This window comes from Lolium perenne, chromosome 7 (genome assembly GCF_019359855.2).
Source record: "Lolium perenne isolate Kyuss_39 chromosome 7, Kyuss_2.0, whole genome shotgun sequence".
NCBI lineage: Eukaryota > Viridiplantae > Streptophyta > Magnoliopsida > Poales > Poaceae > Lolium > Lolium perenne.
This window is the reverse complement of record NC_067250.2, coordinates 206175549-206245634: the sequence shown is the minus strand read 5'-3', so window position 1 is coordinate 206245634 and position 70086 is coordinate 206175549. Positions and strand designations below refer to the sequence as shown.

Below are 70086 nucleotides of genomic sequence, written 5' to 3'. Positions count from 1 at the left end.
TTGTGTGAAGTCTTACACTTCATTTAAACTTGTCTCACATGGATTCATGGGATGTTTGGACCCCTGGTCCCAAACTCTCTTATATGAATTACTCGAGATTTAAATCAAATGTAGTGTTATTTAAATGGTATGAGGTGATCCACCTCATTTAAATCATTTTCCCAAATGATGATGATGAACATTTGACTTAGGTCAGTATGAGTTCATCTATGATTGTTGGAGAAATTAAATCTTAAGAAGATTTCAATGAGAGGAAATTATTTCTCAAGAATCCTATGGAAACTATCATTTACATATGGAATACCAAGAAGTGAATTCTATTTAAACCCACAACCCATGCACCCTAGTTTATTTACTTGTGTGCATAGAGTAGTTTGTGTGTTCTATGTGATGTATGGAATAGCCATTGAATTAGTGAGTAATTATACTCGTATTCAAATTTAGACGGTAGCACCGGAGAGTACGCCGAAAAAGAAGGTTGCTACCAAGAGGAGGAGGAGGAACAGTTTGAGAACTACCAAGGCAAGCTACTACCAATGCAAGCTAATATTCTTGCAAAGTGCAAAGCCCCTTGGGGCAAGGCACCATGTTTCTTACCCTTTAGTATATGAACCCATCCCAAGTTTTTACTTTACAAGTTTTTACTTGTTTTCTAAATGAGTTACTTTTATAGTTAACTTTGGTCAAAGTACAAGTTGATTACTAGAGTAGGGAGTTAGTCTTCTCCAAGCAAAGCAAGTTAGCACCCCTCATGAATTAGAGCTAGTGCTAATGAATTAAAACTTGACTAATCTAGATGGGAACAAGGTGGATTTGAAGGATTTTTGAAACCTTGGAATGAAGATGCATTCCATTGAATGATTTTTGAAGGTGAATATGACCAAGAGAAGATGGTGATTTTTGATAAACAATGATGTTGGTTTGAATGCGATACCTTTCCAATTATTAAGTACCCCCACAATACCTGATTATGGGTAGGGCTTAACTGGAAGTTTATGCGTCTTAGTATGGGTTCCCTCTAAACAAGTGTCATCGGGGTTATGCCGAAAGCTGCCTCTACAACAAAAGAAACGATATGATATGATGCGAAATGAGGAGAATGTCCGGCCCAAGCCCTGTGCAGTTCCCAGGTTGACTGTCTGTCTTCACTGGGAGGCCAAGCTCATGGGGAGAGGTGCTCATACTAGGATTCGTAAGTGAAAGGTTATGGTTGATGATCCGCGTACTGTGTTACGATGATTCGGGGAAATCCCGACGGATGAAATCAAATGTTGTGGCACAAGTGTGCAACCTCTGCAGAGTGTAAACCTATTCGAATAGCCGCGTCCACGGTTACGGACGGTTGGAAAGGCCATACAGTTTCCGATGTCATATCTTTGAAAATGATGTTGAAAAGGACGGTGGTGAAATGACTTGTGGTGAATTGAATTGAAATCACCACTTGAATGGTGGGAATGACACTAATGTTCCCACTTGAGTTGGTTAGCACTTGAATAAGTTTTTTTTTCAAACTTTGTGAACTAAAACTAGCTTTATGCAAATCAAACTAGAGCTTAGCAAACCATACTAGAATGTCTAGCACTTACATTAGTATTAGTTTGCGAGTACTCAATGTACTCACGGCTTTGTCCCTGGCTATTCAAATGGCCAGAGTATGAAGATGACCAAGGAGATGACCAGCAGGACGCCTACGACAACTAAGCGCCTTCCGACGTCAAGCGTTGGCCTGTGGACTAGAGAGTCCTTGTATCTTACACTTCCGCTATGTTGAACTATGAACTTGTGTTTGTTCGTTGATCAATAGATCAACTATTCGTGTAATATGGATCATGTGATTCCACTTTGTAAGACTTAGGGTTTGTAATGAATGATGACTGTGATACTTAACTATTATGCCTCGCAACAACAATATTCCTGGGATTGCGATGTATGACATAATAGGCATTCGGACTTAAAGATCCGGGTGTTGACACATACCTACAAAAAGTGCTGATGGTGAGACCTCTTTAAGAATGCTTTTAGATATTATTTTTCCTAGATTTGGAGTTCCTAGATATATTATGACTGATGGAGGTTCTCATTTTATTCATGGTGGTTTTAGAAAAACTCTTGCTAAATATGTTATTAATCATAGAATTGCTTCCGCTTATCATCCTCAAACTAGTGGGCAAGTAGAATTATCAAATAGAGAAATTAAATCTATCTTGCAAAAGACTGTTAATAAAACTAGAAAGAATTGGGCTAGTAAATTGAAGGATGCACTTTGGGCTTATAGAACTGCTTATAAAAATCCCATGGGAATGTCACCTTATAAAATGCTTTATGGGAAAGCTTGTCATTTACCTTTAGAACTAGAGCACAAAGCTTATTGGGCTGTTAGAGAATTAAATAAAGATCCTAAACTTGCCGGTAATAAGAGGCTGTTGCAATTGAGTTCTCTAGATGAATGGAGAAGTGAAGCTTATGAAAATGCTAAACTCTTTAAAGAGAAAGTTAAAAATGGCATGATAGAAGGATTATCAAAAGAGAATTTAATATTGGGGATAAAGTCCTATTGTATCGGTCTCGTCTCAGATTCTTTGCAGGGAAATTACTCTCGAAATGGGAAGGACCATATGTTGTCGAGGAGGTGTATCGTTCAGGAGCAATTAAAATTAGCTCTCTCCAAGGCAATGCTACGCAAGTGGTGAATGGACAAAGACTCAAGCATTATATCTCAGGTGATTCTTATAATGTTGATGTTGATATTATTCGAGTGGAAACACCGGAGGCTTTCATCAAAGGACAAATTGACAGTTCGCCAGAACTCGACTTTGAATAGGTAACAGTACTGGTAATGAAAAGTTCGCAATTTACTTTCCGAACAATATTTTTGCTGTTTTTGAAAAATATGAAAAATTACGAGATCGAAACGGAGTGGAAAAGACGCACGAGGGCGTGCCACCATAGGCCGGCGCGGCCTGGCCTGGGCCCGCGCCGCCCTATGAGCTGGCCGCCTCGTCGCCCCTTTCCGACTCTGGTTCGATCTGGTACTTTCCTTTTGTCGTGAAATTTTTTGCTATATAATCCCCCGGACCCCTGGAGGTCCGTATATCGTTTTCTCGACGTGTTTTGTTTCGAGCTGTTTCTGCCAGGATCTGTTTTCGGTCTAGAAGCACCATGGCCTCCAACAACAAGGGCAAGGGGCTTTCGGAGTTAGAAGTGAAGAGGGTGCCATCAAAACAAGAGCAGCAAGCCGTTGGGAGCAAGCAAATCTTGGTGGGATCTGTTGACACTCGACGTTCTTTTTGTCATAACTTGCAGGGACCCTTACCACCCGCTCTTAGCCTCGACTCCTTCCCTGTGTTGGAAGAAGCTCTACGGACTACCGATGAGTTTTGTGATCAATATCGGGCTCTAAGAAGAGAAGTGGAGATACTCCAGGAGGAGAATTGCCGTCTCCGTAGAATGCTGGAATACCACTCGATTCACATCACAAGGTCATCATCGCCAACTTCAGATAACAATGAATCTCTTCGAGTCTTAGTGCAGAATTGCCAAGCTGAGAAACTGAAGCTGAAGGAGATCTGTAAGAAGCGCGGAAGGAGTTCTTCACCACCATCGCCGAAGGAGTAATTCATCATCGGTATTGGCATCCCCTTGGTTTGTTCCAAGCTTGGGGGAGTGCCGCGGTATCACATCATCACTACCTTTTACTTTTTATTGTCAAGTAGTGTCATATCATGAGTAGGGAAGTTATCATATAAGATGGGTTGCAGTGTGGAAGTATCTCTCCTTTAGTTGGTAATCTATGTATCCCTTGGTGTGAGTTATCGTTATGGAATATTAATGAGAAGTCTTATCATTTACATATTGCACATCTTATTTTAGTTTGCAATCTCTATTATATGATTTACCTTGTTGTTAGTATTGGTATCACTTTGGGAGCATTGAATAAATCTACTTGGTTTTGGCAAACTTAGCATTGGTCAATAGCAACAACACTTTGAGGTTTAAGTAGAAAAGAGAAATACATGTAGTTGTTTCATTGTCTTTCTTTCTTGTTAGCTCATAGCTTATTATTCTGAAGTTAAAATTGTTTGTGCTTATAAGGAAGATGCATGATTGTTTCTATCACATGTATATTTGTTTGTTTCCTTCGACTCTTATGCTTGCTAATTAACCTTGCTAGCCAAAGACCTCAGATCGAGAGGGAATACTTCTCGTGCATCCAAACCTTAACCCAAACCTATGCCATTTGTGTCCACCATACCTACCTACTACATGGTATTTTCTGCCATCCTAAGTAAATACTTCATGTGCTACCTTTAAACAAATTCAAAATATACTATCTCTTATTTGTGTCAATGTTTTATAGCTCATGAGGAAGTATGTGGTGTTTTATCTTTCAATCTTGTTGGGCAACATTCACCAATGGACTAGTGGTTTCATCCGCTTATCCAATAATTTTGCAAAAAGAGCTGGCAATGGGATTCCCAGTCCCAAATTAATTAAACTAAATAGACACTCCTCCATGGTATGTGATTGATGGACGGCACCTGAAGGATTCGGTTAGCCATGGCTTGTGTAAGCAAAGGTTGGGGGGAGTGTCATCATCATAATAAAACCAAAATAAAAAGGCACTCCTTCATGGTATGAGATTGTTGGCAGGCACCCGAAGGATTCGGTTAGCCATGGTTTGTGAAAGAAAGGTTGGAAGGAGTGCCGCACAAAATAAAAAAATAAAATGGGAGCCGCTCTTTGAAGGTTGTCTGGCAAGGGGGTTAGAGTACCCGCTACCAGTCGTTGACAACAGCAAACACCTCTCAAAATACTACTTTTATTTTCTTTATATGATTTCAAAACTGAAAAAGCTCTAGCACATGATTTAATCCCTGCTTCCCTCTGCGAAGGGCCTGTCTTTTACTTTATGTTGAGTCAGTAAACCTATTTCCCTCCATCTCAAGCAAGCATTTGAGTAGTTGTGATCAAACCATTATATTGTGATTTGCTTCATCATGTCTTTATTTTTCCTTGTTTAGTACAAGTTTTATCTGAATGAATATAGCTTTGCAAGTTATCAATGATTATGAGGAGACTATTATGATTGAGTATGCAAGTTGTGCCATATAAACTTTAACATGAGAGCGTTGCTCAATGAGATAAGTATAATCTGTTAATTGTTCTCTGACCAAGAACGAAGTTTGCCATCACCAACTATGATTTCTTACGCACCTTTATTTGTGATTACTTTATACTTGTTTCAAGTTGAGTTATATGAAGAAGTTGTTTACTAGAATGTCTTGTGTGAATGAATATGATGCTTCTTGTCCGTATTTTATTTATCGACTCTTCACTCCATAAACATGTGGTCCTGTTTACTGAGTTCGCCGCTTACTGGGACAAGCGAAGTCTAAGCTTGGGCGGGAGTTGATACGTCCAATTTGCATCACTATTTTATATCATAATTTGCTGTTATTCATTGATATATTTCATATTTGGACACAATACTTATGTTATTTCATCTATTTTGCATGTTTCATCATTATTGGAGGATCGAGCACCGGAGCCAGGATTCTGCTGGAAAAAGCACCGTCAGAACGCAATATTTCGGAAGATCAACTGTGGAAGGAAATTATACCAAAAATCCTATTTTTCCAGGATGACGAAGGAAGCGGAAGGGGAGCCAGCTGGACCCAAGGTGGGCCCAGACCATAGGGCGGCGCGGCCCATGGCCTGGCCGCGCCACCTGGTGGTGAGGGGGCCCCACAGCCCCTTTCGCCTCCTTTTCTTCGCGAAATCCTTCGTCCCGAAGACCTAAGCCACAGAGGATACCTCGCGAAGAGTTACAGCCGCCTCTGCGGGGCGGAGAACACCAGAGAGAAAAGAGCTCTCCGGCGGGCTGAGATCCGCCGGGGAAATTCCCTCCGGGAGGGGGAAATCGACGCCATCGTCACCGTCATCGAGCTGGACATCATCTCCATCACCATCATCATCATCTCCACCATCATCACCGCCGTCTCCACCGCTGGACATCGTCACCGCCGTAGCAATTTGGGTTTGATCTTGATTGTTTGATAGGGGAAATTCTCCCGGTATCGATTTCTACTTGTTGTTGATGCTATTGAGTGAAACCATTGAACCAAGGTTTATGTTCAGATTGTTATTCATCATCATATCACCTCTGATCATGTTCCATATGATGTCTCGTGAGTAGTTCGTTTAGTTCTTGAGGACATAGGTGAAGTCTAAATGTTAGTAGTGAACTATGGTTGAGTAATATTCAATGTTATGATATTTAAGTTGTGGTGTTATTCTTCTAGTGGTGTCATGTGAACGTCGACTACATGACACTTCACCTTTATGGGCCTAGGGAATGCATCTTGTACTCGTTTGCCAATTGCGGGGTTGCCGGAGTGACAGAAACCTAAACCCCCGTTGGTATATCGATGCAGGAGGGATAGCAGGATCTCAGAGTTTAAGGCTGTGGTTAGATTTATTCTTAATTACTTTCTTGTAGTTGCGGATGCTTGCAAGGGGTATAATCACAAGTATGTATTAGTCCTAGGAAGGGCGATACATTAGCATAGGTTCACCCACACAACACTTATCATAACAATGAAGATTATTTAGCCGTATGTAGCGAAAGCACTAGACTAAAATCCCGTGTGTCCTCGAGAACGTTTGGTCATTATAAGTAAACAAACCGGCTTGTCCTTTGTGCTAAAAAGGATTGGGCCACTCGCTGCAATTATTACTCTCGCACTTTACTTACTCGTACTTTATTCATCTGTTATATCAAAACCCCCTGAATACTTGTCTGTGAGCATTTATAGTGAATCCTTCATCGAAACTGCTTGTCAATACCTTCTGCTCCTCGTTGGGATCGACATTCTTACTTATCGAAGATACTACGATACACCCCCTATACTTGTGGGTCATCAGGGAGATGCGCGGGGAGGAGGTAAAGCCATCGATTGAGCCATCTGTGTTGTTTGTTGTACTTTAATCTCTTCCATTTTCGGTTGCCAATCACATTAGTAACAAGGAATTTCACCGGATGAACAAAATAATGGTGTATTTCAAGGCATTCTAACTCTTCTGTCTCTCCCGCCTTTGCTCCTTCGTTTTCTTGAGCACCACAATTTTGGTACGCGCTATCTACTAGCAATGAACGGAAATAAAACTCTTGAAATGCTACCGGAAAAGATGCATACCAGCCACTGACGAACTGAATTCATCCTTGCCCACGCTTATAATCATTGGCTTGCAGTCCCCGCATCTATTCCTACACAAGCAGGCATGGAGAGCCGCAACCCCCTCTCTCCCTGGGACAACAAGGTGCATACGCCGGCGGAGGCCAGCCTTAGCACTTGCAGCAAGGCGCCTACTCTGGCGGTGGCAAGCCTCAGTACCTGCAAAGCGGAGAATGGGCCAGCACCGGGGCCGACGTTGAAGGTGCGAGTGGTGGGCTTGTTGTCTATAGAGTTTATGGCTGACCGTCGCCGCCTTCTGCCCAAAAACATGCAGAACCACGTGAGCATCGCATCGCCCAGGTGGCGCCCCTAGCCACTAAGCGACATACTACTTTCTCTAACATTAGAGCTGACATCTCAATAAAAAAAACCTAACAGTGCATACATGGTTATCACTAATTCAATCTTAATAGCATCTTACACACGAAAGGCCACGGGCGCGGCGTGCGCCGCGCCAACGTCTCCTAGTCATGTGCAGAATAACCGGCGATCTTTATAAACCACGGGTTAAGAAGCGAAATACTGAAGTCCAAATATATGCGTACATGTGCTACAAATATACGTGTGTATGTGCTGCCACCCTTTCAAGGCTGTACAAACGTGAGTGCAAGGACATGGGTTCAATGCCATGCATATTTTCTCCCATCGTCGTCATCAACAAGAAATATATAAGAAGAAATGAGGCCATGCGTGTGGATGCCCAAGGACCTACCGATCCATGCATGGGTATCTCACATAGATAAATCCCAGAAGAGAAACAAGGGCATGGATCCCGATGATGTAGTAGCGTTGAAGTTTTTTTTTTTTTTTTTTTTTTTTTGACATAACATACCGCTTTATTGATCAAATAACATCAATACAAAGAGTTTCACGGATGCATTCCGGAACAGAACTAAAAACCTCACTAGAAGGAGAAGAACGACAAGACTGAGCTAAACAATGTGCTGCTCCATTGAGATTTCGCTTCACGTGGACAAAGGAGACCTCCGTGAAGGCACAAAACAATGACTTGATTTCACCGACTAGGATGCCCACCTGAGAGCGATCCAGGGTAGAGGAATGCAGACGTTGGACCAAGGACAAGCAGTCCGTCGCAAAGATTACCTTGTCCAACTCCTTCTCCCTCGCAAGAGACACCGCCCGATGTAGAGCTAGAGCTTCAGCAAACTCAGGTGACGAAAACCCTTGTAGATGTTGACGACAAACACCAATGCACTGGCCACGATGATCACGAATCACCACTCCTGCCCCCATACTTTTGGTGTCTTCAAAAAGAGATGCATCAGAGTTGATCAAAACCGTACCCGGTGGCGGTGGAGTCCATCTATTCGCCGGAGAACTAGACTCACACCTGTGAACTGGAGAAGGCTTGAACAAATGCTCTCTGATGAGATCAACATAGGCCAAAATCTTACCACATGTCCGTTTTGGGTCAGGCTTGGGGCCGCCATTGCGAGTATCATTCCGTGCCTCCCAAATATGCCAAAACCCAACAGCCAACACGGTAGCCTGAATATCACTTGACCGAGAAAGGAAGTCGAAGAGCCACTGTTTATGCATTGAAAACGCTTTTCTGTCCAGCTTAATGGGAACATGGAATTTGACTTCCGTCCAGACCATCCTGGCGAATTGGCAAGTGAGCAAGGAGTGCTCGATCCCCTCCAATCTGTCGCAAAAAACGCACAAACCTGAAGCAGGAACCCGCCTTTTACAGAGTTGAAAACCACTTGGGAGACAATCGTGCGCAAAGCGCCATAAGTGAGTCAGCATCTTGCCCGGTGCCTTAATCTTCCAAATCGATTTCCATTGTTTTTCACTGTCCATCCAGTTAGAACTGATGCCCACGTCAGTCTTGCTCCTTGAATGAATGAACTTTGCAGATCGAGCCATGAAATAAGCAGACCGGACAGTGAAAGTACCATGCCTCGTGTGAGGCCAGCTGACATAATCCACCCCAATGCGACGAGAGATAGGTATCTGTAAAATTTGTTGCGCCGTCGTTTGGTCAAAAAAAGCTTGTACATTCTCCATATTCCAAGTCCCCTCCTCCTCATTCATCAGACAATGTACAGTAGCGGAGGCGGGAATAGGCGACACAGACCGAATCACCTCAGGAGGGAAACGAGGTACCCAATTATCTGTCATGATCTTAACAGTTTTCTTCCGGACTTTTCTAGAACCTTCTAGAACCTTCCATAGAACCTTCCGCATCATTTTAATTCACATAAAATGACATCCTATATATGAATCTTATTCTCCGGACCATTCCGGAACTCCTCGTGATGTCCGGGATCTCATCCGGGACTCCGAATAAATATTCGAACTCCATTCCATATTCAAGTTCTACCATTTCAACATCCAACTTTTAGTGTGTCACCCTACGGTTCGTGAACTATGCGGACATGGTTGAGTACTCACTCCGACCAATAACCAATAGCGGGATCTGGAGATCCATAATGGCTCCCACATATTCAACGATGACTTTAGTGATCGAATGAACCATTCGCATACGATATCAATTCCCTTTGTCACGCGATATTTTACTTGTCCGAGGTTTGATCTTCGGTATCACTCTATACCTTGTTCAACCTCGTCTCCTGACAAGTACTCTTTACTCGTACCGTGGTATGTGGTCTCTTATGAACTTATTCATATGCTTGCAAGACATTAGACGACATTCCACCGAGAGGGCCCAGAGTATATCTATCCGTCATCGGGATGGACAAATCCCACTGTTGATCCATATGCCTCAACTCATACTTTCCGGATACTTAATCCCACCTTTATAACCACCCATTTACGCAGTGGCGTTTGGTGTAATCAAAGTACCTTTCCGGTATAAGTGATTTACATGATCTCATGGTCATAAGGACTAGGTAACTATGTATCGAAAGCTTATAGCAAATAACTTAATGACGAGATCTTATGCTACGCTTAATTGGGTGTGTCCATTACATCATTCATATAATGATATAACCTTGTTATTAATAACATCCAATGTTCATGATTATGAAACTAATCATCCATTAATCAACAAGCTAGTTTAAGAGGCATACTAGGGACTTCTTGTTGTCTACATATCACACATGTACTAATGTTTCGGTTAATACAATTATAGCATGATATATAAACATTTATCATAAACATAAAGATATAAATAATAACCACTTTATTATTGCCTCTAGGGCATATCTCCTTCAGCACCGATCATTAAAACCTTTGATTGAAACCGTCATCGAGGACAACCAAAATAAGCCTAAGCCACCGCTTTGGCCCACGCTGCTAACAGCAAAACATCCAGAATAACCAAGTGACCACATGAAATTACGTACCCTGGAATCCCTCATCTTCGTTTCGGAGAGGAAGAGGAGGGCGGGACGATGAGCTCTCACCAACCAGCGAAGCTCGCCAACTGTCGCGTCCGTCCCGAGTCCGCGACAGTTCCAGCATAAGATGATCATTGCGTGTGGCAGGGCTGCTCAGCAGCTCCTGCCTGATCCGCCGATCCATTTGCAACACTTTTCTTTGTTTTCTTATAGGAATCTGAACTTGCTTCCTCAGTTGGCACCTCCCGACCCTCCTCAGCAGGCTGATCCTGATGAATGACCAAAGCTTGCTGTCCTGTAGGTGCTGATTCTAGCAAAGGTGTAGGAGCTTTGGCACGATATTCTTGTTTCCTCTTCCTCCCAGCTAGCTTTCCCCCGTCCTCCTGGACAGGAGCCTTCTCTTGGCCCTGCCCCTTGCGAGTCTTGGCAGTATCAGTACGAGCTCGAGCAGCACTTTTCGTGACCGGGGACGAAGCCTCAGCGTTAGCACCTTGTTTGTCCTTCCGTGTCGGCGCCCCACCACCATTGGTCGACTGACCATGTTTGTCAGCACCAAAATATGGCGAGGGACGACCCTGCCCGGCCGCCGCAGACTTCGCTGCAAAGTTTTTCTTTTTCCTATCATCCGGGGCACACAAACGATCCCCCGAACATGGGAGCTTCCCCTCTGCATCTCTTTCTCCTGGATTCTTACATTCAGTAGACGAGTGGCCGAGAAAACCACACGAGAAGCAGAATAAAGGCAGGTGTTCATACTGCACCTCAAACCAGTCAGTCAAGTTCCGCCGCTGAGAGAACACAGTGACTCCCCGCATCAACGGTTTGTCAATATCAACCTCAACCCACCCGCAAAAAAAAAAAAAAAAAAATCAACCTCAACCCGAACACGCATGTAGCGTCCCCAGCAGCGTCCCGTATCATCACAGTCCACCATCGGAGTGCTATCCTTGATGCCCAGAGATTTGGCAATCACTTCCCCCCATTTCTTGTGCATATAACCAAATGGTAAATCCATGATCCTAGCCCAGACCTTCAGACTAAAGAACTTCATATCGCTGGGTTTCTGATCAACATCAAAGTCCCTGAGCAGCACTGCGTGTCTACCAACGACCCAAGGAGAGCCATCCACAACACGGATCTTGTTCGCCTTAGTGCCGAACTCAGCCACAAAAACGTTCTCACCAGCCGGGTTGAAGACCAGGCCACGCGGGTTGCCCCACGCCGGCCGCAGCGCCGACTCAATCGTACTGATGTGCAGCGGGTTGGGTGCAAGTACCTTTCCCACAAGCGCCCACTTCGAGTAGACCATGAAATCTTCTGCACTGTCGTCCAGCACCACTGCCTCCGATTCTGCCGCCGTCAAACGCAGCCGCCCCATCATCTCCGAGACGTGATCCTCGGATCCGGCTTGCGCCGCCCTTGGTGGAGAGGAACCGCTTCCCCCCGATCCACTGGCTCCCAGATTGGAAGCCGCCATCACCATCTTGTCCTTGCCGTTCACCTCCGAAAGGCCCGTCATCGTCGTCAACCTCCGAAACCGCCGCTAGTTCAAAGGCGGGTAGCACTCCACGAGAGCCCCGACTTCGCCCAGAACCAGCGGAGGAAAGGCGGAGAATACAGCTAGAGCGATCCGACAGAGCCGAAGGACCCAAGAGAGAGATCGCAGGCACATGAGCGACTCAGATCTTGATTCTAACCCTAGTTGCGTTGAAGTTAATGTATAATCTGGCAGATACAATGACATGAGAAGGGGCAGCAAACCATCAACAAGGGGCATGCGGGCTAAGTCCTTTTATTCTTTCTTGGTGGATGTGTAGATCGGGACCTCCTTCTTTACTCCTCGAAATATAGGCTTGATTGGTTGGATGAGGCGGGAGATCCTCTAGATTTTAGCTGAGCAACAATGGAGGAGAGAGTGGAAAAGATCTCATTCGAGCTGGGAGGAACTGTCTCCTCAACGCAGACGTACTCCCTTTTGTGGGAGGAACTACAGTAAATACATCGAGTCTTGTCTCCGCTACCGTCCGCCCGGTTGTCTCACTTCCTTCCACTTGCTCGTTACTTGATCTTATTGTTTCCTTGCATTGCATCATACTAGGATCACCATACTAGGAGAAAGCTATCACCTTTACTTCCGCTACACCTAAAATTGAAAAAGGGTAAAACTTGACATAGCTCCTATTCACCCCCACTTGTGCACGTATATCCATTCACTTGTAAAGTACTATTCGTATCATTCATGCATTAAAAAGGAAAGTATTACTTTTACATTTATGAATATGACTATGTGGTGAGCGATGAAACCATGGTTTGTGTGATGGTGGAGGTTCCATTGCAAATGACTTTATACTGATCTAGAATTAACAACAAATGTCGTCCATCGATTCTTGCGCCGCATATTACGTGTTAATCACGAGATCTGTAATGGCTCTGGGAAAGTCAGTTGTACATTTTTCCTTTCGCATATCAACAAACACTAGGCCTTGCTGAGAGTCTAGAAAGGTCCAGTGGTTGGGAAAACCTTTAAATCCTCATTCGGCAGGGTGAGTGGTCTTTAGTGTCCTATGAGGGATTCTAACGGGTTGGCTCGAGACTTGATAAGAGAATCAACCGATAGCCAGTGGTTTACAAAAGGGTGGGTATGCGTGGACATGGAGAAGGGCAGTGATTGGTTTAGATTTTGTACCGGGCCACATACCAAGGAAGTATGAACGGGGATACCGGACCCGGTTGGCAACAAAGATTAGAATCTCTTATGGGAAAAGTAACGCACCTCTGCAGACTGTAATAAATTATGCCTTGTCACTCCCTTTTCTGGGAAAAAACTGCGAACGCGACATGAAAGAAACTCCGTGAAGTTCTAATCAAACTGTGAAGACCGCCAGACATAGCTGTTCAGAATAAAGTCAACCTTTTGATGAAATGATTATAAAAACTTGCATTTTCCTACAACGTTCTAGTCTCTATTGCTACACCTATTTTTATTATTGAACTTGCTGAGTACGCTCGCACTTACCTGTACTGTCTTGACCCCCTTGCTTCGATTGGGAAGCCACCGTAGGAGAATCTTCCGTGGAACTCGAAGATGGATGCATCAACTACTACGAAGAGTGGAGCTTATTCAGTGTATTAAAGGAGTCAACTTCAACATCCACCAAGAGGAAAAATAGACCAGGAGTGGAAAGGAACCAATTTCCTAATCTTAGAACCTAAGTATTAGGGTTCAGTTATAGTTTCTCTAGCAAGCCAAGTACATCTGAAGAATAAGTTTAGTCTACCAGTTGTTTTTTAAAATTTATTTGCATTTTTATCTCATTGTAAACTAGAAGATTATGCGATCTTCCGTAAGAGTTGAAGTTGTACTTGTATAGATATGTTTTTTTACAGATATGTCTTGGACACGGAAATTCAATTCGGCTCCCGGGTGCATATGCTCCCTATACCAAAAATTATATTTTGAGTTGTCGAAAATTTTTGATAAAAAATTCTACATGTACATCTCCATAATATATGTTCATTCGTCAAGTTTCACGAAAAATCAATATTTTTTGTGGTCTATGTAAAAAAGAGAAAAAATATCGTGTAAAAAGCATTATTTTTAGAACTGAATTTTCTCTTTTTTACACACGTCACATGGAAAATCCATTTTTTATGAAACAACTTTGTGAGCGTGTAGCACGTGAAGATGTACGTGCGGATTTTTCGTTTTAAATTTTTTGAAATTCAAAATATGTGTTAGATGAAATTCAACATAGAGGAAGCATATGCTCCCATGTTCCAAAACACCACTCTTGGACATGCAATGTTTACAAGTAGAAGCTCAAATTACAGCTATCCTGGTTTGGTTTGGCTCGAGCCCTCTCTCTTCAGATACGTTTTCAGAGATGCTCTCATGTGTTAAACCCCCTAGCAAGAGAGGAAAGTGAGCAGATGGCTTTATGGTGATGATCCGAGTTGTTGCCGTTGCGGTTTGGTGGCGTACGAGTTTTTTGTGGATTCTTCTTTTTTTTTTTGATATGGAACACCCAGATTCCATTACTCAGAGGACACAGCAGAATTGCTGGCCACCAGTACCATTACATCATCAGGGGCAGCCTCTGCCAAAACAACAGCAGAATCAGGCAAACATGAGGCTCCCATAGCAGCAAGTTTATGCGCTGCAGAGTTACAGGCCCTTGGGCCATAGCTACTGATACAAGAAAGAAAGTTGAGATGCATAAAAGCTCTAGCTTCCTTGAAAATTGCACCACACGAAGTGCGATCGTAGGTGTTGGTTTGAAGCGCTTCAGCAAGGATAGTGGAGTCAGTTTCAATGTGAACCAAGGTCATTCTCACCTGGCGACATATTGCAAAGCTCGCACACATGCCTCGTACCTTCAAGATTTAAGGGGTTCACGGATATACCGTAGGTGTCCATACCCGGAGCCCCGAACATCACCCTGGGCATCTCTAGCGATAAAGCCCCAGCCGCCATTGTTAGAACCTGGGAAGAAAGCGCCATCCGTATTGAATTTGATGAAATCTCCCGTCGGTTTGCTGTGGAGGTGCCTTTCAGATAGAACATTTTACAGTCATTCACCCATCTGTACACTGCCGTGCAAATATCACCCGCAGTCCGCGCCTTGTCTCCAGCGTCCAGCTTGTTTCTTGCACTCCACCATTGCCAGCAAAGGATCAGAGCTCGAAGCTTCTGCTCAATATTCAGGTCCAAAGATCGTCCATAGAACTTCCCGAGCATGAGCACATTCCAACAAACTTCGATCTAATCTGCTCCATCTGCAGCTCCCGCCAACAATGCTTCAAGGCCTTACATTTGAGGAAAGTGTGGGCACCAACTTCATCACTTCGTAGACAAACAAGGCAAATTGGATCCAGATCCACTCCCCTCCTTTTGATATTCATACGAAGCGGCAAGCTATCATGCGCAAGGCGCCAGACGAAGTGCTTCACTTTCATCGGACATGGCAGGGACCAAATTTTGTCCCAGATTGGGTCAGGCTGGGCCGCTTCTCTAGCACCGGACGCAGCACACATATGGAGGGCATGGAGTTTATAGGCTGACTTCACCGAGAATAAGCCTTTGGCATCAGGATGCCAGGCCCAAAAGTCCTCCACATCTTCACGGATTGGTGTTGGCAAGATGATCTCAGCCTCAGTAGGCCAGAAGATATCTCGGACCAGGGGCTCATCCCAGTTTCCCGAAATGGGGCAAATCAGCTCAGCCACTTTGGTGATCAGATTCTGGCCTTTGGGAGTAAAAGGAACACGCATACCGTCACGGGCAATCCAAGGGTCCTTCCAAACATTGATCTCCGAACCATTGCCAACCCTCCAAATAATCCCCTCCTTCAACAGGTTGACACCCTTCAAGATGCTACGCCAAGTATAGGACATGCCAGCCACAGTAATCGCAGAAAGAACATTGCCGCTGGGGAAATATTTGGCACTAAGGACTCGGGCACACAAAGAGCTCGGCTCAGTCAGCAGACGCCACGCCTGACGCGCGAGCATGGCAATGTTGAAGCTGTGGAGGTCACGAAAGCCCAAGCCTCCCTCCTTTTTTGGTTTTACGAGTTTTTCCCAACTGAGCCAATGCATTTTATTTTCATTTTCTTGCTGAGACCACCAATATCGACATATCATAGAGCTCATCTGGTCACAGAGAGTTTTTGCCAGATCAAAGCACGACATAGCAAAGGTGGGGATGGCCTGGGCACATGCCTTTATGAGGACATCCTTTCCAGCTTTTGATAGGGCTCTCTCCTTCCAGCCTTGGATTCGCTTCCAAACCCGTTCCTTGAGGTATTCAAAGGACTTGGACCAAGCTCTGCCCACATAAACTGGGAGGCCAAGGTACCTCTCGCTCCAAGCAATCGACGTGATATGAAGGGCTCTCATCACCCGCTTCCTAGTTTTCCTTGGAGTATTTTGACTGAACATTATAGCAGATTTCTCCATGTTTATCGTTTGCCCCGAGCAATTCTCATACAACTGAAGGATCTCTTGCAGATGTTGTGCTGACTGTTCATTAGCATTCAAAGAAGACCATCGAGTCATCTGCAAACAGTAAATGATTAAAACTCGGGGCATTTGAGCTCACTTTGATACCCTGCAATCTCCCTTCTTCTTCCGCATGGTTCAACAGAGCAGAGAAACCTTCGGCACACAGGAGGAAAAGATACGGGGATAACGGATCACCCTGTCGAAGCCCCCTCTCAGGCAGGATCACATCAGTGAGGGACTCATTTACCTTCACCCTATATTGAACACTGCTCACACACCTCATGACCAGATGGATCCATTTCTCATGAAAGCCAAGCCTTCTCATCATCATCTCTAAGAAGTGCCATTCAACCCTGTCAAAGGCCTTGCTCATGTCGAGCTTAACAGCAGCACAACCATTCGTCCCCTTCCTCTTGGTATGCATGTAATGCGTACATTCATAGGCCAACAGGATATTGTCTGTTATAAGACGGCTAGGAACAAAGGCTGATTGGTTTGGAGATATTACCTCGGGCAGGATCAACTTTAAACGATTTGCCAGCACCTTGGACACCAATTTGTACACCACATTGCAGAGGCTGATTGGCCTTAGATCTTTCATCTTGTCAGGAACATTCTTTGTGGATTCTTCTGACCCCTGCGTGGGGTGTGCCGTGCCGGTGTGGAGCCGGAGTGCGTATTGTCCTACCTAGCTCGCTCTCGGTGCTCGCAAGCGTCCGTTGCCAGTCGAGTACTTTGACTGGAGTGTGGATAATGGAGTGACGTTCTCCGAGCGGTGGCCGTGGCGTGGTGGACGATGGAACCAACGGACAGAAGGACGATGGAGTCGAGAGATGGTGGCCGACGTACACGTACGCACCGCATGGGTACCCTCGGCCCTGACGTGCCACTTCCTAGTTCCTACCCGCCCACTGACCCACCCTCCAGTGCTCCACTATCTCCTCCTCCTCCTAGGGAAGGCAAACAAATTTTCTTCCAAGAAAAATGAAGGAAAACAAATAGTACTACTACACAGAGGAGCTCCATTGCCAATACTCGCTCTCCCCCTCTTTAAGAAGGAAGGAGGGCCATTATTAAGCCTCCCCTACCTCGCCCCTCTCCATTCAAGCCGCCGGACCGGAGACCACACCCAGCCGCCGGAGGAGGAGGAGACGAGGAGAACACCAGTCGCCTCGCAGGGACCGGTAATGCTCCCCCAATCTCCTCTGCTCCTTCGCCATTTTACCTTCTATCTCTCTCTAGGTTGGCATGCAGTCTTTCTTCCTTCCCTAGACCCCTGCTCTGCCTTCCTCTGCGGTGAAATGCAGTGACATGCATCACTAATCTAAACCGCAGATGTATCTCGCTGCTACTACTATCTTTCCGGGGAGTGCTAGATTTGAAATCCAAAGGAGGGTTTAGGTCTTCCCCATTTCATGTTGCCCTCCGAGGAGACTTGTCTTGCAGTTTGGGTAGATTTGTTTTTGTTTTCCGATTGAACCATCCTTGTTTTTCCATTCTTGATGTCTTCCCCTCCGAGGGGATACAGAGTTCTTCTTTTTCTCTATGAACTAGGGTTTTACTCGGTTTTTTTTATTTGTTCTACAGTGCGAATCTATCTTTTGCAAGAAGGGGGTTTACTTATATGCCCCTTTTTTGGCAACATTTTCTCAGGTTCAGTGTCTTGTCTTCCTTTTATCCACTCCCCACCCCATCAATCTTCCAATAACTCTCTTTCTTTCTCATGTAATGAAAAATGCTCTACAATAGACACTGCGGATTTATCTTTCACAAGACAGGGCTGTGCTTCTGCCCCTTTTTTGGCAACATTTTCTTTGATTCAGTGTCATGTACTCCTACATCTGTCGTGTCTTACTTCTCGCCCACGGATCTACCAACAGCTGTCTTTCTTTCTTTCTTTTTTATGTAATGAAAATGCTCTAGAATAGACACTGCGGTATTATCTTTCGCAAGACAGGGCTGTGCTTCTGCCCCTTTTTGGCAACATTTTCTTTGGTTCAGTGTCATGTACTCCCTACAATCTGTCGTGTCTTTGCTTTGTAGGCACCAAAATCTGTCATGTCTTACTTTGTAGGCACCACACCCTAATATGCTTCCTACTATATCATTTTATTAGCTTTTTTTTGCGGGAGCATTTTATTTGCTTCTACTATATCATTGCACGCAGCAAGATTAATTCATATTAAATGCGCACACTTTTTATCTAATCTTAGCAACATCTCCTCGCTAGCATTCTGGTCAAGGGTAGAAATAAACAACTTGGTCTCAAGCTAGAGAGTGACCATTTCTTTTTCACGATCATAGTACCAATATTTGTCGTCGTTACATCCTAAAGTACACTGCATGGGCCACAATTACCCTTAATCTGAAGTTAATATTCGACATATGACACCTTTTTTTTTACTCCATTTTGGAGTTAATCATGTCTCCTGTTCCATACTAATCACCATCCTTTTACCAATTGCATCTGCAGAGAGCTCACGATGGACCCGCTTGAGGAAGAGTTGCCACCACCACCTCCTCTGCCTCCCAACGTGGTGCCCATCAGAGCCGAAGATGCTGCGGCTGCTGATGCCAATGATACCCCACCAGACAAGCCAACAAAGCCTAAGAGGCTCCTGATGGTCAGGCCCGGATTGGGCAAGAAAGGACGGCCCATCCAGCTCCTTGCCAACCACTATAAAGTCTCTGTGAAGAGTTCAGAGGAATTTTTCCACCACTACAATGTAAGTATTTAGTATATGCTATCCCTACTTCACTGCCTAGTATTTCAAAAAGATACTACAATTGTTTTGACCATACTGATTTGGGACTTGTTATGCTCTGTGACTAGGTTATTATGAAGTATGAAGATGACACGCTGGTTGATGGGAAGGGGGTAGGCAGGAAGGTGATTGACAAACTGCAGCATACTTACCGCGCTGAGCTGTTGAACAAGGACTTTGCCTATGATGGTGAGAAGAGCCTCTTCACTATCGGCGCTCTTCCGCAAGTAAACAATGAATTCACTGTGGTTCTGGAGGATATTGGGACTGGAAAGTAAGTTCTGCTCCTTGATGACCTGCTTCCATGCTATCTGCTCGCTCGGTGTTCCATATAACTTAAAATCTTACTTGGTTGTAGGAGCGCTGCAAATGGGAGCCCCGGAGGCAATGACAGCAGTCCTGGAGGTGGTGACAGGAAGAGAGTGAGGAGGCCGTTCCAGACGAAGACTTTCAAAGTGGAGCTGTGCCTTGCAGGGAAAATCCCGATGGCCGCAATCGCGCAAGCCATTAGAGGACAGGAATCAGAGAATTCAATGGAGGCGCTCCGAGTTCTTGATATCATACTCAGGCAGCATTCTGCAAAACAGTATGTATCTTTCAGAATGTCTTTGTCCTAAGCATTCCTCTCTGCTTAGGCTTCTATATGACTTTCCTGGTCATGGCTGTGGTTGATTCTTCTGTCCATGCACAGGGGCTGCCTTTTAGTTCGTCAGTCATTTTTCCACAACAATCCTGATAGCTTTGTTGACTTGGGCGGTGGTGTGATGGGGTGCCGAGGATTTCACTCGAGTTTCCGTGGTACACAGAGTGGACTCTCCCTAAACGTCGGTACGCATCTCACCTTGTAGTACTGTTGCATGACTCCATAGTTTACTTTGCAATGGTTAGTGGTTACATCTGATGTTTCGACTACAATGGCCCCTCTCTACTCACATGACAAATTTCTTTTGACCTGCAGATGTTTCGACTACAATGATTGTTAAACCTGGTCCTCTTATCGACTTTCTTCTCGCAAACCAGAAAGTTGACCACCCTAACAGAATTGACTGGCCAAAGGTAAGTGGCATCTTTAATGCTGTTGCTAACATTGCATGAAATGTCTCCGACCATATATTTCTTTTTGTTTATTACTATTTGGATGTTTGCCTAACAGGCTAAGCGTGCTCTCAAGAACTTGAGGATAAAAGCAGCTCCTACAAATTCAGAGTTAAAGATTATTGGTTTGAGTGACAGAAACTGCAACGAACAGACGTGAGAATTGCCTTTACCCTTTTGTTCATTTTTTCCCAGTGCTTTAAATAAATTAATAATTTCTAAAGGGTGTCGTATTGTCTCTAGATTGTTGTACTATTTATTTTTCCGTACAATTTACTGCTATTCATTGACTGCTTTCTGATTGGCGGGTTTAACTAGGTTCCCGCTGAGGCAGAGGAATGGTAACAACGGGGACACTAATACTGTTGAAATAACAGTCTCCGATTACTATCGGGTGCACAGAGGCATAGAGCTCAAGTATTCTGATAATCTCCCCTGTATCAATGCGGGGAGGCTAAAACGTCCGACTTATTTCCCTGTGGAGGTTTGTTTCAGTTTTGTATTCTACATCCTCAAAGCCTCCTCCATTCTTAAACTTTCATCCATTAATCTCAAGCCCTGGTTTGTATTGCCAGCTTTGCACTCTTGTTCCTCTGCAAAGATACACCAAAGCTCTGTCTACTCTGCAAAGGTCCTCACTTGTCGAGAAATCCAGACAAAAGCCTCAAGAAAGAATGTCAACCCTTAATGATGTGAGTTCTTATCTAGATGTTACCTCGCTGCAACCATGTATAGCTCGTTTTTAGTGATATTGGCAATTAACTGATAGTACCTAAATGCAAGGCACTGAAACGTAGCAACTATGACTCTGACTCAATGCTGAAGGCATGTGGCATTTCCATTTCACAAAATTTTACTCAAATTGAAGGGAGGGTCCTGGAAGCACCCAAGGTTAGTGATAATTCACCAAACTTAGTTTGGCATGCTCATGCTTGATGTTCTTCCGAGTGTATCTAACCAGTAATCCTTCTATCATGTAGATGAGAGCCGGTAACAATGAAGATTTCCTCCCACGCAACGGACGTTGGAATCTTGCACACAAGGTCAGCACGTTTTCTCTTTTAACATGCCCTTTATTACTTCTTGATCATCAATGAACCCTCTGTTAACTTGCTTATTCTATTTTTGTTTCAGAAGCTGATTAAGACCTGTGCCATCAGTAGATGGTCGGTTGTTAATTTCTCTGCACGGTGCGATGTTCAGGGTCTTGTCCGAGACCTTAAAAGGCTTGCGATTGGAAAGGGACTGGTATGTTTTACTTTGTCTACAACATCTTCAACTGTTCTTTTCTGTTGCTGAACTTTGTTTGTTTTCAGGAATTCGAGGACCCCCATGCTATAATTGAAGAGAATCCATCAAAGAGACGAGCGCCCGTGTCAGTTAGAGTTGAGGAGATGTTTGAGCAGATAAAACAGAAGCTACCTGGAGCACCCAGGTTCCTTTTGTGCCTTCTTCCTGAGAGGAAAAACTGCGAAGTTTATGGTTGGTTCATGGCTTTTTTTTGTCATTGTTTGTTACCCTTCCCTTTATGCATGATTAGCTGTTGCAGAATATATGATACATATTTGCTTCAACCAGGTCCTTGGAAGAGGAAGTGTCTTGCCGAATTTGGCATTGTTACACAATGTCTAGCTCCAGCAAGAGTCAATGATAATTACCTAAACAATGTGCTGTTGAAGATAAATGCTAAGGTTTGTTGACATGGACTCTTTTTCTTTTTGTGTATTTATTATTGGTTAGTGTTAATTCTTAGGCTTATGGTATTTGTCTTTTCACCGGGTATTACCTAGCTTGGTGGGCTGAACACATTGCTGCAAGTTGAAGTATCCCGTGGAATACCTATTGTGTCAGAGGCGCCTACTATCATCTTGGGCATGGATGTGTCACATGGTCAACCTGGGCAGTCTGACAGACCTTCTATTGCTGCGGTAAGAGGAATACAGTTTTACTCTCTGAATAGTAGCTCACATGTCATCTGAATGTATACGTGCTGTTATAACTCTACTTGTAACTGTGGCTTTGGATTCTATTTAGGTGGTGAGCTCTCGTGAGTGGCCTCTCATCTCTAGATACAGAGCAACAGTGCACACCCAGTCACCTAAACTAGAAATGATGTCCTCCCTGTTTAAACCACGTGGAACTGAAGATGATGGCCTCATTCGGTAAGATATGTCAATCCAATGTTGAGCTCAGTATTTTTCAATATTGTGTGCATATGTCCTCCGTATATACGTTAGGATTTATTCACACTTTCCTAATGGAATTATATCGTTGCACTTGGGACTTTCAGGGAATCACTGATCGACTTCTACACTAGTTCTGGGAAGCGAAAACCAGACCAAGTTATTATTTTTAGGTATTAAGTTCTGAAATTACTATTTGCAAATGCCAGTGAATTTTGCAGTGAAACTCCTGAAATGTTTTTGCCCTACTGAAAATGGATAGTTGATGATGTCTTAACCATCACATATTAACTCATGCTAATTTCAGGGACGGGGTAAGCGAAAGCCAGTTTACTCAGGTCATAAACATCGAGCTTGAGCAGATCATTGAGGTAGTGTATTTATCTGATTTCAACATGCGCTTAGTACAGATCCAATACTGGTACCTACTTACAAGTAACTGTTGATGCTGTCATTTCATCTACTTTTAAAATCGTTGCAGGCATGCAAGTTCCTTGACGAGAAATGGGAACCTAAGTTCACACTCATTGTTGCCCAGAAGAACCATCACACCAAGTTCTTTCAAACTGGATCTCCAGAGAATGTTCCTCCAGGTAAACTTCTTTCCCTATGGACAAAGTCTCCTACTTTTCTTATGGAGTGAAACGTCAACCTTGTCATGTACATAGTGATTTTCTGTTAAACGAAGCAATAAAAGTGTCAATGTCATTCTGTAGGGACTGTCGTGGATAAGCAAGTCTGCCATCCTAAGAATTTTGACTTCTACATGTGTGCACATGCTGGCATGATAGTAAGCAGCCTATGCTTTGTGCTCTGTTTCTTGTTACCTGTCAATGCAGTGGTGGTGGTTTTCATGTTTTCAAGTTACTGCACATTTAGCTGGGTCTAATTGTTTTGTGTTTGCTGTTTGTGCCAGGGAACTTCGAGGCCAACACATTACCATGTTCTCCACGACGAGATCTGCTTCACTGCCGATGCGCTTCAGGAATTTGTGCATTCCCTATCTTATGTGTAAGTAGATGACAGACCGAGGCTCTACCACTTGCCATTCTGATAAAATAAAATGTTGTCAAGCTATGTCCTGACTTTGTTGCTGTGGTCTTTTCAGGTACCAGAGGAGCACAACGGCCATATCGATCGGTACGCTGATACCATCCTCCTCACTATTTGTCTTTGGCTAATAGTACGTAATAAGTTGACCATGATGTCTGTTACCTTGCATTTATCCTGGTTTGGTTTGTTCTGCGCGTGCAGTTGCTCCAATAGCCTACGCGCACCTCGCGGCGGCCCAGGTGGGCACGTTCATGAAATTCGAGGACATGTCGGATGCGTCATCGAGCCAGGGAGGAGGAGGGCACACGTCCGCGGGCAGCGTCTCAGTGCCGGAGCTGCCGCGACTCCACGAGAAAGTGCGGAGCACCATGTTCTTCTGCTGATGCGCTCTCTCTTGAGATGCTGCTGCTATGGGGTTGTTGGACCTGTGTTTCGGCCTGTCTGTATAAAAACCTAGCTTAGTTAAGCACCTTAAAACTTGTCACTATGGGTGCCCGTAGAAGGATCCAATCGGTGTGTTGTCGCTGGATAACATACATGGGACGGCATGTCGTTAGCGTTGAACCTTGCATGTCTGCGTTGGACTTATCTATCAAGTATGTTTCTAGTACAATGTTGTTGGTATTGTGGTGAAGAATCTGCACTTCTGCAGCCTTGCATCTTTTGCAATTCGGCTTCTTTTGAAATGCGAAGAAGATCCTGCCCCTGTCCTATAGGGATGAAGAATCGGTCCAAGGTGAGGCCATGGTCTCTGCTTCTCCTAGAGTTAATCTGAGCTGGAACGACCATAGCGAAGGCTTATCCTCAATTGAGAATGAATGAGAAAGCAAAAAAGAGTTCAGAGTGCGTGAATACTCATTCCGGGTTGTATGCTTGATATAGTAGCACAATACCTAGCTACATCGGTCCCACTTAAAAAGGACATACTCATTCCCGGTAACACTTGATGCAAGTGACTTATGGACCCATTAGACAAGTCACGATTTTTTTTTTGACAACACAAATCACGATTTTTTTGTAACACTGCTGCATGAAATAATTCACCCTGTCTATTTTCCTTGGTAGGAAACACGAACCTGCACGGAAATTTACTAGGACCGGCCAGTCCAAACTCTCACTGCACCCACCCTCTTGTTTGGGAAGCCTCCTTCTCAAACGAATATGCGCATGACAATGTTAACAAGCTCAGCAGCTAGCTAGAAATCACAGAACCTTTTTGTTGTGTGAAACTTTCTGTTGCTCATATACAAATAAAATACTACCAACAACCTAACTTAGTCTCACCCATCTAATTTGACCTTCTTTTGATAGTGGCAATGCACACATATTGCGTCGTCGATCATGCTAGTTTCATATAAATATTAGTAATAGATGATTATGCATATCCAGAGAGAGTGGACCTCGTCAATATTGGAGTACTCGAAAATGACCATAATTGAAGTCATTCGGTTGGGAAACCCAATTAATGAAGGCTTATCCTCAATTGAGAATGAAAGAGAAAGCTAAAAGAATTCACTCTGCTTTTTTTTAGTACTTAATTCACTCTGCTTTAGTAGGGTATTTTCATGGGCCGGACGCCGTCTATTTTGATCCAAACGGATAGGATGACTCCAAACAATGTGAACCAGCGGCCTGACACAAACAGACCGATCTATTCCAATACGTGTGTGCGAACCCGTCGTGTGCGTGTCCTCTCGCGTCCCGCCCCTAGCCCGCCTGGAAGCGTCCACATGGCTGCTTCGTCTTCTGCAAGCGCCAGTTTGGCGGGCAACGCTGGTCTTCCGTGCCACCATCAACGGGCCGCTCCGCCCTCTGCGACAACATCAATGCCACACACGCTTGGTGTCGAGCGCCGACATTGATGGCGGCCACATCCACTTCCTTGTTAAGGCACGCGGTCGTGCCCGCCAGTCCACAAAGGCCCTCGCCATTGCCAGAACGAGAAAGCCCTGTCTCCTAGACCACTGGCAACTCCCCTCAGCAAGGCCATGGGAAAGTCATGGCCGTTTAGGAAGTTGCACAATGACCAAGACCGGCTGCCGCGACCTAAGCCGAAGCGCAACCCCCAATACATCACCGTGGACGTTGTGTGGTCATTGTACCACATGAGGACGCCAACAGGGTGGGACGGCGTCCGACCACTTCCCCACCGGCTGATTGCTTAGCTTGCGCCAGGTGTCAGTGCTGCCGGTTCCACGGGATGGACGTGATCGACGAGAGGAGATACGACGTTGTCGGGTGCTGCCAGCGGATCTGCTCACCGACCCCGCATACAACATCACCTCGTACGCGTGGGACACCTACAACCGACGGGAATGGGAGTCATGACGCCGAGCGGGCTTCCTGGGTGACGGAATCTTCTACTTCAACGTAGAGGTTCATGACCAATAGGAGGCCTTTGACACAACATCCCAGATGAGGAGCTGAGGGACAACGCCGTTGATTATGTCAGCCTCCTTGCGTGGGAGCGCGAGCAACTAGCTGCTGTAAAGGTGGACGAACTCCCCCTCCATAGTTGGACTACGATGAGGCTGTCCGACTGGCCATCGCTTCCTCGGAGCTCGAGGACCTAGCCATCTGGTAGGGCCTCGCTGTGCAGTTGCAGGCGCTCGCGGTGGGGCACCCTTCCATGCCGCTGAGGACTCCACAACGTCGGCGGCTGCTACACTATCCCCTCCAGCGTCGCCATGGAACAAGTGGCACACGCCAACGCCAGCCCATCCGGCGTGGCCCGCACCTGCACCGGCCCTTGGCTAGTGCCGGAGTTGGTCGACCTCACCAGCGATAACAAGGACTAGGTGGCGCGCCCACGAAAACCTAGATCTGACTAGGGTTTTTATAGTTATTTTTTATGTCCATTTTTTTGTCCTATGTAAATTAAGTCTGCACTACATAAAATTTTATCTAAAGAAATGTATCTTGCCACTGAGTTTAGTCCCTGACCTAAACAGATAAAGGGGAACACATACGCATTTCTATGCATGGGTCAACCGAAACGAACTAAAATGGATACATTTTGTGTCCGTGTCCCTTAGAGCATGTACAGTGCAGGACGCTTAGCTGAGCGCTTGTGCGGAAAACGATCGGCCAATTTATCCTGGCGTCTATGCTACGGCTCCAAGCTCCAATGCGCACCTGACTTTAGACGCTTAATTATCTACCTGACTCGGTCAGCAGCAAGGAAAAAACTTGCTAAGCGCCGGCGCAAAACGTTGCGTCCATGCCTGTGAATTAGCGCTCATTAGCTGGGGTGAGCTGGGATTGAATGACATAACTGCCCACCGACTGGGAACAAAATCCTGGCGTCCCCTCTTAGCGCCTCCCATTGTAGATGCCCTTAGAGATCCTATTAACGAACTAACCACAGCATACACATCCTCCACACTGTTAGAAAAAGCTAACTACGTTCGGTCCCACTTAAAATAGACATACTCGTTGCCGGTTACACTTGATGCAAGTGACCCATTAAACAAGTCACGAGTAGCACTGCTGAATGGAATAAGTCACCCTGACCCAGTGTCTATTTTTCTTGGTAGGAAACACGAATATGCAAAGAAATTTACCAGGACGAACCAGTCCAAACTCTGACCTTACCGTATTGATTGATGGGAAGCCTCTTTCTGAAACGAATATGTGCATGTATCTGCATATATATAATCATGACAATACATTATTTAGAGTCTGAAATTTCAGATTATTAACAAGCTATGCAGCTAGCTCGAAATCACTGAATAGGAAGAGTTGCAAATCGCAGCTCATCATGGCTTTCAATACCTTAGCAGCAGCTGCTGCAGTCGTGTTCGTCATAGCGCTCCAGCCGGCGTTCGACCTCGCCGGCAGCGTTGGAGCGTTGGTGCCGCTGGGCAACTGCACTCGGGAATGCGGGGGAGTGGCGATCCCTTACCCGTTTGGCATCGACATCGAGGATGGGTGCCAAATCGCCGAGAACCAGACCCGTCAAGGGTTCAAGCTTGCCTGCCGAGACAAGGGGATCCGTGGCAAGAGGCTATACTACATCAACCAGGAGGTGCTGGACATCTCGTTGCAGCACGGCCAGGTCCGGTGGCTGAACAACATCTCCTCTTACTGCTACAACGCCACCACCGGGCTTATGGAGACCAAGAGCCCGCCATCGAACATGGACCTGCAGGGCGCCATCTTCAGGCTCTCCGACACCGCCAACAAGTTCACCGTGATCGGGTGCAAAACGCTGGCGTACATCGGCGACAAAGACGACATTAGCTCCTACACGGCCGTGTGCGGCGCCACGTGCAAGGGCGGCAACCTTTCCTTGGTGATGGACGGCGCCTGCGAGGGGATAGGTTGCTGCCGGACAGCGATCCCCAGGGGGCTGGAGAACTACAGGATGTGGTTTGACCAGAACTTCAGCACCAAGGGGATGGGCGGCAGCTGTAGCTACGCGGCCCTGGTTGAGGCGTCCAACTTCACCTTCTCGGCGAGCTACCTTACTTCATCAGCGTTCATGGACGCCTACGGTGGGCAGGCGCCAGTGGTGGTGGATTGGGCTATTGGTACCCTGGCTGGGGAGACGTGCGAGTCAGCCCGCACCAAGCAGAGCTCGTACGCTTGCGTTAGCGACAACAGCGTGTGCGTTGACTCGCCCATTGGACAAGGCTACATCTGCAACTGCTCGAAAGGATACCAAGGAAATCCATACCTTCAATACGGATGCAGAGGTAACATAAGTCATTCCTACTATACATCCAAGGTTCCAATATTAATGCACCTCTTGGTCCACCTAACAAGTACCAGCTAACTAATGCTACCAAGTTTTGCAGGACAGATTCTAAAAACGAGTTAAGCAAGCGCAACTTGAATCTCGATAGGTATATTTAAAAAGTGGTTGTAAAATTTTGTCAGAAAATGTAAATTTAACATAACTTTTAACTTTTGAGCAAATGTCAACATCATTAAAATTATACAACTAGCATTCCACTAAGAAAATTTTGTACTGCAGTGTGAACTATTAAATGTACATCACCCAGTTAGTCTTTAGAAGTAAAAAATTCCACTAAAACAACTTTTCCCTCAACTCTAGTTTGTAGAGAGAACTATTAAACTGATGTACCCAAGCAAAAATTTCTAGTTACACTAGTAAAACTGGACTTGAAGGCATCCATACTCTCACCCAGTCTGCCAAATGATATTTCTCATCTTCTCATTTCTTTACTCTTATAGTCTTATTAAGATCTGAGTTTGGGGCGGTCCTTTTACCCTTCTGAGAATACCTCTTAAGTTGCCAGGAAATCAGTTCCCGCAATTATTATATATTTTATGTAGTAGACCTCATATGGATCCTTAATTTTTGGTTAATTGTTTAGATTAATGTATATTTTCAGATAATCTTTTATTTTGCATAAACTTAAGAGCTATTTGGACACAAGGCTTTAAAAAACTCAAGCAATGCAGAAAACATAGTACCGACCGCACGTGCATCAGTCAAGTCCTGACTAACTTTGTCAAAAGCGTACATATTATCTTAGGGAAATAATGTTGGTTGTTTAAACTTTGAACATTTTTGTTGTCGCGCCTTACCAAGTTGTGCTTCACATCCAGATGTTGACGAGTGTCTTGATAAAAGAAATTGTGATGGGACATGCCACAATACCATCGGAGACTTCATTTGTTGTCCTCAGAGAACAAAATATGATCCAAGCAGAATGCAGTGCATCTCAACCAAACATCGAAATATTATCATAGGTACTACCTTACACTTACTCTATGGTTTATAAAAACAACAAAAGCTTATGTGGCATATGTTTGTACATAGGTGTTACGATTGGACTGGGTGTTGGCTTGGGAATGCTGCTTGTTGGTTTGTGTGGGATATTCCTCTTCTATAAATGGAAAAGACGTATCAAAAAACAACAAGGAAAGATGTATTTCCGGAAAAACCATGGCCTTCTACTGGAACAACTCATATTATCGGATGAAAATGCAAGTGACAAGACAATGGTTTTCTCCTTAGAGGAGTTGGAGAAGGCAACAAACAACTTTGATGAAACTCGTATTGTAGGACGTGGAGGACACGGAATGGTATACAAAGGCATCTTATCTGACCAACGCGTAGTGGCTATAAAAAAATCGAAACTTGTTGAGGAAGCTGAGATCAATCAGTTTATTAATGAGGTTGTCATTCTGTCCCAAATAAATCATCGAAATATAGTGAAGCTCTTTGGATGCTGTCTTGAAACAGAGGTGCCCCTCTTAGTGTCTGATTTTATCCCTAACGGCTCTTTATTTGACGTTCTGCATGGTGAGTCGGTTACTAGGCTGTCTTTATCTTGGGACGATTGTTTGAGGATCGCCCTAGAAGCTGCTGGAGCACTATGTTATCTACATACATCTGCTTCGATATCAGTTTTTCATCGCGATGTGAAGTCATCTAATATATTGTTAGATGGGAATTACACTGCTAAAGTTTCAGATTTTGGCGCTTCAAGAACAGTTCCTATTCACCAAACCCATGTGACAACAAATATACAAGGAACATTTGGATACTTGGATCCAGAATATTATCATACTCGGCAATTAAATGAGAAAAGTGATGTGTATAGTTTTGGTGTGGTGCTCATAGAGTTGCTTACAAGAAAGGAGCCTGTTTTCTTAAGCAATGCAGGTGGAGAATACTATCAGAACTTGTCCATTTACTTCATTTCAGAGATCAAAGTGAGACCAGTAAGAGAGGTGGTGGCAACTCAAGTTCTTGAAGAAGCAAATGAGGATGAAATCAATACCATTGCCTCTCTTGCCGAGATGTGTCTGCGTCTCCAGGGAGAAGAAAGGCCTACTATGAAGCAAGTGGAGAGTACATTACAATACCTGCGAAAAAAAAGGTTGACCTCTTGTAAAATTATTGAAGAAAACGATGAAGAAACCCAACCATTTGTCAGTAGTTATCGACCTCTTGACATTCATATGGCCGACAAGGGTCATTCAGAGTCATCTAGTACTTTCTTCAGTGTGGAGTGACAGTTTGTGTCCTCTGCTACTCCAGTTCCCAAATATTTCTCGGTTCCTAGATATAACTTTGTAATTTTTCTTGTCGTAACTAAAGAGAGTTTTAACTTGCTTGTCAGTAGCGGACTTTCTGGTCAGTTCACTATGTTGAGACGGGAGTAGAAGAATTGCTCCGTGTACTCCATTGAAGAGTTTATGATTGTTTCCCTGGTTTTTCTATCATGGTATATATTTTTCTCCACACCACTTTAACGCTCTCACACCGTATCCTAAAAGTGATTTCACATAGGAACAAGTTTGCAACCTTATTTCTCATCCAAACATCTAAGTGGAAAGCAATAGATACACATTGAGTATATGCACAAATATGACAACTTGGATGGCATGAAAGTCAAACAGCTGATGTTCTACCAAAATTTGTAGTGCATCTCTGGATTAAGGGAGCAGGTATGAATTCTCCACACCGCAAGGACACCACACCAAACCTAACGGTAGTAATGAGAAATAGCAACAACATGCTTGAATTGCCAGTTCAATGACTAAAAATCAAAACTGCTAGCAGTCTGCGACCTTAGTGCAAGTTGACATCATCCATCCTTTAATCAAGCAAAAGGATTCCGCAAAAAACATCCCAACACTGAAGGAATTTGCAACACCGAAGTAACTCAAGACAAGATAGAGTGGATAGGCATAACTAACAGAAGCAACAAACACCGATGATCACACATCATTCATAAGATACTTGCAGGCACATATCCACTACATTAACAGATAACTAGACTCAATAAAGACCTACAGTGACTCTGTTGACAGAAGTACTCAGCCCAAGTCTGCTGACTGTACTTGCTTTGCCTGAAAAGCTTTTGCATGTTACCTAAGGGGAACTTCTGCGGGAGCGACGACTCTTCTCCCACACATCTGCTAATGGAGAAGGAGAAAACAACTTCATAGTCTCATAGTCATGGGTTTTCATCACAGCATCGACTCTCTCCGAAGGAACCAAAAAATCGACGCAAGCTTCTTTGAGTTTCCAGCAGTTATGTCGATCAGCTAGACGCAGTATAACAGCCACATTCTTGACATCAAGGCTCATACACAAGATGCGTTCACACATGAGCTTCAGCCTCTCTAGACCATACTGAACCGCAGCTACAAGTAGATGCTGGACCACTGCATCTTTTTCATCTCTGTCAAGATCATCCATTGTAGGCAAGGAATCGGTGTAAACAAAATGGAGCAGAGCCTCGAAAACCGCCGGTTCCATGCGATCGACAGTTACATGCTGCATCTTGTTCTCCTTCATGGGTTCACTGAGCTGCTCTTTGAAAACCGGCGACCGGGCAGAAAGCACTGCCCTGTGGGCAGGAAACGTTTCTCCTCGAACCTTGAAGGTCACATCTGCCCTGGACGCATCCTTGAGCATCTTGCCAAAATGCTCTAGTGCATTTGGGGGAGGGACTTCAATTTCATAGAATGCTTTGTTTCCAGACACCCTAAGTTCATTTACCACAGTAACGACGCATTCAATAACAAGGCAGTTATCTTTAAGATACACTGAATCTTTCAAAGCACGCTTGCTGATAAATTTTTCCCGCCCCCAGGTAGCCTCTTCGAAGCTGCTAGACCTGAACTGGTTTGGCACCTCATTCTCCGCACATATCGTGCACGCCTGTCCAGTGACCTGGTTGATCAGTCTCAGGTCCACGAGCGCCGAAGCCTCCGCATACTTGCTCATCAACTCCAGATAAACCGATATGTATTCTTCACCATCGACACCATCGCCATCTGGGCAGTACACGATAACCCAGTCGAATCCCCCCACACTGAAGGTGCCGGAGCGGATGTAGTCATTGTCACCAACATTCCCGTAGCTGAACTGGCAGATCTGGAACCGGTGTGTGCCTTGCACCGTCTGGGTTGTGCATGAAGATTCCGTGGTTGATGTCATTGCTCTTTGCTTGGGGTGCCCCTGCAACATTTGCACAGGTATCTGAGTTAGTACATGTACAGGAAATCAGTCACGCATTTATCTCTTGGATGGAATGGATCCATACAAACAAGAAAATACAGATCCTATTAATCATGAAAGGACCAAAAGGACCCAAATCTGGCCGAGTCACCGAACAAACCCCAAATTCATATTCTAATAACTGGAATCAATAAAGGACATGCATTTGACCCAATCGTTCACGATTCTGCAAGATAAGTCGGTGGACTTCGGATTGAAGCAACATAGGCACATCACAATACACCAGTCTACCTTCTTCTTTCATTCCTAGGGCGAGGGTCAGATAGCAGCGATAAACGACGAATGTACAAGGTGGCGAGAGCAGACATACCTCTGGGGGCGCCCTCGTTCCGTCCGTCTCTCCCGGAGCGTCAGGTTTCGCCGGCGGATTAGGCGAAGCGAGAGTGCGTTCTTTGGCTGAATCTCTGGCCGGGGGTTAGGGTTTTGGAGAAGTGAAGAAGAAGAAGAGGCGGCCGGTGCGCCGGTGCGGGGACTGGGGAGAATGGTTGGGTGCTTCCCCCGCCCCAGTTCTTTTTTGGGCTGTATTTGCATTTTACATATTGGTCCCTACTTTAAAATAGGGATGTAAATGGATAGCATAATTTTCGCGCCGAAATCGGTCCCGAAACCAATAGGTTATTTTTGTGAAAATCGCCATCATTTTAAGGCATCCATATTCGATTTGAAAAATCCCGATGGATAAGGATATCTGATTTCAAGTAGTGCTCCGAATACGATATAAGATATGGTATAGCAAATAGCAATGCGGATATGAATTATCCGAAATTTAATTAGGATAACTCGAAGGTTTTAAATTGGATAATTCGATTTTTTTAGTCCGATGCCAAGGCCAAGCCAATCTCACAAGGTTAGTAGCTATTGAGTTACCGAATTCATTTGGCGATGATGTTTAGTTCTAAATTTCAGCCAATGCTTGAGTTTTAGTGTATTGTATCTTTTTTTCTTAACTACACAAGACTGAAAGTTTAAATCCCTCTTAAGATTCGGAAGAATTGTGACTATGTACTGATGAGAACATATATTCGACTATTTTGTTTCCGATTCGAGTCCGTCCCATTTCCGATTCGAATCCTATGCCCGTTATATCCGCATTCGAATCCAAAATCGGTCAAAATTCGCTCTGATCCGAATCCAAGAAAAATATAAGATAAATAATATGGTAAGGCGCTAGAGGAGCCAAATTTTTATTCAGCTAAATACTCGTCTAAAATGAGCGAATCAACATAGTGAAACACGTATAAAATAATTACATGTACTTTTATATAAATATTTTAGACCGGAGAGTAGTTTATTTATTTTACCAAATTAAATAGGAATATATATGATAGTGGGTAATCAATTGTTGACCCACAGTATCTGATTGGGTTATTTTTATTTTTATCCGGGACGGGAATGCCATTTTACCATTCTCGACTCAATAGTCAATAGCGAAGAACAGAAGGAACAAGAACAGCCGCCACACCTCTCCCCTTTCACCCTCGTCCGCTCCACATCTCTCAAAACCCTAATCCCTCCTACGAAACACTCTGTAGCTTCGCCTCTCCGCCGCCGGCAACACTGAAGGTAAGGAGGCTATGGGCAGCTCGACGGCGCCTCCGCGCCCACCCCCCTAGTTAATTTCCCCTGCTGCCAGCCTAATCCAGGCAGCATTGCTTGAAATAACAAGAAGAAAGAACAACATAGGCAGGCCACGAGTTGTTCGTCTTGGTTGCTTCAATCCGAAATCCACCATCTTGTGTTTGATCTATTGGGGACTATTGGATCAGATGCGTACCCTTTCTAGGTTCCACTTAGAACATGAATTGGGGTTTGTTGGGTGATTGGATGAAATGCGAGTTCTTTCTTGATTCCATCTAGAGCTCTGAATCGGGCATTGCATTTTTTTTTGTATGGAACCTTTTGAGTTCGGTTGAAATAGTCGAATGTGCAATTGACTCTTGTAGATAGATATATTGACATACATGCATGTGCAAATGTTGCAGAGAGTGATGGCGGCGACCACCATATCGTCCTGCACAACGCAGATGGTGCGAGGCGCGCACCGATTCAAGATCTGCCAGTACAGCTACGGGAATGTTGGTGCGGACGTTAACGCCGATGGTTTCATCCGTTCCAGCACATTCAGGGTTGGGGGATTTGACTGGGCTATCTTATACTACCCGCATGGTTACGGGGATGACAGCGAGGGATTCATATCGGTTTTCGTTGAGTTTATGAGCAAGTATGATGGGGCGACGGCGCTCGTTGACCTGAGGCTGATCAATCAAGTCACCGGAGAGCCCAAGTCGTGGTGTTCATTCTTCAGAGAGGATGAGGATCCGATTCGGTTCAAGGCTGACAGTTTTGAAGAGGCTACATGGGGAAAAGAGAGGTTTATAAGAAGGGAGGCATTGGAGGATTCAGTGTATGTCCGAGATAACTGCCTTGTGATTGAATGTGTCATCACTGTTTTAGGCGAATTAAGGGTGTCTGAAACCAAAGCCTTATGTGAAGTTCATGTGCCTCCGCCTAACGCGCTACAGCATTTTGGGAAGATGTTGGAGGACACGTCTACAACAGATGTGACCTTCAAAGTTGAACAAGAAACATTTGCTGCACACAGGGCAGTGCTTGCTGCAAGGTCATCGGTCTTCCAGAAGCAGCTCAGTGAACCCATGAAGAAGAAGAGCCACATAACCATCAATCGCATGGAACCGACAGTTTTCAAGGCTCTGCTCCATTTCATTTACACTGATTCCTTGCCTAAGATGGATGATCTCGATAGAGATGAAAATAATGCTGTGCTCCAGAGTCTACTTGCAGCTGCGGATCAGTATGATTTAGAGAGGTTGAAGCTTATGTGTGCACGCATTTTGTGCACGGACCTTGATGTGGAGAATGTGGCTGGTGTGCTGTGGCTGGCTGATAAGTACAACTGCCAGAAGCTTAAAGAAGCTTGCGTCGATTTTATAGATTCTTCCAACAGAATCGATGCTGTGGTGGCAAGCCAAGGGTACCAGCTTTTGAAAAGAAGTTCTCCCTGTCCATTAACAGATGCTTGGGAGAAGAGGAGCCGTGCTCGCATAAGCTTTCGTTAGAGGACAAGTAAAAGCTACAATGCTACATGCTGAATTCTTTTGCCAACAAAAGGACCAGTTCTACCAAAAAAAATGTAATGTGCTTATCTAGATCCCTATGCTCCGAGAAATCATCAAGCAATCTGCACTGGCAACTCTTTAGCTTATTGCTAGAAACTGTTAATGTCATGTTGGCCATGCATGTGTAGCTGTGAAATGTTGGTCTTAGATGCATTCCTGGGTCAAGTTATCTGTCGATTTAGCGAATATGCTCTAGCAAGTATGTTCTGAATGATGTGCAATCATTTATGTTAATTCACTACCTGTTTTGGTTTGGTCCATCTACTTGCACTCTGTCAACTGCTTTGGTCCTTTGCTCTGATTTGCAACAAGAAAACTAGTTTACCACGGTTGATCTCTCCATGTAGAAAAGTATGATTATGTTTGCCATTCAGTACATCTGCTGCTATGGGACTGCTGACAGTTCAATGCCTATTTCCCTTTACATGTATATATCCTTCAGTGTCGTGCTGTTTTTAGTGGCAAAATGTGTTGTATGATAGAAAGGATAGATACTCTCTGAGCTGATTATTTGAAGGGTCAGATGGATGAAATACTGTACCACTTAGGTGCTAGCAGTTTGGAAGTCATCTAACTATGAAGTGGAGCACGTTGCTTCTACTGTTGGCTAACTTGTCTGTTGCCACTTTGCTCTTTGACAGATCCATTAATTTGACCAATATGTCATCTTTATGTCTAAGCTGTCATTAACTTGATTGACCATCACTGCCTAATATGACCTGAATGAGCATTTTGAGGCGATAATTGTTTTCCCGTTTCCTTATCCTCCTTGCATTTTCTGGCAGAATCTTTATTGTTTAATTTTCATTATTTCTGTAAAGTTATGCAAACATTCTGGTTAGTACATATAAAAGTAATGAGACATTTAAAAAAAATCATTTCCATCATCAACCATTTGGACCTATTTTATTTGGGCTTTCTCTGTTGACCATTTCATTTATTTCTTCCCTTCCTTTGACCTGTTGATCCTGGCCAGTTGCTTGGATTTTTGTTGACTCTGACAATTCACCATTTGGACGCCTCCTAGGATTTGGTGGGACTTGTATTGTTTTCAGCTTGGTACAACATGAGTTCCGATTTCTGCAGCTGCGTCCCAGTAAGAGCTGGGCCTAAGTTTCTGATGCATCAGCATTAGTGTCTGTAGTTGATTGACCAATCCTTTATCTCCATTGAGTATTTTCAAGCAATAATTGTTTCCCTGTATCCTTATCGTCCTTGCATTCTATGTTCTTGACCGTTCATGTCTGAAACTTAGAATCACTACTGTGCAGTTTTCATTCTTTCCGGAAGTTTTGCAAAAGATCTGGTGTACAACGTGTCAGAAGTAATGGGACATAAAGGAAATTTGAACATATTTCCTTTGGGCTTTCTCTGTTGACTTTTTTTTTAAAAATTGTTACGACTGCTGAGGCGTCAGGAGCAAGTGACTGATAGGGGATCGATGCAGTTATCGGACGGCTGAGGAGAAGTGTAGCTGTGGCTAGGATAGAGCCACGTGTCGCTGGGTGTGTGTGTTGGGCCAGGCGTGTTATAAGCCTGTGTGCTGTAAGGATCGGGTTATCGAGAATTAAATGAATATACTGTGTCTTCCTTCCTTTCCAAGTTCTCTCCTCCCCAGATCTCCCTTCTCTCACCGGAACCCTACCGGCGGCGATCACACCGCCGGGCAGGACATAACATCTTGGTATCAGAGCCGACGACGCCCGGGCGCGCTTCACAACTCGACTTGATCCAGTAACATCGACCAATCGGTTGTGGATTTCCTTGGGGATCCGCTGTAAATCCGAGATTGGCGTGTGGAACAAGCAGAGGAAGCTGCGACGGCGCCTCAGGTTTCGAAACCGGCGGCGCAGACTCGCTTTGTACTCGAGAAGATGGAGGAACTCAGGGAGATGATGAAGCAACGCTTCGACGTCATGGATTCGAAGTTTGAGGCTGTGGAAAAGTTGCAGACTCAACTCGCGGAGATGGATCTGAAGATGGGCAAGCACGCTCAGGCCCTGGAGCAGATGCAGGTCAAGGTGAATCTGACCATGGAGACGCTCGGCAAGGTCCAGGAGGACCAGAATCGCGTTACCAGTTCGTTGAGCGGGGCAGGAGTGACGCCGTTGGTCATACCGGAGAGGGACGTCAACGCCATTCTCGGGCCGCCACCAGCACGTCAACCGGGGATGCCACAGGATAGACCACCCCCTGCACCGTCGGAGCGCGTTCACCCACGACCACTGCCTCTTCCAGCCAGCGGCGCAGGCCCAAGGGTAACAATTCCCGCAACCCCCACTGTTTCAGTTTACGATGAAGCAAATGGAATGGGATCCAGTAGAGGAGATGAGGGACGACGTTCGTGGTTTCCTAAGATGGATTTTCCAAAATTTGATGGCACTGATGTCAGAATTTGGATTGACACCTGCAATACATTTTTTCTGCTATACAACATTGCTGAGGGGGTCAAGGTCTCTGCTGCCACAATGTACATGAGAGACAGCGCTGCTCATTGGTACCAAGCATATAAGCTAGAGAATCCATGGCACAACTGGTCCACGTTTTCAGTGGATGTGGTACAGGAATTTGAGGGCAACGCACAACGTGATAAGATCAGAGAGTTGTTGACTCTCAAGCAAACAGGAACTGTGGAGGAATACAAAAGGCAGTTTGAAAAGCTTGTATATCAGATCAAACTCTATGACCCAAACATGGGTGGACTAATGCTAGTTCAGCGATTCATCTTGGGGCTCAAGGAGGAGTTAAGAGCTGCAGTGGAAGTTCAGTTGCCCAATACAGTAGCTGAAGCTGCGATGTTTGCACAAATCCAGGAGTCAGTGCTGGCTAGATCCAAGCAGGGGTTTACACGACCATATCACAAGAAACCACATAAGGAAGAAGGGGACCAAAACCATCCATCTGCTCACAAATTTGAAAAAGGGGAAATCTGGAAGGCCAAGCAACTGAAGGATTATCGGAGAGCCAATAACTTGTGCTTTAAATGTGGAGAAAAATATGCTCCTGGCCATGTATGTGCAGTACCGGCAACAGGCCAGTTGAAGACTATGCAAGGAAATGAAATTCTCTCAGATGAACTCCTAGATATGCTGGTAACTCGTGCAGAAGATTATGACTGTCATGTTTCCCTTAATGCAATGTCAGGCACGTCCAAAACGGGTACAATCCAGTTCAAGACACTGATGGGCGATCAAGTGATGTTGTTGCTATTGGACTCAGGCAGCTCACATAGTTTTGTGGATCAGGCACTGGTTGAGAAACTTAAATATCCAGTGGCAAACATTCAAACACTCCGGGTCAAAGTGGCAAGTGGCGACTATATGTACTGCAATAAAATGGTGCCTAATATGCAATGGATGCTACAGGGTCACACTTTTGCAACTGATATGAGAGTGTTACCGCTGGGAGGATATGATGGCATCCTTGGCATGGACTGGCTGGCAAAGCAAGGACTAATGAATGTCAACTGGGAACACAAGTGGATTGAATTTGATCATCACGGTAAAAAGGTGAAACTCACAGGACTTCCATCAGTGCCCTCCCAAGAGCTTCAAGCCCTCACAGTGGAGCAGTTGTACAAGGCAGTGAAGGGAAATGATGTTTGGGCTGTTGCTGAAATATCTTGGATAGATGGTGAAGCACAAATCACCACAGAGATTCCAGCAGAAGTACATGCACTCTTGCAGCAATTCTCTGATATATTTCAGGAGCCTCATGAATTACCTCCACACAGAGCATTTGATCATGCCATCCATCTGTTGCCAGGCACTCAACCAGTAAACTGTCGACCATACAGATACTCTCCTCTCCAGAAAGACGAGATTGAGAGACAGGTCAAAAAAATGTTGCTAGATGGCACCATTATTCCTAGCATTAGTCCTTATGCCTCTCCTGTCCTGTTGGTTAAAAAGAAAGATGGCACTTGGCGGTTTTGCATCGATTATCGCCGGTTGAATGCAGCAACCATCAAAAGCAAATTTCCTATACCCATTGTAGACGAGTTATTGGATGAATTGGCGGGAACAAAGATCTTTTCCAAGCTGGATTTGCGGTCAGGGTACCATCAAATCAGAATGTTACCGGCTGATGAGTTGAAGACTGCGTTCAAAACCCATAATGGTCAATACCAATTCAGGGTGATGCCGTTTGGGCTCACCAATGCCCCGGCCACATTTCAATGTGTTATGAACTCTCTGTTTGCACCATTTGTTCGCAAGTTTGTGCTGGTTTTCATGGACGATATCCTAGTATACAGTAAGTCTCTCGAGGAGCACCTACAACACCTGCATCAAGTGTTTCAAGTGCTCAAGGACAACAAATTGTATGCAAAGTTGAGCAAGTGTTCCTTCGCACAGGCTCAGCTGGAATATTTAGGGCACATAATTTCGGACAAAGGAGTAGCGACTGACCCTACCAAGACCCAAGCTATGCTGCAGTGGCCTGTGCCGGTGAATGTCACTGAATTAAGGGGTTTCTTGGGCCTCACCGGTTATTACAGGAAATTTGTGAAGGGATATGGAGTGCTCGCCAAGCCGTTAACACTCTTACTTCAGAAACAGGGATTTTGTTGGAATGCAGAGGCACAACAAGCGTTTGATTCTCTCAAACAGGCCATGAGCAGTACACCTGTATTGGCATTGCCAGATTTCACCAAGTCTTTCTGGATTGAAACTGACGCATGTGACACCGGGATTGGTGCTGTGTTGGTATAAGAAGGCCATCCTGTTGCATACTACAGCAAGGCGCTTAGTGTCAACAACAAAAAATTGTCTATCTATGAGAAAGAGTTCCTGGCCATCATGATGGCAGTAGACAGGTGGAGACAGTACTTGTCTCGAGGGCCCTTTGTCATCAAAACAGACCACAAAAGCCTATGCAATCTGGAGGATCAAGTACTCCATACTGATTTGCAAAAGAAGGCCATGACAAGATTGGTGGGCTTGAATTTTTCCTTCCAGTACAAGAAAGGTGAGGAAAACAAAGTGGCAGATGCACTGTCAAGAGTCGGCCATGCATTTTCCCTCTATGCAATATCAGCGGGTGTTCCAGTATGGATTCAAGAGGTGGTCAATTCATATGCTGTAGATAACAAGGCTCAAGCTCTACTCCAAGAGTTAGCTGTGACAGGCACTAACAGTGATGGTTATGAGTTACAGCATGGCTTAATTAAACTTCATGGAAAGATTTGGATTGGGGCTAACACAGGATTACAAACCAAGTTGATCCAGGCTTTTCACGCAAGTGCTATTGGAGGACATTCTGGCATCCAGGCAACTTACCAGCGAGTACACAAATTGTTTGCATGGACCGGCATGAAAGCTGCAGTGCAGGAATTTGTGCAGCAATGCACCATTTGCCAGCAAGCAAAACATGAACACTGCAAGCCTCCAGGTCTCTTACAGCCGCTGAGGATTCCACAGGGAGCTTGGCAAGAAATATCCATGGATTTTGTCGAAGGGCTTCCAAAGTCGGCTGGGTACGATGTCATATTGGTCATTGTTGACAGGTACACAAAATATGCTCATTTTGTACCTCTGAAACACCCATACTCTGCTCATTCAGTGGCAAAGGCTGTCTTCAACAATGTTGTGAAGCTGCACAGTATGCCAATCTCTATTGTCTCAGACAGAGACCCTGTGTTCACAAGTCGTTTCTGGAAAGATCTCTTTGCTATGTTTGACACCAAGCTACAGATGAGCAGTGCATATCATCCCCAGTCCGATGGCCAGACTGAGCGTGTGAACCAATCCTTGGAAATGTACCTCCGATGCGCTGCTAATGAGCATCCCAACAAATGGTTCAGCTGGTTGCCTCTGGCAGAGTTTTGGTACAACACCTCTCACCACACAGCGATCGGTTGCTCACCTTTCAAAGCACTGTACAAGGAAGAACCACACTATGGGATGCTGCCAGACCTGAACACCACTACCAACATGGAAGTGAAAGATTTTCTGGCTGAGCGACAATCAGTGTCGGCAATGTTGAAATACCAGCTGGAAAGAGCACAGAAGCGAATGAAGCATTATGCCGATCAGAATCGTTCTCACCGGGAGCTTCAGGTTGGGGACCCTGTCTTCCTCAAGCTGCAGCCGTATGTGCAACACTCAGTGGTTCAGAGGACAGTGCCGAAGCTATCTTACAAGTACTTCGGTCCCTATAAAATTGTGGCAAAGGTGGGACAAGTGGCTTACAAGCTAGAGCTTCCAACAACTACAAAGATACACAATGTCTTCCATGTGTCGCAGCTGAAGCCGTTTGTGCCGGACAATACTGCGGTGTCCACCGACTTGCCTGTGCACATACAGATGGACACGCAAGACCTGGAACCTGAAGAGATCCTGGAGCGACGATTATGCAAGAAAGGTAATGCTGCTCATGTCCAGATAAAGGTCAAGTGGACATCCCTGCCACTGAGTCAAGCCACATGGGAGGACTATGATGTGCTGCGAGCTCGTTTTCCCAATGCTCCAGCTTGGGGACAAGCTGGTCCTTCAGGGGGCGGTGGTATTACGACTGCTGAGGCGTCAGGAGCAAGTGACTGATAGGGGATCGATGCAGTTATCGGATGGCTGAGGAGAAGTGTAGCTGTGGCTAGGATAGAGCCACGTGTCGCTGGGTGTGTGTGTTGGGCCAGGCGTGTTATAAGCCTGTGTGCTGTAAGGATCGGGTTATCGAGAATTAAATGAATATACTGTGTCTTCCTTCCTCTCCAAGTTCTCTCCTCCCCAGATCTCCCTTCTCTCACCGGAACCGGCGGCGATCACACCGCCGGGCAGGACATAACAAAAATTCTTCTCTTGCTCTGACTTGTTGATCATGGCCAGTGCGCTTGACTCTGACAACTCGCCATATGGATTTCTAGCAGGATTAGGTGGGACTTATATGTTTCAGATTGGTATAACAGGAGCTGCCATTTCTGTGGTTGCATCCCAGAAAGGGTTCTGTAGCTGCTGACTGAAATGCTGAAATGTTGAAACGGTCAAAGGGTTCCCATACGCATATGACGATGCAGCTGATGAAACTAACTGACTTCCTCGAAGCAAAAAAAAAGAGAGAAAAACAAGGAAATATTTACCAAAACAAAACAAGACCCATTCCTGGAGTGAGCTGAGTATTTCAAAGACTTTATTTTTGTTGGTTGAGATTTGAGAGTCATAATGGCACAGTTAGCCACCCACCACCTACTACTTAGTAATGGGTCAGAGTCATTGATAGATTGCTTAGTCATCATCATGAAAAGAAAATGAATCTCTTGCTGGCTGCCTCTGTCCTCTCCGGTTCAGCTCAGCTCAGCCCAGCTGCCTGCCTACGACTCCCTCTCCCTTCCCTCCTAACAAATTATACAAGTCGTCGTCGTCGTCGCCGTCGCCGTCCAATTCCTTCTGCCCGTGCCGTGGCTCCTCCCCTCCCTCCGCCCTCTCATTCATCAATAACTCCTCCTGCGCCGCCGTGCCTCCGTGCTGCAGGCTGCCGGCGCCGCCGCGCAGATCCAGCTCTGGTTTCCTCTCTTCCCTGCAGGTTTGTTCTTTTATTCGATTCGATCCCCTCCGCTACCTCCAATCATGTCTGTTAATTCCGCCGGATATCAATTGCTTTGTTTGCTTGCCCCCATTGAAGAGGCTGCGGGTTTTAGGCTTGATTAGCTAACTTGAGGTATCCACTCCCAATTCTTGCTTGTCCCCATTGAATTTGAAGCTAGGTTCTACACACTACGAGTTTTCGGACCTTCTTTGACTACCAACTCTAATGCTTCAGTCCTTGCGTTGCTTTCTCTACGAAACTTGCTCCATGGTTGCATTTTAAGCTAACCATGCCATGCTGCATAGCGCTTAATTTTTCTGTGCGTAGACTATGCTTATGCTACATCATCATTTCATTTCATTCCACTTCATTCTTGGATCAATGACTGCTAGTACGTAAATTCAGATAACGAAGGGGACACCTATCCGTAACTTTGCTAAAAAAACAGCTATGCTTAGCTCATTGGTGCCAGCCAACTACCTCTGTGATTTTTAATCCTGTTAATTTGTGTTTCACAATCCCCATCTTTTTTTCAACTTATATACTATTTGTGCTCATTATTATCAACTTAAATGCTACTGCTGCTGCTGTATCCATGCCATTGCCAATGTTAGCTCTCAGCAACCATATATATTTATACCCAAATCGGTCATGTAATTTACATGCCTGGGATGTCCAGATTCTGAATTTCTGTGGTATTTGCACAACCAGAAGATGGCCCATAATTCTGATGGCGACCTGGAGGAGCACTCGACCGAGCTCTACCAGGAGGCCGCGTTCGAGGCCTTCATGTGCCCTCTCACCAAGCAGGTCATGCAGGACCCCGTGACCATCGAGACGGGTCAGACCTTCGAGCGTGAGGCCATCCTCAAGTGGTTCAGGGAGTGCAGGGACAACGGGAGGAAGCCCACCTGCCCTCTCACGCAGAGGGAGCTCCGCAGCACCGACATCACCCCCAGCATCGCCTTGCGCAATGTCATCGATGAGTGGAGGTCCCGGAACGATGAGAAGGAGCTCGAGAAGGCGTGTACCGCCCTCTGCGTGCACCCCGAGTCCGGGGAGGAAGACACACTCCACGCCCTGGCGTACATCTCGCAGATATGCCAGAGGAGCAGCGCCAAGAAGAACCTAGTGCGCAACCAGGGCATCATACCGGCACTCGCCAACATGCTTAAGAGCAGCAGCAGGAGGGTTCGGCTCAAGTCCCTGCAGGTCCTTCGCGCTGTTGTCGAGGACAATGATCAAAACAAGGTTATTCTGCCCCCCTCTGGATGGATGGATGGTTCGATAGAGTTTCCACATTGATCCAGTCTATTTATGCTGTTTAAGTAACTATATATTTTGGTTTTTGCAGGAAGAGCTGGGGAAAGGTGACACCGTGCGCACCATCATAAAGTTCTTGTCGAATGAGCATATCCAGGAGAGGGAACTAGCAGTTTCCCTATTGTATGAGCTCTCAGAGTACGAGCCCGTGTGCGAAAGGATTGGTGCCGTCTATGGGGCTATACTCCTGCTGGTTGGTATGGGGAGTAGCAAGTCAGAGAATATGATGGCAGTGGACAAAGCAGAGAAGACGCTTAAGAATTTGGAGAAGTATGACACTAACATCAAGCAAATGGCTGAAAATGGCAGGCTGCAACCTCTCCTAACCAAGCTGCTTGAAGGTAAAAAAATTCCAGCCTGCTTTATCTTTATTTTGCTTCATCTCTGCTATAGTTCTGCTATTTCTCAAACTTTCTGATACTATGCTCCTTTGTTTTAAACTAGACGTTTTGTATTTTTCCAGAAGGAAATTTTGAAATAACATGGTCCATTTCTGATGCTATACAATTTTTTAAATGTAGGCGGGCCTGAGGTGCAGGTTACCATGGCTGAGTACCTTGGGGAGCTTGCATTGGCTAATGACGTGAAGGTGGTGGTGGCAGAGCAGGTTGGGGCGTTGCTGGTGAGCATCATCAAGACAGGTGGCCTGCCGGCGAGGGAGGCGACTTTGAAAGCACTGAGGGAGATGTCATCCAATGAGTCAAGCGCCAAGATACTGTTGCAGGCCGGCATCCTTCCTCCCCTTGTCAAGGACCTCTTCTCTGTTGGTGCCAGCAGCCATTTTCCGATGAGGCTCAAGGAGGTCTCTGCCACCATCCTCGCCAACCTCGTCGCCTCTGGCGCTAGCTTCCGCTCCATCCCCCTTGACGATGCCGGCAGACAGACACTCCTGTCCGAGGACGTGGTGCATAGTCTGCTTCATCTCATCAGCAACACTGGCCCCGCCGTGGAGTGCAAACTCCTCAACGTCCTCGTCGGCCTCACCAGCTCCCCGGACACAACCCCTGATGTCGTCTCAGCGATCAAGAGCTCCGGCGCGACCATCAGCCTGATCCAGTTCCTGGAGGCCGCACATAAGGAGATCCGCGTGGAGTCCCTCAAGCTCCTGCGCAACGTGTCGCCGTACATGGGCGCCGAGCTCGCAGACGCCCTCGGCGGCCACCTGAGCAGCTTGCTCCGGGTGATCTCCGAGGGTGGAGGCAGCGGCGTGACGGAGGAGCAAGCGGCCGCAGTGGGCCTTCTGGGCGACCTTCCGGAGAGAGACTCGAAACTGACGCGGCAGCTGTCTGAGCTGGGAGCGTTTGGGATGCTAAGCTCGAAGCTGGCGGAGCTTCGGCGGGGCGCCATCCGTGGGAACCGGTACACAACGCCGCTAACGGATGGCATGGTGAAGGTAATGTACAGGCTGACGTGCGCGCTGCAGGAGGCACCGGAGTACGTGGAGTTTGCCAGGGAGGCTGCGCTGGCGCCACTCTTTGTGGAGCTTCTGCAGGTGAACGGGCAGGACACGGTGCAGCTCTACTCGGCGATGGCACTGGAGAAGCTGTCCCTCGAGACAAGGAACCTCACGACCATCCCAGAGCCACCGCCGCCAGCAGCTTCTGGCTTCTTGTCGTGCGCATGTTTGTTCGGGGGGACATCGTCAACAGCGGCGGCAGCTGCAGCTCGACAGGCTGGGGTTTGCCGAGTGCACGGCGGATTCTGCTCGCTCCGGGAGACCTTCTGCCTGGCTGAGGGCGGGACTGGAGGGAAGGCGGTGGAGCGGCTGGTGGCGTGCCTTGATCACCTGAACCCAGAGGTGGTGGAGGCTGCGCTTGCGGCGCTGTCAACGCTGGTGGGAGACGGGGTGGACGCAGCGGAGGGGGTGGTGGTGCTCGGGGAGGCAGAGGGGCTGCGGCCGGTGGTGGATATCCTGGTGGAGAACCGGACGGAAGCGCTGCGGCGGCGGGCGGTGTGGGTGGTGGAGCGAATCCTGCGGGTGGAGGACATTGCGAAGGAGGTGGCGGTAGACCAGACGGTGGCATCGGCGCTGGTGGAGGCGTACCGCAACGGCGACCCGCGCACCCGGCACACCGCCGAGCGCGCACTCCGTCACCTTGACAGGATTCCCAACTTCTCCAGCGCATTCCACGCACAAGCAAGACGTCCTTGAAAATCCGTCATCCTCCACTCGACTTCTTGTTGTCATTCTTTTCTGTTCAAAAGGGGACGTTGCGTGTGTAGTGATATATTCAGTTTCATTTTGTTGGTTTATTCACTAGTAGTTTGATTTTATGTATGTAATTGATCTAATATTTTAGCATGATTTCGTGTATGCAATTGGTTAGAGAGCTTGCAATCAGTTGTCACATTATGGAAAAGATTGGCATGAACAAAATAGTAGCAGCCTATAATTTTTGTAACAACGACTGAGCAAGATAGAAGTTATGATGGCTACATCTACAGAGCAGGGAATGCAAATCAAAATGTTTAATCGCTTAAAATTAGAACTAGAAAATAACCCTAGATCCATTATAGGTCTTATGGTCAACGCGCGATATGTACGGTTCTAGAATCACTGGACGACATTGGTACTTAATCCTAGATGAATAGTACCCATGCAATGGAACCTCCACCAATCAACACATACCATGGTTTCATTGCCCACCATATAGTCATATTCATAATTGTAAAATAATATTTTGCGTTTCAATGCAAGATTGATAAGTATAGTACTTTGCATATAGTTTGATAAAAATAATCAAATGACATGATCATGATCAAGCGATGAACTTGCCTTTCTTGACTGCAAGATTATGCAGGCAAAAGCTTCGATACGTGAGAACTCCAAATTCTTAAATACCATCATTGTCCGGAAGGACAATGTTTAAAGAGCTGGCAAAGATGCTATAATGCATAGTATGAGATGCAATCGTCCCGAGCGTAACCTAACCTCGATGATTTAGGAGGGATAAGTTGTAAAGATTTCTTCAGGATGTGTTGCACTTTTAGGATGGTTCTCAAACAAGGTTCTTATTGGGATTGGTGATATTATAGCATAAATAAGTGATATAATGCATCATAACAATCATACACACAAAGGAATGGTGGTTGCATAACAAGTCAAGAGTAGTTGTCAGTTTTAAGTTCTACAGGACATGGTTGATGATTACTTATACTATACTTCAAAAGAATAACTTTTGAAGAACATGTTAATTAAGAAATAGTAAGTATTTCAAATAAGGACTATGGCTTCTATGATTTTAATGATATTTGTACTCAAAAGAATAAATTTTGAAGAACAGGTTAAATAAGAACATGAACTAATATAAAATGGAGCTATGGGCTTCTAGGTTTACTAATGGATTCATTTAGGGACTAGTTGGTTCTTAAGTAAAATGGGTCTACAAGCAACAAGTATTGGTAGATTTATTTCTATGGTTGATCATATGTATCATATAGAAGAATGATGGTCAATGTGGTGCTATGAGTTAGGGTTTACTATAGCTTCCTATTTGTTTTACTACGTAATCACTAATGGTTTCTAAGCTAGGTGGTAAGATTCCTTAAGTAGGGTTTAGCTGAATATGAGCATGTTATGTGAATTACTATACAAGGTTTGTATTATGATTGATCTTATGGTTCTACTAGGGTTTGGTATTTGAATTTGATTCCAATGATGTGATACTAAGAATGGTGATCAATGGTGTTAATATGGGAGTAACAAGTTAGGGTTTTCCCCTAAGTGGCATTAATGGATCATATAGGTATCTATTATATATTAAAAGTACATTAAGGGCTAACCAGAAATTAGAGAATCATGTAGAAATTCCGAAAAAAATTAGAAACATCTGGCCTTTAATTTTAGCGGAATAGAATAGTACATCCGTTAGATCTAACTTCAAGTAAATTACCCACCAGTGCCATTAATAAAAAAACGTGCTTCTTTCTTATGCCTAACTAGGAAAAATGCCCGTGCGTTGCATTGGGAGAAGTTTTAGTCGCATGTGTTAACACTTCTTCCCTCTTAATTTGTCACGATAGTAGATGGTGGTCACGTTTTCTCCTATCTATAGAGAATACAAGCAATCCTAGAAATGTTATATTGTGAGCCTCACGCTACACAGACTTATAATACTGCACACATGTAATGATGGTGGTGGCCACCCTTAAATTTCTAAAGATATAAATCCAAACAAATTTACATACAGTACACACATAATATTGTAATAACAATTCAATTTTTGCTATTTTATAATTTTATCTAATCTAATCTACTCGAGTCGCGGTCTCCTCACATTGCACTTCGTGAGGTTAAGACTTGCCACTAACACCTTCCCCAGATCCCGCACAGTGCGGGAGCTCTCAGCATTGGGCACGTCATTTTTTTATGTAGTCTAATCTACTCTATTCGAATCTAATCTATTCATCTCTATATCTTTGTTGTTACGACATATGTGGTTTGCATCATTTTATTTCTCACAATCTAGCATAAAACTAACCAAACTGAAAAAATGTTAATAAACACTGAAGTATTCAGTTGTGCTTATATGCTACTGAAAGTAAGCTGGAGAGAGAAAACGGGTATTGCACTTGTTCACAGCTGGTAATTCACGCCACTACTTCTAATCTCTTCTAATTATTATTTCACAACTTTTGGTCAACGATCATTAGTATAATCCACTTATTCTATCACTACACCACAATATGCACTACTGAATTTCTTATTTTCAATGTAGTTTCTCAGATATACAAATAGAAATTCTTCACTTACAGACCAATAAAATTAAGAGGAGAATGGACTTTTAGAGCAGGTGCTTGGTGCGCACCCCTATCTGGACCGTCAATATTGCATCAAGATTCGTGCTAGCTTTTTTTTTGCCCTCTCAAACAACTTCTCATTTTTGTATCTCTCACACCAAACAATCTTTGAATTTGAAATTTTGCAGATTACTTAAACATAACAAATAGAATGCGGGAAAAATATTTTGGATTTTTTATGTCAATATGAATATATATATTTCAAGAATTTATTTTGAATTTTAAAATAATTTGAAATTTTAAATTGCAAAAAAATTCCAAACTATTTTTCCCGCATTCTATTTGTTATTTTTGAGCTACTTGAAAAAAATCAAATCAAAATATTACATAATTTACGAGAAATAAAAAAGAAAAATGTGAAAAACTTGAAGGTGCGCAAAGCGCACCTGCTTCATTGAAGATTTTCCAATTAAGAGACAGCTTGGACCAGTTGTGAAAGAACTTTTTGGATTTGAATTGCTCCAAGATGGTAGCGTTCAGAATCAAACGAAATAAAGAAGATAGTAAATCAATCTCACCAACACACGCGAGGAGAAGTGATTACCATATCAGGTCGCATCACCGTCTGCAGGTCATAGTTTCGTGTTGAGGAATGAAGATCCCATAGAGTACTCATTGAAGTGATGAATCTACTCTAGCTATCTGATGATCTCAAGGTACCACAACATTACCTACATAAAATTCTTGCTAAAATATATGGTGATATCTTCCGATGATCTACTGCTTCCATGTAACTTCAGCCATGGATCTGTAAGTGCATTTTATCACATAGGCCGAATGATAAAATTTCCATGTGATGCACTGGCCTCTTACAAACAACCACCACCATGGCGGTTGGTCTGAATCTCCTCCCGATCGAGGGTGCTTTTGACTTCAAGGATAAGCTACCTTGGCTCCTTGGTGATGTACGGGGCCTTGGACTGGAGCCGGAGGATCTAGGCGTGGGCCTATTGGACGAGATGTGGATCACCTAGTGCTTCATCCCTGCTGAAGCATGCACGAACCAGGCCACACTGCTGGGGTGCTAGTCCTGCTCATGTCGCTGGGCGTGGATTCCCTGAGCGCAGATAGGAATTGGACTCAGCAGCAGGAGGTGATGGCACAACTCGATACGAATAGGACTGAATACCAGGAGGTCGTGGCACAGCTCGGCGGCGTACTACACTTCCCGGTGTGCAGTTCGGCGTCCTGATCCGTCGATCCGGGAACCCTGTTGCCGAAAAAATCTAGATTTTGAACTTCGGTGACGAGCAAACTCCGGCGAGCCCGTGTAATTGATTTGATGGAAATTTTGATAGGATTTATGTAGGAATCACGCGCAGAGGAGAGGGGTTAAATAAGGGTAGATTTTTGTGGGCAAGGAGACAAGAAACTATAAACGAAGCAATCTAGGATTGGATACCAGAGAAACTCAGTTCGATGTGAACTCGTTCTGATTCGATAGGATAGGAAGGATGGGCCGATATTGGACCTGGTTGGCTGCGGAGGATGTGATCGATCGGGTGGGCCACTTCTCCCGAACGAGCACGTTTCCATCGATCGCGACCGATCGACCGCTATGTTTGGCCGACCCCCAATTTCACTTACCGGTGGCAATTGATGTAATTTGAACGAAAAAGAGGGGTAAAAACAGACGGACCAACAAGAAGGCTTATTTTCTTTATTATTAGGGGTATAGATTATTCCGTGGCCGTCGCATTTCTCAAAACAAAAACTAAAGCCGCCGCCATGTTTGTAGTCTGAGGTTGGGCGCTCCTCAAGCTCCATTGGATCGCCTCAACTCTTCAACCTGCTTTGGGATCTCTGGCCGAGCGATTCGGTAGGACCGTCCAGGTTAGTTCACCTAACATGCGCTGGAGACGTCCCGTACGCAGATGGTTGTTCTCCCGTAGATCTTCAAAGAAGATTGGATGTGATTGGATGAATTGTTAGAAAAAGAGCCATCTGCAATCTGCAACTGGACAATGACATGCGTTCATGGCGCGCAAAGGAGCAATCGAGGGTGCATGACGAGATTGATAAGGATGGATCACGTTTTTCTTTCTTTTCTTGACGGGAAGGCCGAACTCATCTGAAGGAATTATGATTTGTGTTGTACAGAATTCGCCTGTTAGCATCTTCGATCGATCGTCCAAGCGGTCTGGTAACTTGAAACCTTTGGCTGATACAGATGAATTGACTGGGAAGGTGCAGTGATCTTGTGAGCGGAAGAGCGAAAAATTCACATGGAGAAGGGTCCAACGAGGGGAGCTGCGTGATGCAGACTAACAATCAACCGGTAATTTTATGAGGACAAGTACAATTACGGTGGAATTTTTTTTCATCAGTATTTAATTGGGCGCATGGACAAATCAGTATGCTGATTCCCATCTTCTCATGCACTTTTTGTCCACTTCTTGATTTTCTAACTGGCTCGATGATTCAAGCTGGCTCGATCTGCTATTGGGAGATTCATGGTTACTGACATGCAGCGTTGTATTCCCAGTCTGCTGATAGGTACGCGGACGTTGTAGACACTGCAATAATTAAACAAGAGTGATCAATATCGGCCCCGTGTGTACGCATTGCGGCGACATGCATGACCACGACGGTTATCGCCGTAAGATCGAGCGATGCATGCTTCTTGAAATTTACCAATGCATCTTTTTCATGTTCTGATGGTCCTAACACGTCATGTGTTTTTTTGCAGGGAAGAATTGTTTCACAATATTGGCGCTTGATTCTCTTCCATAGTTAAATTGGCCCTGCTATATACAAAACTGAACTGTTGCGCGACTTGGACGCGTCTCCTCTCCCGCTACAGTAGAGGCGACTTTCTGGAACCCCCGAGCAGATCCACCCCCTCGCCGTCGATTCGCCGGGTCCCCTGTCCTCCGCCGGCCGCTGCGCCGGCGGGAGGATGGGGGAGCCTCGTCTCGTGTGTGTGTGTAGGGTAGGCTCTGCTGGGACCCTGGCCGCTGGCGTTTTGGAGTGGGCGGCGCGGCTGGTCTTCGTTTTGCAGGTGGTGCTCGTCCCCTCCAGCGGTGGAGTTCTTCGGAGCGCCATGGCGGAGCGCCTCCTCGTCCGCGCTCGCGGGTCCCGGTGGACGATGCGTGCGTTTATCCCCCTCTGGATCTCGACGCGGCGGATCCAGTTGACAATCCCGAAGCCCCTGATGTTGGATCAAGACGGCGTTACCGGCGGAGCAGAGTGGAGGCTCCCCGGAGTTCGAGGTCCGGTGACTACCCCGCCGCCTGGGGACATCTTCCGATCCAAGGCTTGTGCGAAGATGCAGCGGCGGCCCGCCACCGGCACGTTCTTCTCCGCGTCGGCGATGCTATTTTGCAGAAAGGACCTGTGTGTAATTTCTAGCTTTCAGGTGTTCTTTTCTGTAACTCTTGTTTCAATATAATCAGTGGTTTCCTCGCAAAAAAAAAAAATTTGGCCCTGTCTATTTAGTCCCAATCAAAGAGATGTACATATCTGCTATTTTTTTTCTTGATCTTAAGCAAACCAAATTTCTGGTGTCGTCTACTTTTAATCGACTGCACATAGGAAGAGTCATACCGGCTAGATGGTAATTAGAAGAAATATCACATGTTGCATTACTAGATGATGGCTATCGTGAAGACGGAAATACTAACACGGGAAATCTGAAAAGAGCAATTCCGCCGGTTTTATAAAATAATTAGCGGTAGATATAAAGTAAAGCAGCAACAAAATAACTTTGTATGTACTCCTAGATTTCTTTAGATTCTTTATTTTTGTAAGGTTCTAGCACGCCAGGTGCTTTTTGCAGGGAAGAATTGTTTCACAACATCGGTGCTTGATTCTCTTTTATAGCTAAATTGATCCTTCTTATTCAGTCCAAAGCACACAAATGTAGATATCTGATATTCTTTCTTGATCTTAAGCAAATCAAATTTCCCGTGTCATGTATTTTCTTAATCCTTTTTACGGGGATGTATTTTCTTAATCCTAATTGGCTGCATATAGAAAGAGCCATAACGGCCAGATGATAATTATAAGAAATATTTTTTTCCTGAACATGGTGCATTACTAGATTGATGGGTATTGTGAAGATGGTAATACTAACATCATCGTATAAAAAATCTGAAAAGAGTAACTCCATCGGTTTTTCAAAATGATTTTGGTAGATATCAAGTAAACCAACAACAAAAGAACTTTCTATGCACTGCTAGCAGATTTCTGTAGATTCAAATCAGTGAGTACATGCTGATTTCACATCATGAATAAATGGTCGGTCATAGTTAACTATATGAACTTTCTATCTGAGAGTTCACCTTCATCACTAAAGACAATGCCGAGAGATAGCCTTCAGAACTGAAGACCAAGATTGCCACTCCGTGGCTTCAAACGTTTCTCCGGATTGCTAACATCTAATTCATCTTTGCATAAATGCATGTCCTCCTAGAATGTGTGCAGTTAAGCTAGGAAACCGAATTTATATTATTAAATTAGTCATAATAATTTTTCCCTCTGTATCATAATTTTACAATTATTGAACACTATATTTGTGTGAAAAACAAAGGTCCAAGTTGCATGTTGAAGAAAATGTCGTTCCTAAAATGATTTGTATTTCTGATTTCTCAAGGATGAAGTAATACACCGATCTTTATGTACCGTTTGAGACAAGGAAAGGTCACACATTGGTGTTCATCTTGCTTTTGAATTACAAGCGCATGTATATGTTGATTTGGTGGGCTTTCCAGAGAGAATGCCGATTTGTGTTGATTTGCTCACACTTAAAGAGTTCTCAGTTATATTTGTTCAATGATATGTTTCGGTAAAGCATGAGAAGTCATGTTGTAACATTATAATATCGCACACTTAGTTTTTAAATACACATTCCGTGTATTAATAATTATTTGTAGTTGTGTATGATTATTGATTGTTGTACTCAAACACACATTTGTATGTTTACCGAAATTTTCCAAATTAAGGGTGGAGTACGTTTATCATAAGGATACTGTAGTTTTTTCTCGCCACATATCTATAATAACCCTTTTAAGAGACATTTCGATGTTGCCCTCGCATTTGCGAGGGCCGATGTGCTAGTTAATCAAAATATAAAGACATGAAATAATGGTCTCATGTGATTTGGTTCTATTTTAGTGGATCATGAGCATGAATTTATTTCTTTCTTAGCAAGGCTCTAGAAGTAAAATAATACTCATATGATCATATGGGATAAACAACTAGGGTTTTAGAGTTGATTCTAATATGGGCTAATCACATAAAATATTGGGATCAAGGTCTTACTTATATTAGGACTAGGGTTTCTAAATTATGATACAACTCTTAGAATAATAAATTGACAATAGAGGTGGGGTCACTAATTACTTTGAAACAAAAGTAATAATGGTATTAGCATTTTATTAATTTTAAGTGATTTAATAATTAGGATAAATACTACTTAGGGTTTAATTTAGGAATTAGGGTTTTATAGTTGTGATTAGGTTTTACAACAATAAGTTGCTAATTAAAAATGTTCAAGTAAATAATCTTTGAGCTATCCAAATAATATTAGCTTTTAGTATCTTCTTGACTTATTATTATTTAAAGACAATAATAAATGATAATTTGCAAAATTAGGGTTTATGAATTAGTACTTATATTTAAGTTAATTAGAATATGATAAATAAAAATAATATTAATAATTTACTTGGCTACTGAATAGCTATTATTTAATTTTAAAACTTAACTAATTATTGAATTTTATTTGAATTAATGATAAATGAAAAGGCATAATTAATAAGGTAAAAATAAGTGGATTTTTATTTTGATACACATTTTTATTTTATATTTTATTTGAATAGAGTTTATTTTTGTGAGAATTTTGATATATTATTTATATTTTTCTGAGTTAAAATGAATTTTATCTATTTCTGCAAAGTTTTAGCATTTTTCTGGAATTTGAAATAAGTAGAAAATACTAAATGTACCGGGCTAAACCTAGCTACTACTACTGACTGGTGGGGTCTGGTGATACGTCCAATTTGCATCACTATTTTATATCATAATTTTCTGTTATTCATTGATATATTTCATATTTGGGGATAATACTTATGTTATTTCATCTATTTTGCATGATTCATGATTATTGGAGGATCGCGCACCGGAGTCAGGATTCTGCTGGAAAAAGCGCCGTCACAATGCAATATTTCGGAAGATCAACAGTCGACGGAAATTATATGAAAAATCCTATTTTTCCAGAGGACGAAGGGAGCCAGAAGGGGGAGCCGAGGGGACCCGAGGTGGGCCCACCTCATAGGCCGGCGCGGCCCAAGGCCTGGCCGCGCCGCCCTGTGAGGAGGGGGCCCACAGCCCCCTCTCGCCTCCTTTTCTTCGCAAACGTCTTCGTCCCGAAAACCTAAGCTCCAGGGGATAGGTCACGAAGAGTCACAGCCGCCTCTGCGGGGCGGAGAACACCAGAGAGAAAAGAGCTCTCCGGCAGGCTGAGATCCGCCGGGGAAATTCCCTCCCGGAGGGGGAAATCGACGCCATCGTCACCGCCATCGAGTTGGACATCATCTCCATCACCATCATCATCATCTCCATCATCATCACCGCCGACTCCACCGCTGCACATCGTCACCGCTGTGACAATTTGGGTTTGATCTTGATTGTTTGATAGGGGAAACTCTCCCGGTGTTGATTTCTACTTGTTATTGATGCTATTGAGTGAAACCGTTGAACCAAGGTTTATGTTCAGATTGTTATTCATCATCATATCACCTCTGATCATGTTCCATACGATGTCTCGTGAGTAGTTCGTTTAGTTCTTGAGGACATGGGTGAAGTCTAAATGTTAGTAGTGAAGTATGGTTGAGTAATATTCAATGTTATGATATTTAAGTTGTGGTGTTATTCTTCTAGTGGTGTCGTGTGAACGTCGACTACACGATACTTCACCTTTATGGGCCTAGGGGAATGCATCTTGTACTCGTTTGCCAATTGCGGGGTTGCCGGAGTGACAGAAACCTAAACCCCCGTTGGTATATCGATGCAGGAGGGATAGCAGGATCTCAGAGTTTAATGCTGTGGTTAGATTTATCTTAATTACCTTCTTGTAGTTGCGGATGCTTGCAAGGGGTATAATCACAAGTATGTATTAGTCCTAGGAAGGGCGGTACATTAGCATAGGTTCACCCACACAACACTTATCAAAACAATGAAGATTAATTAGCCGTATGTAGCGAAAGCACTAGACTAAAATCCCGTGTGTCCTCGAGAACGTTTGGTCATTATAAGTAAACAAACCGGCTTGTCCTTTGTGCTAAAAAGGATTGGGCCACTCGCTGCAATTGTTACTCTCGCACTTTACTTACTCGTACTTTATTTATCTGCTACATCAAAACCCCCTGAATACTTGTCTGTGAGCATTTACAGTGAATCCTTCATTGAAACTGCTTGTCAACACCTTCTGCTCCTCGTTGGGATCGACATTATTACTTATCGAAGATACTACGATACACCCCCTATACTTGTGGGTCATCAAGACTATTTTCTGGCGCCGTTGCCTGGGAGTGAAGCGCTATTGGTAAGTGGAATTGGTAAGAGAAATTTCTACTGTTTGTGCTGATTTTATTTCTGCCTGCTGCCATAATTCATTATGGAGAGATCTTCTCTTGAATTTTTATTTGAAAAATCTACTACTACTGCAAAGGTAGTGGATGATGCGCCAGGTGAGGAAGAGATACCATACAAAATACCTATGAAAATCATTGAACGTGTAGTGGATAACCGTTATACAGGGGATGGAACTGTCCACCCTGGAGATCATTTACTGTTCTTACATAAATTATGCGGTTTATTCAAGTGTGCAGGTATTGCTATGGATGAAGTGAGGAAGAAACTATTCTCTATATCGCTGTCTGGTAAAGCGGCGCATTGGTATAAATTACTGGATAATGGGGATTCTCTTGAATGGAATGATATTGTGCCCCGGTTTTATTCTAAGTTCTATCCTCCAAGTGAAATTCACAAGGATCGGAACCGCATATATAATTTTTGGCCTCATGATGGAGAGAGTATTGCCCAAGCGTGGGGGAGATTGAAGTCTTTAATGCTCAAATGCCCCATTCATGAGCTTCCTGGTAATGTTATTATTGATAATTTCTATGCAAGACTTTCTTTTGAAGACAAGACCTTGTTGGATACTTCTTGTTCTGGATCATTTACGCGCAACAAAGAAGAGTTTAAAAGGGACCTTCTTAATCGGATCCAGGAAAATACTGAAGGATGGGAGAACGACAAAGATAGAGAATCAGGTATAAATTATGATTATAAATGCATTGAAGCTTTTATGGATACTGATAAATTTCATAATATGAGTGCTACTTATGGTCTTGATTCTCAAGTTGCTGCAAATCTTTATAAAGCTTTTGCCTCTCATTATGAATTGCCTAAGAAGAATTTTGATAAGTATCATGAACCGTATAAGGATAAAATTGATTCATCTATTAATAAATGTGTTGTAGTTGAAACTGTTGATCATGTTATTCCTGAAGCTTATATTGAAAAAACTCCTTTCCCTGCTAAAATGAAGGAGTACTCTGTTATAAATAGTGTGGTTCATAAAAGTGAAAAGAAACCTATAGAACCTGAAGAACAAATAAAAGTTGAACCTGCTTTTGCAATAGTTAAAGATCTTGTGACTGAAAATGTGGAGGATGGTCATATTATTTTCTGTGAAGATGCTTCTAATATTGTTTCACATCCTAATAAGTCTAAGAAAGCTAGTGTTCCTATGTTATCTGTTAGAATTGGTGATCATTGTTATTATGGCTTATGTGATATTGGTGCAAGTATTAGTGCTATTCCTTATGAGCTTTACACGGAGATTATGCACGAAATTGGTTCTTGTGAACTTGAAGATATTGATGTGGTTATTCGGCTGGCTAATAGAGAAACAATCTCTCCAATTGGTATTGTTCGAGATGTGGAAGTTCTATGCGGTAAGATTAAATATCCTGCTGACTTTTTGGTACTTGGTTCTGCTGCTAGTAAATATTGTCCTATCATTTTTGGTAGACCTTTTCTAAATACTTGTGGAGCTATTATAGATTGCAAGAAAGAGAAAATTTTGACTAAATTTGCTGGTGAATCTTATGAGTTTAACTTCTCTAAATTTACCAAAACTCCTTATAAAGCTGATTTGCCTAATAATGATTTTAGAGTTGAACAGTGTGCATCTATTGCTCTTGCTCCTAATAATCCTTTGCAGCAACATTTGGAGAATAGCGAGAGTGAAGTTTTTAGGGAAGAAAGAGATGAGCTTGATGAAATTTTCCTTCGTCAACCTATTCTTAAGCATGATTTACCGGTAGAAGATCTGGGTACAACACCGCCACCAAAGGAAGATCTTGTTTTTGATTTAAAACCATTGCCTGATAATCTTAAATATGCTCATATTGATGATAAGAAAATATATCCTGTTATTATTAGTTCTAAGCTTTCAGAGTTTGAAGAAGAAAGGTTATTGGAAATATTGAAGAAACACCGAGGTGCTATTGGCTACACTCTTGATGACTTGAAGGGGATTTCTCCCTCTATTTTCCAACACGCCATTAATATGGAAGATGATGCGAAGCCTGTTGTTGAACCTCAGCGTCGTCTAATTCCTAAGATGAAGGATGTGGTAAGAAATGAGGTATTAAGACTTCTTGAAGCTGGTATTATATATCCTATTGCTGATAGTAGATGGGTTAGTCCTGTGCATTGTTTTCCTAAGAAAGGAGGAATGACTGTTGTGCCTAATGATAATGATGAGCTCATACCTCAAAGAGTAGTTGTAGGGTATAGAATGTGCATTGATTATCGTAAAGTTAATAAGGTTACTAAAAAATATCATGTTGGGGGGATGACCCCCGGTATGCCAAAGGCATGCCAAACCGGATGGTTTGAGCCATCGAGATACCGGTTTAAGAATTTGGCTAAGTGAAGCTAAGCCGGTATCCCCAAGAGGGGTATACCGGAATCGGATAAAGAAGATACCGGTAAGAAGGGCCTGTCGGCAGGACTGGTCAAAGATTCTCTTCAGAGCTAGAAGACAAGGATGAGCTAAGCAAAGTGGCTTTAATCAGAGCCCTGGCGCCAAAGAGAGAGGTGACGCTGAAAGAAGCCGGAGGACGTCAGCGTCCCTGATTAAAGAAGACGCCGGCGTCATCTATGATTAAAGTAGCTTTGTAAAGTAGTTTGTCCAGTCAAAGATGCCATTAGGGTTTCTTGTTCTGTAAGCCACCCTCTCCCCTATATAAGGAGAGGGGGCACTGCCTCTTACGGGCGCGCGTTGAGGGAAGAGATTAGACGATAGACCTTGTATCCAAGAACCTGTAAACATGTTGAGATCAATGAAGCTAGCGACCTAGTAAAGAGTTCTTCCTCTTGTCTCTCTTCTTGCATACCGGCCTTTGGTTGTGTTCTTGAGGAAAGCATCTGGAAGTTCATCCCATCTAGTCGCAAACCCTCCCCCGAATCCTCTAGCGCCCATTCGGCCCCAACTTAAGCCATCCCATGGCATCTGCTCGTTCACCACGACGACAGTTGGCGCCCACCGTGGGGCATGAAGTGGCGCTTGCTGGAGTTCACATTCGGGCGGGCATCCTCGACGTCGCCGGCTAGCGTACGGTCTCCGCGTTGGTGCAGCGCATCTACGCCATGGACTTCATCAACAACAACGCGGGCTGCTTCGCCAACGGCGGCATCTTCCCCAAGAACGGCCGAATCATCGAGTTCGGCAGCCACCGCATCTACTTCGGCACCGTTCCTGCGCGCCAGTGCCTCTCGCCGGTGCTGGTGGCGCCGGATCCGCCAAGGTGGCTACATGCTGGCCGTGCACCAGGCAGCGTGGAGGTGATGATGGCAGGCGCGGTCGACGCCGGCAAAGAAGCTGCAGAAGAAGGCGCTGGGCGTGCGGTTTCGACCCGTGCGGCCAAGCCACCGCTGGAGCGAGGCGCAGGCGCAGCGGGAGCATCATCCGTGCCACCGGAAACACCGCTCCAAGCGGCGATGAACGTCCTCGCCACCCCCATCGCGCAGAACATCGACCCGGCAGCGGCTCAGGCGGAGCTGGAGGCGCAGCGCCAGAAGATGCTCGAGAGCGGCAAGGACATCGCCAGGGCGCAGCGCGAACTAAACCTAACCCTACGTGAGTACAACGCTGCCCATGGCTTTGCTTCTGTTAGCGCTCATGCTGCTAGGATACCGGAAAACCGGCTTAAGGCTCGCAATCTAGATCAGGACCTGCGCAAAGAAGTTGCTGCCGGTAAAAGTATCTCTGCATCTGTGTGCATTGTAGAGAAACCTAAGTACAGTAGCCCGGATAAAACGATAAAAGCTGCTAAAGCTGCCGTAGCGCTCTGTGACTCGCTTTCCGGGGACGCTCTGGCAAAACAACAAGAGCGTGTCCGGGAACTTCTTGAAACTATCGAGCAGCAAAATGCTGAACAGCTTGATAGGCTAAACAAGGCTGTGGCTTCAAAATCCGCGCGTTCGACAAGGAATGCCGGTAGCAAGTCCCATGGGCAGGCTTCGTCCCCCCATCCGGACAGAAGAAGAGAAAAAGAAGTGAATGCGCAGCAGATGACTGTGTATGATCCAGTTCTTGCCGGAAAGCAACAAGCCGGGCAATATGATGTCGGCAGAAAAGGCCAAGGGGCAAACAGAGGCTACGCCAAAGAGGGCTATGCCGGAAACAATCATGCCGGTAGACAAGAAACCGGGCAAAATTATCGGGCTGCAAGGGCAGCGTACGATGAGGAGGAAATAGATCCCCCAAGGTACCGGCAGGCAAGGGCCGCGGTACCGGAATGTTATGATGAAGCTGATTCTGCAAGACCGGCAGCATACCGGAACCCGTTAGGAGAACGCTTAGGAGAAAGGTACCTACCGGAACGGGATGCGAGGCACCGTCTGGATAGAGTGTACTTGTCAGAAATGATCGAGGAGGAAGGTCCCCCAGGCCCAAAATGCTTTGGCCCAAGGATCATGAAAGAAAAGCCACCGGTTCGCAACTTTATGTTGCCCCGTGACACAAAAACATATGATGGCACCACAAAGCCGGAAGATTGGCTCGCGGATTACGTGACCGCAGTATACGTCGCAGGCGGCGGAGGAACCGTAGCAGGAGGAGGAAATCGGCGATGGGCCGTGAGAATCATACCATCATTTTTGGTTGGGCCGGCAAGAATCTGGCTAAACAACTTGCCGGCAGGAAGCATAAATGGCTGGCTGGATTTTGAGGAAGCTTTCGTGAGCAATTTCAGCAGCACCTATCAGAGGCCAAACAGGCCGCAGCAGCTCGCTCTGTGTATACAACGCCAGAACGAAACAGACCGGGATTATCTGGCCCGGTGGAACACTACAAGGAACTCTTGTGAAGGGGTAATCGAGGCACATGCCATTGCTTGGTTTAGCAGTGGGTGCAGGAGAGGTTCACCGTTGTGGCAAAAGCTGTAGCGGAACATGCCGACAACGTTGGCAGAGATGATACGTGTGGCAGATAGCTATGCGCTGGGAGACCCAACGCAGCCGGCAGTACAACCTGAGCCGGAACAGCAGCGCCAAGAGCAACACCGGGATAACCGGAATAATAAGAGAAGGGAAGATTTTCCGGATCGAAGGTACGGTCCGCAGCAAGTTGCTGCAGTGCAAGAAAACTCTGAGGCCAGCGGCAGTCAGAGGCAGAGAACCGGATCGCAGCCATGGGCGGGTCCTAAAAAGCAGTGGGTAGAAAGGAAGCCCTGGGTTCAGAAAAAGAACTGGCAAGAACCCGCGAAGTACACCATGGAAGCTGCCATGGACCAGCCTTGCCGGTGGCATACGCCGAACCCGGCACACCCGTCAAACCATCTGACAAAGGATTATACTTGGACCAAGTACTTGATGCAAAAGGGAACGGTAAAAGATGCACAACCACCGCAAGACATGCCGCGGCAACAACAGCTACCACCACCACCACCGCTTACTGGGGCAAACACCTTACCGGTGCAGCCAAACCGGCATTAGTACCAGCAAGTTAACCAAGTGATGGAGGGCAATGACCAACCACCTCCACCGGCACCTTTGGGCCGGAATGTTTACAAAGATCCGGATATGTGCTGCGTTGTATTCGTAACTGAGCCAACCGACAAACAAAGCATGTATCGCCGTTCTATGGAAGTGAACGCGGTGATGCCGGCAATACCAAAATATATGCTGTGGTCTGATCAAGAGATCTCGTGGTCATTCAAGGATCACCCTAAGGTCATGCCGAACCCGGGTGGCTATGCTCTCGTCTTGGACCCAATCATGCAAGGGCCAAACGCTCGAGTCAAATTCAGCAAGGTGCTGATAGACAATGGAAGCAGCATAAACATCATGTACCGGCACACCATGAACATGCTGGGCATAACAGAAAACATGCTTCAGCCAACGCGTACAACGTTCCATGGAATCGTTCCGGGACTGTCCTGCGCACCGGTTGGAAAAGTCCGGGTAGATGTGTCGTTTGGAGGACGTGACAATTGCCGGGTTGAAAACCTTGAGTTTGAGGTGGTGGACTTAGATAGTCCTTACCATGCTTTGCTGGGGAGACCAGCGTTGGCTGCTTTCATGGCCTCGACTCACACGGCGTATCTCAAGATGAAGATGCCGGCACCTCGTGGACCCTTGACTGTGGTGGGAAACTACAAAGTTTCACTGGAAACAGCTTCTGCCGGATCGAATCTAGCAGAATCACTGGTGATTGCTGAAGAGAAGAGGAGGATGCAAACCGCGGTTGCGCTGGCTCAGTCCTCACAGCTGAGCTTAGCGGCAATGAGTGCAAACTTGGGCACACCGGCGTTCAAGCCGACCAAAGAGACAAAGGACATTGTACTGGATCCAGCTTACCCTGAGCGCACCGTTCGTATTGGTGCCGGTATGAATGAGGCATAGGAAAGCGCGCTCGTCAGCTTCCTCCGTGAGAATCGGAATATCTTTGCCTGGTCTACTGATGACTTGGTAGGTGTTCCGAGGGAGCTGGCTGAGCACTCATTAAATGTCCGGAAAGATGCAAAGCCGGTAAGGCAGCCGCTGCGCCGGTTTGCTGAAGACAGGAGAAAGATCATTGGAGAAGAGGTGACGAAGTTACTGGTTGCCGGTTTCATTGTGGAGGTACTGCACACTGAGTGGCTAGCCAATCCGGTGCTGGTCGAGAAGAAGAAGGAAGAAAACATGGAAGCAAAAGCTCCAAAGGTGTGGCGCATGTGCATCGACTACACCAACTTGAACAAAGCTTGCCCGAAAGACCCTTTCCCTTTACCCAGGATCGATCAAGTGATTGATTCCACTGCAGGATGTGAGCTGTTGTCTTTCTTGGATGCTTATTCCGGTTTCCACCAAATTCCCTTGAAAAAGGAAGATCAAATAAAAACTGCGTTCATTACCCCGCACGGGGCTTATTGCTATGTCACTATGCCGTTTGGTTTGCGCAACGCTGGTGCAACGTACCAGCGCTGTATGCAAAAATGCTTGTTTGATCAAATCGGAAAGAATGTGCAAGTGTATGTGGACGATGTTGTGGTAAAAACTAAGGTAAAAGAAACCTTAATCGATGATCTCCGGCAAACATTTGATAACTTAAGAAGGTTCCGGATGAAGCTCAATCCGGCAAAGTGTACCTTCGGTGTCCCAGCCGGCAAGTTGCTTGGCTTTCTCGTATCAAGCCGGGGCATTGAGGTAAATCCGGTAAAAATCCGGGCAATCGAAAGAATGACAATACCGCGTGATCTAAAAGACGTGCAAAAGTTTACCGGTAGCTCGGCATCGCTAAGCCGGTTCATAAGCAGGTTGGGAGAAAAAGCTCTGCCACTCTATGCTCTCATGAAAAAATCTGACACGTTCGTCTGGATCCCTCAGGCAGACGCGGCGTTTAAAGAGCTAAAAGCAATGTTGGCTACATCACCTATACTGGCTTCACCTCTAGAAAGAGAGCCTATGCTATTATACATAGCAGCAACAAACCGGGTTGTGAGCGTAGTGGTTGTGGTTGAAAGAGAAGAGGAAGGAAAAACCGTCCAGAGGCCGATATACTACCTGAGCGAGGTGCTCTCCCTCTCAAAACAAAACTACCCTCACTTCCAAAAAATGACTTATGGCGTGTACATGGCCGCCACAAAGCTCAAGCATTACTTTGAAGAACATCCTATGAAGGTGGTGAGTGAAGCACCAATCTCCGATATCATGTGCAACAAGGACGCTAGCGGAAGGATTGCAAAGTGGGCAATCCAGATATCACCATATGTACCAGTGTACGAAAGAAGAGATGCCATAAAATCACAAGCTTTGGCTGATTTCCTCGTCGATTGGGCGGAGATGCAATACAAGCCGCCGGATCAGAAGATAGAATACTGGAAAATGCACTTTGATGGATCCAAACTCAAAGAGGGTCTAGGTGCTGGTGTGGTGCTTACCTCGCCAAAAGGAGATCATCTCAGGTATGTCTTGCAAGTGCATTTCAGGGCATCAAACAATGTCGCAGAATATGAGGCCTTGATCCATGGGTTAAAGGTCGCAAAAGAAATCGGTGCGCACCGGATCATTTGCTATGGAGATTCAGATCTTGTGGTGCAGCAGTGTTCCGGAGATTGGGATGCAAAGGATGCTAACATGGCTTTATATCGGTTTCACGTGCAAAAGATTGCCGGCTTCTTTGTGGGCTGTGAGTTTCACCATGTACCAAGGGCAGAAAACGAAGCCGCGGATGCTTTGTCCAAACTGGGCTCATCTAGGCAGGAAATTCCTCCCGGAATAGCCTTGGAACACTTAAGGGTACCGTCAATCAAACCAAGCCCGGAATCGGAATCAATTTTCGTACCGGAATCACACATAGTACCCATGGACATTGATGAAGGGAACCCGGGGACTGCTCCGGTAAACTCGGGGACTGCTCCGGCAAGCTCGGGGACTGCTGCAGCCGTACCGGAAGAAATGATGCTGGTGGATAGCATGGAGATAGATGCACCGGTGTTTTTGGTTCGAGAGACACCGTTGTGGGTTAAACCTATTAAGGAATTCCTAATCAACGGCACTTTGCCGGATGACGAAAATGAATAAAGAAGAATCCAAAGAAGGTCCAAGGCATACACATTCATCAATGGTGAGGTGTACAAGAGAAGCGTTACCGGTGTCCTTCAAAGATGTGTGGAACCGGAAGAAGGAAAAGAAATGCTTGAGGAGATTCACCACGGAGAATGTGGGCATCATGCTTCATCAAGGGCGCTGGTAGCAAAAGTGTTCCGGCATGGGTTCTATTGGCCCACTGCTTTGGAAAACGCTGAGGATTTGGTAAGAAAATGCAACGGGTGCCAGAGGTACGCCAAGCAAAATCATACCCCAGCGTCCGGTTTAAAAACAATACCGCTAACATGGCCGTTTGCCGTATGGTGCCTCGATATGGTTGGCCCATTCAAAACTGCAAGGAGCAGCATGACTCACATATTGGTTATGGTTGATAAATTTACCAAGTGGCTAGAAGTGAAACCTATCGCAAAGTGTGATGGGCACACAACGGTGAAGTTCTTAAAAGATGTCATTTTGCGGTATGGATACCCGCACAGTATCATCACTGACAATGGAACCAACTTTGCTCAAGGTGAGTTCAAAAGGTTTTGTGAGGACAACAACATCCGGTTGGATTTGTGCTCAGTGGCACACCCACAAGGAAATGGCCAAGTGGAAAGAATGAATGCTTTGGTACTTTCCGGTATCAAACCAAGGCTCATTGAAGCGGTAGAAAAGTCACCAGGGTGTTGGCTTGATGAGCTACCATCGGTGCTATGGAGCATAAGAACAACTCCAAACCGGTCCACCGGATACACTCCATTCTTCATGGTATATGGAGCAGAAGCAGTCATTCCAACCGATATCATCCATGACTCACCAAGGGTACAGCTCTATACTGAGCAAGAGGTCAAAGAGGCCAGAGAAAATGATGTGGATTTGCTAGAAGAAGCAAGACAGTTGGCATTGGCAAGAACAACCATTTACCAGCAGAACCTCAGACGCTATCATAGCCGGAAGGTTAACCCGAGAGTATTCCGGGAAGGAGATCTGGTGCTACGCCTAGTGCAGCGCACTGAAGGCCGGCATAAGCTCTCACCACCATGGGAAGGTCCCTTCATTGTGAGCAAAGCTCTTCACAACGATGCCTATTACTTGATCGATGCACATGAGTGGAAAAAAGGAAAGGCGGACAGGTCCGGAGAGGAAAGCAAGCGTCCATGGAACGTAGCTCTGTTGCGTCCTTTCTACTCTTGAAGTTGTGGAGTAAGAAGTTCCTTTTTGTACCTTATATGCTATGAATAAAAAGATGTCGGAACCTCGAATGAATCTCGGGGACTACCCCAACCTAAGTTGCATGCAACCTGTTTATTTTTTCAGTTCACCGGTTGTTCAGTGAACATTTTTTCTTTCCGGTTTAGTAGCGTGCTAAACCTACCGGAGTCTTCGACTCTGCTGCTGTCCGCAAACCGGCTTCATGGCAAGCAAGATAAACCGGTAGCAACTAAGCACGCGAACTGCGAAGAGAGAGAGTGGGAACAAACAATCCGGGAAAATTTAACTAACCCCGGTCAAACCGGTTTTTTGCAAAATTTCGAAGTTATTTCTAAGTTCAAGAAAATGCTTGTTTGGTGAAAGAACCTTGTGCTCATACGCCAAAGAACGCCCAGAGAAGGCAGGCAGAGCCAAGGCAAAAGAACCAAGTGTGCATCGAATTGGATGCGGAAACAATTTGGAAATCTTTGCAGTGCAGGATAAAAGCAAAACCAAAAGCAAATATGTTAAGGCAAACTTAAGATAATTAACTACCGGTATAATTTACCGGCATAAACTGTTGTGCAGCAACCGAAAGCAGACTTAGAGTTTTACATCATAAACCCCGGCATACCGGGGTAGAATTTAACGAGACATTGTTTTGAGGCAAACAGGACAACCAGACATTTCACAGGTAAACATTAAGCAGTAGATGATCAGGCAGCGGGGGCTTCCGGAGGAGCATCACCAGCACCGGCATCGCCCAGAGGCTCCTCCTCGGCTTCATCCTCCTCCTCGTCGAGATAGTCCTGAACATCAGGAGGGGGAGGGATGAAGGTGCGCATATCGGCGTACTCCGCGATGTGGTACGCGCGATCCTGCCGCTTAGCGGTGAGGATCGGGTCCAGATCGGTTTCCGCGCCTTCGCGCACTCCGGTGAGGGCATCCAAGTTCAGCTCCGGATACCATGAACAGGCGACGCGGAGTGCAGAGTCTGCTCCAGCGCGGGCAGCGGAGCACTGCCACTCACGGATCCTCCTGCCGGCACCCTTGAGGCGGTCGCTGATCAGCGAGAAAGTATCCGGCACCTCCTCGCCAGGCCACAGAGTCCTGAAGAGCTGGGTAGCTACATCAGGAATATCAGAGAGGTTACGATCTATGGCGCGCATGTGAGACACCCGCGCGTACAGCGCAACCAGATGGTCATAGGGGGTCCACGGCACGCCAAGATTCTTCTGGGCCTGGGCAACGCGGTTGTCGTTGCCTAATCGACGGTACCTCGGAGGAGGGATCCTCACGAGGGGGAGAAGAAGTAGGGGCCATAGGGCGGAGTGCACACGGGACAGTGGTACGCGATTTACCCAGCTTCGGAACACCTGCACGATGACAGGGCCTACTGCTGCTTGTCTGGAATTATCTGGGCGCTTTCGCGATGTTACAATGAGTTGAGGTTCTGCCTCTAGGGCTCCCAGGATCCGGCTTATAAAGGCGCATGGATCTAGGGTTTACATGGAGAGTCCTAGCCGGATTACAGATAGCCTAGCTACGGTACAATATCTTGCCGTGCACGTCACGGATCCGCCTTCCATATACGTCGTACTGGATCCGGGTTCCTCACGGGCCTCCGCGGATCCGGGTTCCTCCTAATGTCGGTACGGATCCGGCTTACTGATCCTGGGCCGGACTTCTTTCTTCATGATCAACAGCAACTGGGCCGCCCGATGGGCCACATGCCTCATCACCATCTGTGGGCCACCCGGGCTTGCCGGATCTAGGCACTGTCGATGGTACACCCATGAAGTATACCCACAACAGTAGCCCCCAGAGTTCTCCGAGTTTCGCCTGCTATTTCCGCCTTTGCCAGCCCATCATGGTATCCGACAATATCAGTAACGCGGAGAAACTTGAAGAACTCCAACTTCACATTTTCTTCTTTTCCCAACCTTTAGTCGGAAAAATGCTCCCATTCTGCGGGACTTCATCCATCGACGTTTTGAATACGTTTCCGGGTTGTCCCTGCGTCAAATGAGAACCAACGTACCCTCGCGCAATTACCCGGAATCTTTAAAAGACTCAAACGGTTCCGCCAATTCCGGCGCCATTTTCACGCGATTTGTGCGGTAACTTATCTCTAGCCATTTTTACCGTTTAGGGTTTTGGACACGTGTCACACATCCAACGGCGCGACGCTTGCATTCCGACCACAGGATGCGGAACACGAATCTCGTCCCTTCGGCCTATAAATATCCACCGTCAACCCTAACTCCTCATTCACCCCCCCTTTCTCACCTCTCCACGCAACGCCGCTCGCGAGCTCCTCCTCCGCCGTGCCGGAACCCGCCGGAAAATTCGCCGGAGCATCACCGGAGCGAGTTCACCACCGTGGTGTTCTTCGTGTTCTTAACTCCGGCGAGCCACCGTACGAAAACCTCGTCGCCGGCGACTCCGACCACCGCGAAGTCCATTACGGTAAGTTCTCCGAGCTTCGATCTTTCGCCGTAGTTGGTAGAGATGATCGCTAGATTGACGATGCCGGATCCGACTAAAAAATGTTTCCGCCAAAACCTTTTCTTCAGATGTCTTCAACGACTCCGCCTCCGACCTCAGAACCTATCATGGCGACCCCAATCTCCTCCGCCCCTCCGCCCTTCGTTCCAGTCAGGCTGGATCCTTCAAAGGATTCCGGCAAGGAGGCTGAAGGGACCTCTGCTCACCCGGAGAAAACCTCCGGGGCGGATCAAACGGAGCACCAGGTGGAAGAGGTCGTCAAAAAGTCGAAAGCTCGCAAACGAGACTTCGAAGCCAAGGGAAAATGGTGGCCCTGCACCACCACCGACATGGAGCTGAAGAACCTCGAGGCGGAGGGTTTCCTGCAACCCGGAAGCTGGAGATCAATTCCGAATGAACTAGCTCCAGCTCCTAAGGACGACGAGATGGTGCTGACGAAAGCACTGGTGGAGCGCGGTTTTTCATTTCCGCCTTCAGACTTCTTCCTAGAGATTCTGAAGACCTACGGGCTCCAGCCCCACAACATCTCTCCGAACAGCGTGCTTGCAATCTGCAACCACGTCACCCTCTGCGAAGGCCATCTCCGGGTAACCCCCGAGCTCTCTCTGTTTCAGTACTACTTTACTGTCAAGAAGGAGAGGATCCGGCAATCCACCGAACTAGCTACATGCGGATCCATCACCTTCATGATCCGCCCGGGCCGCGTCTACCCCCCACCGACCGCCACGAATCCGCGAGGTACTGGTCTGGGGGTTTCTTCTACTTGAAGGACGTCTCCGACCCCGCGAGCGAAAGAAAGCTGCCGCCATTCAAGAACTTCCCCGCCACCGAGCTTCCGGCATGGTCG

The 70086-nt window shown here is 45.5% G+C and overlaps 6 protein-coding genes and 1 long non-coding RNA gene across 10 annotated transcripts; 5 read left to right on the top strand and 2 right to left on the bottom strand.

Moving 5' to 3' along the window:
- Nucleotides 1-17549: 17549 nt before the first annotated feature.
- Nucleotides 17550-24273, top strand: LOC127314402 (protein argonaute 4B). Its single transcript, XM_051344865.2, has 23 exons — nt 17550-17748; nt 19038-19290; nt 19398-19603; nt 19688-19915; nt 20021-20157; nt 20288-20385; nt 20483-20580; nt 20743-20908; nt 21000-21116; nt 21208-21315; nt 21405-21467; nt 21559-21672; nt 21741-21906; nt 22003-22115; nt 22215-22352; nt 22459-22586; nt 22715-22780; nt 22915-22978; nt 23089-23200; nt 23324-23397; nt 23524-23618; nt 23716-23747; nt 23862-24273. The coding sequence occupies exons 2-23, from the start codon at nt 19048-19050 to the stop codon at nt 24041-24043; spliced, it is 2748 nt and encodes a 915-aa protein (XP_051200825.1). The 5' UTR covers nt 17550-17748; nt 19038-19047; the 3' UTR covers nt 24044-24273.
- Nucleotides 24274-26994: 2721 nt separating this feature from the next.
- LOC127314406 (BTB/POZ and MATH domain-containing protein 2) lies at nt 26995-33163 on the bottom strand. Of its 2 annotated transcripts, XR_011748025.1 has the most exons (4): nt 32981-33163; nt 31516-32610; nt 27435-30503; nt 26995-27303 (listed from the first exon to the last, which is right to left on the bottom strand). XR_011748025.1 is itself a non-coding variant. In XM_051344871.2 (2 exons), exon 2 carries the CDS (start codon nt 32587-32589, stop codon nt 31516-31518), a length of 1074 nt encoding a protein of 357 aa, XP_051200831.1. In that variant the 5' UTR covers nt 32590-32610; nt 32981-33162; the 3' UTR covers nt 31303-31515. The 2 variants fall into 2 exon arrangements, 1 of the variants encoding a protein (XP_051200831.1); XM_051344871.2 differs by lacking the exons at nt 26995-27303; nt 27435-30503 and having other exon boundaries at nt 31303-32610; nt 32981-33162.
- LOC127314404 (wall-associated receptor kinase 5) lies at nt 27315-30820 on the top strand. Its single transcript, XM_051344869.2, has 3 exons — nt 27315-28357; nt 29238-29381; nt 29452-30820. The coding sequence occupies exons 1-3, from the start codon at nt 27421-27423 to the stop codon at nt 30651-30653; spliced, it is 2283 nt and encodes a 760-aa protein (XP_051200829.1). The 5' UTR covers nt 27315-27420; the 3' UTR covers nt 30654-30820.
- Nucleotides 33164-34088: 925 nt separating the features above from the next.
- On the top strand, nt 34089-36065 carry LOC127314405 (BTB/POZ and MATH domain-containing protein 1). Its single transcript, XM_051344870.1, has 2 exons — nt 34089-34233; nt 34653-36065. Exon 2 carries the CDS (start codon nt 34659-34661, stop codon nt 35745-35747), a length of 1089 nt encoding a protein of 362 aa, XP_051200830.1. The 5' UTR covers nt 34089-34233; nt 34653-34658; the 3' UTR covers nt 35748-36065.
- A 1616-nt stretch (nt 36066-37681) lies between these two features.
- LOC139833825 (uncharacterized) lies at nt 37682-40519 on the top strand. Its single transcript, XM_071824176.1, has one exon. The coding sequence runs from the start codon at nt 37682-37684 to the stop codon at nt 40517-40519; it is 2838 nt and encodes a 945-aa protein (XP_071680277.1).
- Nucleotides 40520-43034: 2515 nt separating this feature from the next.
- On the top strand, nt 43035-46992 carry LOC127314403 (U-box domain-containing protein 24). Of its 3 annotated transcripts, none has more exons than XM_051344868.2 (4): nt 43035-43325; nt 44008-44579; nt 44683-44992; nt 45173-46992. In XM_051344868.2, the coding sequence occupies exons 2-4, from the start codon at nt 44043-44045 to the stop codon at nt 46801-46803; spliced, it is 2478 nt and encodes an 825-aa protein (XP_051200828.1). In that variant the 5' UTR covers nt 43035-43325; nt 44008-44042; the 3' UTR covers nt 46804-46992. The 3 variants fall into 3 exon arrangements, with proteins under 3 accessions (XP_051200828.1, XP_051200827.1, XP_051200826.1); XM_051344867.2 differs by having other exon boundaries at nt 43036-43325; nt 44043-44579; XM_051344866.2 differs by having other exon boundaries at nt 43036-43325; nt 44040-44579.
- A 2889-nt stretch (nt 46993-49881) lies between these two features.
- LOC127314408 (uncharacterized) lies at nt 49882-50950 on the bottom strand. The gene is made up of 2 exons (XR_007859625.1): nt 50581-50950; nt 49882-50508 (listed from the first exon to the last, which is right to left on the bottom strand). It is a non-coding gene; the product is annotated as an uncharacterized lncRNA (long non-coding RNA).
- Between the last annotated feature and the right edge of the window lie 19136 nt (nt 50951-70086).

Coding starts and splice junctions, on each gene's coding strand:
- LOC127314402 (XM_051344865.2), top strand. CDS start 19,048: ATGGACCCGCTTGAGGAAGAGTTGCCACCACCACCTCCTCTGCCTCCC. Junction 22,116..22,214: donor TGTTGAAGATAAATGCTAAG/GTTTGTTGACAT, acceptor GGTATTACCTAG/CTTGGTGGGCTGAACACATT. Junction 22,781..22,914: donor GACCAAGTTATTATTTTTAG/GTATTAAGTTCT, acceptor TGCTAATTTCAG/GGACGGGGTAAGCGAAAGCC.
- LOC127314404 (XM_051344869.2), top strand. CDS start 27,421: ATGGCTTTCAATACCTTAGCAGCAGCTGCTGCAGTCGTGTTCGTCATA. Junction 28,358..29,237: donor CCTTCAATACGGATGCAGAG/GTAACATAAGTC, acceptor CTTCACATCCAG/ATGTTGACGAGTGTCTTGAT. Junction 29,382..29,451: donor ACATCGAAATATTATCATAG/GTACTACCTTAC, acceptor GTTTGTACATAG/GTGTTACGATTGGACTGGGT.
- LOC127314406 (XM_051344871.2), bottom strand. CDS start 32,589: ATGACATCAACCACGGAATCTTCATGCACAACCCAGACGGTGCAAGGC.
- LOC127314405 (XM_051344870.1), top strand. CDS start 34,659: ATGGCGGCGACCACCATATCGTCCTGCACAACGCAGATGGTGCGAGGC.
- LOC139833825 (XM_071824176.1), top strand. CDS start 37,682: ATGGAGGAACTCAGGGAGATGATGAAGCAACGCTTCGACGTCATGGAT.
- LOC127314403 (XM_051344868.2), top strand. CDS start 44,043: ATGGCCCATAATTCTGATGGCGACCTGGAGGAGCACTCGACCGAGCTC. Junction 44,580..44,682: donor AGGACAATGATCAAAACAAG/GTTATTCTGCCC, acceptor TGGTTTTTGCAG/GAAGAGCTGGGGAAAGGTGA. Junction 44,993..45,172: donor CCTAACCAAGCTGCTTGAAG/GTAAAAAAATTC, acceptor TTTTAAATGTAG/GCGGGCCTGAGGTGCAGGTT.